This window comes from Aegilops tauschii, chromosome 3 (genome assembly GCF_002575655.3).
Source record: "Aegilops tauschii subsp. strangulata cultivar AL8/78 chromosome 3, Aet v6.0, whole genome shotgun sequence".
Taxonomy (NCBI): Eukaryota; Viridiplantae; Streptophyta; class Magnoliopsida; order Poales; family Poaceae; genus Aegilops; species Aegilops tauschii.
Window position 1 is genome coordinate 46,922,561 of NC_053037.3, and position 72,089 is coordinate 46,994,649.

The following is a 72,089-nucleotide window of genomic DNA, read 5'->3' on the forward strand; positions in this document are numbered from 1 at the left end:
TACAATAGTGATCCGAGAATGGATCACATGACAACGGTCAAACTTATCCTTAGTATCTAGTGGACTAAGGAATTTTCTCGATTATGGAGGTGGTAAAACAGTTCGTCGTAAAGGGTTACATCGATGCAAACTTTGACACTAATCCGGATGACTCTGAGTAGTAAACCGGATTCGTATAGTAGAGCAGTTATTTGGAATAGCTCCAAGTAGCGCGTGGTAGCTACATCTACAAGATGACATAGAGATTTGTAAAGCACACACGGATCTGAATGTTGCAGACCCGTTGACTAAAACCTCTCTCGTAAGCATAACATGATCAAACCCTAGAACTCATTGAGTGTTAATCACATGGTGATGTGGACTAGATTATTGACTCTAGTGAACTTTGAGTGTTAATCACATGGTGATGTGAACTAGATTATTGACTCTAGTGCAAGTGGGAGACTGTTTGAAATATGCCCTAGAGGCAATAATAAAATGGTTATTATTGTATTTCCTTGTTCATGATAATTGTCTGTTGTTCATGCTATAATTGTATTAACTGGAAACCGTAATACATGTGTGAATACATAGACCACAACATGTCCCTAGTAAGCCTCTAGTTGACTAGCTCGTTGATCAATAGATGGTTATGGTTTCTTGACCATGGACATTGGATGTCATTGATAACGGGATCACATCATTAGGAGAATGATGTGATGGACAAGACCCAATCCTAAGCATAGCACAAGATTGTGTAGTTCGTTTGCTAGAGCTTTTCTAATGTCAAGTATCATTTCCTTAGACCATGAGATTGTGCAACTCCCGGATACCGTAGGAATGCTTTGGGTGTACCAAGCGTCACAACATAACTGGGTGGCTATAAAGGTGCACTACAGGTATCTCCGAAAGTGTCTGTTGGGTTGGCACGAATCGAGACTGGGATTTGTCACTCCGTATGACGGAGAGGTATCTCTGGGCCCACTCGGTAATGCATCATCATAATGAGCTCAATGTGACCAAGTGTTTGGTCACGGGATCATGCATTACGGTACGAGTAAAGTGACTTGCCGGTAACGAGATTGAACAAGGTATTGGGATACCGACGATCGAATCTCGGGCAAGTAACGTACCGATTGACAAAGGGAATTGTATACGGGATTGATTGAATCCTCGACATCGTGGTTCATCCGATGAGATCATCGTGGAACATGTGGGAGCCAACATGGGTATCCAGATCCCGCTGTTGGTTATTGACCGGAGAGTCGTCTCGGTCATGTCTGCATGTCTCCCGAACCCGTAGGGTCTACACACTTAAGGTTCGGTGACGCTAGAGTTGTAGAGATATTAGTATGCGGTTAACCGAAAGTTGTTCGGTGTCCCGGATGAGATCCCGGACGTCACGAGGAGTTCCGGAATGGTCCGGAGGTAAAGATTTATATATGGGAAGTCCTATTTTGGCCACCGGAAAATGTTCGGGATTTTTCGGTATTGTACCGGGAAGGTTCTAGAAGGTTCCGAAGTGGGGCCCACCTGCATGGGGGGCCCACATGAACGTGGGTAGTGTGGGCAAGGCCCCACACCCCTGGTCAAGGCGCACCAAGATCCCACCTTAGCAGGAATAAGATCATATCCCGAAGGGATAAGATCAAGATCCCTAAAAAAGGGGGGATAACAATCGGTGGGGAAGGGAAATGATGAGATTTCTTTCCCCCATCTTTGCCAACGCCCCAATGGACTTGGAGGGCAAGAAACCAGCCCCCTCCACCCCTATATATAGTGGGGAGGCGCATGGGAGCAGCACCCCAAGCCATGGCGCCTCCCTCCCTCCCGTGACACCTCTTCCTCCCCGCTTGCGCTTGGCGAAGCCCTGCCGGGATCCCGCTACTTCCACCACCACGCCGTCGTGCTGCTGGATCTCCATCAACTTCTCCTCCCCCCTTGCTAGATCAAGAAGGAGGAGACTTCGCTGCTCCGTACGTGTGTTGAACACGAAGGTGCCGTCCGTTCGGCGCTAGGATCATCGGTGATTTGGATCACGACGAGTACGACTCCATCAACCTCGTTCTCTTGAACGCTTCCGCTCGCGATCTACAAGGGTATGTAGATGCACTCCTCCCCTCTTGTTGCTAGCATCTCCTAGATTGATCTTGGTGACACGTAGGAAAATTTTGAATTTCTGCTACGTTCCCCAACATAACTGACATGCTCGATTACTGCTCCGAAGACATTGACGGTATGGACAATGATGCCGGAGAAGAGCAGGCCCAAAACCCGTCGTTTACCGGACGCTGGACGGCCACCTCGTCGTATGACATGTACATGGTGGATACACCCAAAGAGGGTAATGGCGATAACGAGAAAGATCCAGTCGAGGATAAACCTCCTGAGATACGGCCAAAGCGCCGACGTCAGCGGCGCCGCTCTAAATCACGCCATGGAAAAGACAGCAATACCAGCACGAGAGACAACAATACTCCGGACGACGTCGAAGACCAAGAAGACCCCGTCGAGGCAACCAATGAATAGGACGATCGGGAAGATGGGCAATTTAGCCCTGATGAACAGGCCGTAAACGAAGACTCGGGGGACAATAATTATCTTCCACTCTCCGAGGATGAGGTGAGCCTCGGCGACGAAGACTTTATCATGCCTGGGGAACCCCTCGAGCAGGAGCGCTTTAAGCGCCGGCTAATAGCCACTGCAAGGAGCCTGAAAAAGAAGCAGCAACAGCTTCAAGCTGATCAAGATCTACTCAACAACAGGTGGACTAATATCCTGGCAGCCGAGGAATAAGGCCTCGAGCGCCCAGCCAAAAGTTACCCGAAGCGTAAACTGCTACCTCAATTCGACGACGAGGCACTTGAGCTCGTACCATCAGCACATAACGCGGCTGACCGACCACCGCGTGGCCTGGACAAAACGGCAACTCAAGCCGAACACGAGCCCATACTACCTCGTCGTAAAGGTAGAGACACAACAGCTCGGGGATATACATATGACCTGCGGCAGGACCTGGAAAATAGAGCAGGTCAGACCAGATTGATCTACGGATCGCGGGGGCACGCCCCGACACGCAACTACGGCTATCTAGCCTGACGTGACAAAAATAACCACGTCCGGGCCGAAAACCGCAGACGGAGTCCATCCGAGCTATGTCGCGACTTGGCCCGATATAGAGGCGCCACATACCCCTCTGCTTCACTGATGAAGTAATGGAGCACGAATTCCCAGAAGGGTTTAAACCCATGAATATCGAATCATATGATGGAACAACAGATCTCGCGGTATGGATTGAGGACTTTCTTCTCCATATTCATATGGCCCGCGGTGATGATCTTCATGCCATCAAATACCTCACGCTAAAGCTCAAGGGACCAGCTCGGCACTGGTTAAACAACCTGCCAGAAAACTCCATTGGCAGCTGGGAGGACTTGGAAGGCGCCTTCCGCGATAACTTCCAAGGCACATACGTTCAACCTCCGGATGCCGATGACTTAAGTCACATAGTTCAACAACCCGGAGAGTCAGCCAGGAAATTCTGGACTAGGTTCCTAACTAAAAAGAACCAGATCGTCGACTGTCCGGATGCCGAAGCCCTAGCGGCCTTTAAGCATAGCATCCATGACGAATGGCTCGCCCGACACCTCGGCCAAGAAAAGCCGAAGTTCATGGCAGCCCTCACAACACTTATGACCTGCTTTTGCGCGGTTGAAGATAGCTGGCTAGCCCATAGCAATAATAATGCAAGCGAACCTGGCACATCTGAAGCCAGAAATAGCAACGGCAAGCCCCGACGCAACAGGCACAAGCATCGAAGCAACGGTGACAATACCGATGACACGACGGTCAATGCCAGATTCAGTGGCTCCAAGTCCGGCCAGCGGAAGAAGCCATTTAAAAGAAACAATCCGGGCTCATCCAGCTTGGACCGCATACTCGATCGTCCATGTCAGATCCATGTCACCCCCGATAAACCAGCCAATCATACCAACAGAAGCTGTTGGGTCTTTAAACAGGCCGGCAAGTTAAATATCGAGAACAAGGAGAAGGGGTCGCAAAGTGGGACGAGGAGCCCCATCCGTCGAACACAGGGGGACAGAAGAAGTCCCCCCCCCAGGTTAAAATGGTGAGCATGATATACGTTACCCATATCCCCAAGAGGGAGCGCAAACGCGCGCTCAGGGACGTCTACGCGATAGAGCCAGTCGCCCCAAAATTCAACACATGGTCATTCTGCCCGATCACCTTTGATCGCAGGGACCATCCGACTAGTATCCGTCATGGCGGTTCAGCCGCACTGGTCCTCGACCCAATCATTGATGGATTCCACCTCACGCGAGTCCTCATGGACGGTGGCAGCAGTCTCAACCTGCTCTATCAGGATACAGTCCGCAAGATGGGCATCGATCCATCAAGGATCAAGCCCACAAAAACTACCTTTAAAGGAGTAATACTAGGTGTAGAGGCCCGCCGCACGGGCTCAATCACATTGAAAGTCGTCTTCGGATCCCCGGACAACTTCTGAAGCGAAGACTTGATCTTCGATATCGTCCCCTTCCGCAGTGGCTATCACGCACTGCTCGGACGAACTGCATTTGCTTGATTCAATGCGGTGCCACACTATGCTTATCTCAAACTCAAGATGCCCGGACCACGCGGTGTCATAACAGTCAATGGAAACACGAAACGCTCCCTCCGTACCGAGGAGCACACCGCAGCCCTGGCAGCGGAAGTACAGAGCGACTTTATCAAGCAGAATTTTAATTCAGCGGCCAAGCTCCCGGACACTGTCAAACGAGTCCGGACTACTTCGCAGCATGACAGTCCAGCTCATCAAGAGTTCGACTAGCAATTCAGCCTCTGTCTCAGTCCCGACCATATGGCGGCATACGTATCGCACGTACATAACTACGCACTCAAAATACCATGGGCAAAGATGGAGGCATAACTCGATTGTGGTCCATAATACGGCTCGACCTTCCCCGGGCACACATACTTTCCCTTTTCTTTTTATCATTTTTAGGTTTCTTTTCCACAGGCCCCTCACGACGGCCTGATCACCGATCCTTTCGAAGGATGGATATACCAAGGCGGCAAGCAGCATAGACGTGTGGAGGAACCTCTAAGTGGTCTTCTTGACGATCACTCTACCTGTTTTCAGGACCCGCACGCAGCTCCCCCTTGGTCTCGGCATGTTAAATAGCCCTGGTGCTTATCGCACTATTTGTACAAATACACTTTGACGTATTAATCAAATTATAACGGAAACAGTTCGCGGACCGACTTATGTGGCACTGGCTTACTACTTCATTTTATTTCGCTATTCTTATCGATTACACCCATACACTTTTGGTATGCCTTAATTCGCTAGGGGCTTCATTGCGCTCCATACTACGGCAACAAGTCCGAACACTTTTTACAGTATAGTTCGGCACCCCGAATATAGCATTATATGCATCGGCTCCGAATCATGTCTTTAGTCAATAGTTGGGTTGCCCGGCTCCTGTGCTTACTACCTTATGTTCCGTCCTATCGGCTAGGGTAGTAAAGGGAGAACTACTGCGATTGTGTTTCTGGTTCATTCGGATAAACACCTCAGTAGAGAAAGCCAAAAACTGACTGTCATGATGCAGCGAGAGCTCGTCAGCTATTCGGAGGTTAAAATCTCTTGCGATTTTTTCCCGCATTATGCGACGAATCGGCCTCCACCCGATCAGGTGTTTACACCACCCTAGTCCGGATTCACAAATACTAACTAGGGCTCAACCTATATTCCTATTGTCAAGCTCCTATGGCTAAGTGAGGGTGATAAAGCCACATAGTCCGATTGCCTGGTTCGTTGCGCTAAACACCTCCTTCAAGGACCAAACTCTTGGATCAAGAGTGTTTAGGTTCCAACCCTAACACCCCCGTACTACCTACGTGGGGGCTGAAGCTGACGATTGGCCAACTCTCAGATTTAGTAAAACGGCCGCACAGGAGGCAAAATTTTAAGTAAATAACAAGCATTATATTACATATCAGCTTTGTTCCATAGTACATGACGGGATAACATGAATGTATTCATTCAAAGATAATGTCTTTTGCACACTGGCCCTCTACAATGCGGGATCCCTCCAGGATATCATCAAAATACCGCTCGGGCGTGCAGCGCTCCTTGCCCGCGGGCGGTCCCTCGGTCGCGAGATTTTCGGCATTCATCTTCGCCCACTACACCTTGACACGGGCGAAGGCCATCCGCGCACCTTTGATGCAGACCGACCGCTTGATGGCATCAAGCTGAGGGCAGGCATCGACCAACCGCTTCACGAGCCCGAAGTAGCTGCTGGGTATGGCTTCGGCAGGCCATAGACGGATTATCAAATCCTTCATGGCCAATTCGGCCACCCTATGCAGTTCGGTCAGCTGTTTCAGCTGATCGCTAAAGGGCACCGGATGCTCTGGCGCAAGGTATTGCGGCCAGAACAGCTTCTCCGTTGAGTTCCCCTCTTCAGCTCGGAAGAACTCCGCAGCATCAGCAACACTGCACTGCAGATCCGCAAACGCTCCTGGAGAACTCCAAATCCGGGTCAGTAAGAGGTACCTTTTCTTCACAAATTTGCTCTGCATAATAAAGGCCTTACTCGCCGCGATTTTCCTGGCCTCCTGGATTTCCTGGAGGGCACCTTGGGCTTCAACCCGGGCCTCTTGTGCGCTTTGGCGGGCCTTAGCAAGTGCGGACTCTTGGTCCGCAATCTTGCGCTCCAAGGACTCGGACTTCTTTACGGCGTCCTGGAGCTCCTGCTGGACCTCCCTGACCCTTGCCTCGTGTTTTTCGCAAGCGGCTTGTTCCTTCGCCGCTCTCTTCTGTGCCTCGGCCAGCGCGTTCTTGAGGGACTCCACCTCGGTCGCAGATCCTATGGAATATCATGATAACATGATCAACACAAACAATTCATATCTTTCTACATCTGAATAGGCCATTGCATACCTTGCTTGTCCTCTAGTTGTTTTTTCACACGGCCGAGCTCTTCCTCGGCCCGCTCCAGACTCTGCTTCAGTTTGGAGACTTCAGTGGAATGGGAGGTCGCAGCCAACATCGGCGCCTGCTTATTCACATAGACATGTATGGTTAGTCTCCTGCGAAAGTTATTTGATCCTTTGTCCGGCTTTTCTTTTTCGAACACCGGACAGAGTCTCAAGGGCTACTGTCTATACTATGACATTCTTTTTGCATAATTACGTCACATACCTCAAAGCCTGTTAGAAGGCTGGTGCAGGCTTCGGTCAATCCGCTCTTAGCGGACTGAACCCTCTCAACCACCGTACCCATAAGGATACGGTGTTCCTCAAGAATGTAAGCACTTTGCAGCGCTTCCAATAGAGTATCCGGTGCCTCTGGATGGACAGAGGTCACCGGCAGAATAGGTGCACCTCCTTCTTTCGAAGGAGGATGCTTGCCTGATTCCAGAGCTGTATGGACCTCCGGAATAGTATTCAGCTGGCGGCCGAATTGGATACGGCCCCCATCGCCAGTCTCCAGGGGGATTCGCTCCCCCATGTGTCCGGCGGCCGAGGTATCACCCTCTGGCGCCACCCTGACGGCATCCTGTACCCCTCCTTGGCCTGGGAAGGTCCTTCGGGACAACACCTCAGCATCGTCTGTGGCCTTGGGAGAGGAGGCCGCCGGAAGTGACCCGCTGTCCATCACATTTGGATACAGCGAATTCCCCAAAGATGAGGATCGCTGGGGGCGGGCGTGGGCCGAACTACAGTGCATGATTCGATATATTAAAACCACGAAGTAAAGAAGTTGGATATATGTGTGTATAAGTGCCTTTGAGTACTTACGAGTCGACCAGGGGCTTCTCCCTGGGGCGCCACTCGGAGCTGCTATCAGTGTCCCGCGCGGAGTTGTCCGCGAGGGAGACCCTCCCCTTCTTGGATGCCTCTGCCTCCAGATCCATGGAGGCCGCCCTTTTCTTCCTTCCCCCCTCGGGGGGAGAGTTGCTTTCCTCCTCCTCCTCGTCGTCCTCGGCGGCGGGGGAGGAGTGGGTTTTGGCGTCCTCGGACGTCACATCCGAAGTGCCTTTACGGCGAAGGCCGCCTCTTCCCGCCTGGCCCTTCTTCTTGGCCTTCTTCTCCGGCGCCTGGTAGGGCGCCGGAACCAGCATCTTCGTCAGAAGTGAGATAGCTGGGTTTTTAGGAAGCGGAGCCGGACACTGGATCCGCTCCGCCTTCTTTGTCCAGCCATGACAAGACAAATGGGGAAGCTTAGACATCTTCCTTGAATGTACATGTGAAGGGTACACCTTGAAATACGAAAAACTTACCGGACTGGCGGAATGGGTCAGGTTGTACCCACGGTCCTCGGTCGTCTTCGGCCACGTCTCATTGGCCTTAAAAAGTACCTTCCAGATGCCTTCGTGTGTAGTGCCGAAGAACTGTTGCAAGGTCTGGTGCTTGGCCGGATCGAACTCCCACAAATGGCAAGTCCGGCTTTGACAAGGAAGGATCCGGCGAAAAAGCATCACTTGGATCACGCTGATGAGCTTAATGTTCTTGTCCACCGTGCTCTTGATGCGCATCTGCAGCGCTGTTAGCTCGTCCGACGAAGCCCAGTTCAGGCCCTTCTCTAGCCAGGAGGTGAGCCGCACCGGGGGCCCGGACTTAAATTCGGAGCCGCGGCCCAGGTGGTGTCACGGGGCTCTGTGACGCAGAACCACTACTGTTGCCACCCTTTGACGGTCTCCACGAAGGTACCTTTAGGCCATGAGACGTTGGATAGCTTGCTCACCATAGCGCCTCCGCACTCTGCGTGTTGACCACCCACCACCTTCGGCTTCACATTAAAGATGTTTAGCCACAATCCGAAGTGGGGTGGGATGCAGAGGAAGGCCTCGCACACGACAATGAATGCCGAAATGTTGAGGAAAGAATTTGGAGCTAGATCGTGGAAATCTAGCCCATAGTAGAACATCAGTCCGCGGACGAAGGGGTGGAGAGGAAACCCTAACCCGCGGGCGAAGTGGGGAATAAACACCACCCTCTCGTGGGGCTCTGGGGTGGGGACGATCTGCCCCTTGGCCGGAAGCCGGTGGGCAATTTCCTGGGCCAAGTACCCCGCCTCCCGGAGCTTCGTGATGTCCTTCTCCGTGACAGAGGAGGCCATCCACTTGCCCTGCGCTCCAGATCCGGACTTGGTCGAAGTGCTTTTTTGAGGCGGAAAGGATGGAAGCTTGGGCGTTGGAGCTCGAGAATGGGTGGGCAGAGAGAAAGAAGGCGTGGGTGAAAGGGTGAATCCTTATCTCTTTATAAAGGCAGTGAATATCAAGCACCTCCCCATTCGCCTTAAAACTTGCCTATTCCCCAAGGGCCATGCAGACGGCGCGGTTGGATTACCCATGCCCACATTGATGAGAATCCCGCAATAAGGGGACACGATCTCTGCTTCGACAAGACGTGCCAATGAAAACCGCATCTCGAAACATGGAGCGGGAGGCTAAAAACCGGTTCGAAATAATGACCGGGCAGGGACGTAATGTCTCGCTACAAAAGTTGTCAGTAGATGGGACTCATGAAAAAATATACTCTCTGCGGTTGTGTGTGGTACTTGTTTTGCAGAGCCGGACATGTTTTCTGTGTTCGAAGGCTGCTTTGGAGTATTCGGAGGAGGAACCCGCCTTGCAATGCCGAAGACAATCTGCGTGCCGGACACATCGTCATTGAAGCCTAGTTCAGGGGCTACTGAGGGAGTCCTGGATTAAGGAGTCCACGGGCGGGCTATGTGACGTGGGTCGGACTAATGGGCCATGAAGATACAAGGCAGAAGACTTCCTCCCATGTCCGGATGGGACTCTCCTTTGCGTGGATGGCAAGCTTAGCGTTCGGATATGAAGATTCCTTCCTCTGTAAACCGACTCTGTACAACCCTAGGCCCCTCCGGTTTCTATATAAACCGGAGGGTGTAGTCCGTAGAGGCAATCACAATCATACAGGCTAGACATCTAGGGTTTAGCCATTACGATCTCGTGGTAGATCAACTCTTGTAATCCTCATATTCATCAAGATCAATCAAGCAGGAAGTAGGGTATTACCTCCATCAAGAGGGCCCGAACCTGGGTAAACATCGTGTCCCCCGTCTCCTGTTACCATCGACCTTAGACGCACAGTTCGGAACCCCCAACGCAAGATCCAGTTCGGAACCCCCAACGCAAGATCCGCCGGTTTTGACACCGACATGAGGCACTACTAGGGAAAACCTTATACACAGAATCTTACCAGTAGCGCGTGACAAAAACAAGCGCCACTACTACTTACCACTAGCGCGTGGCAAACAAACGCGTTGTAGCTAAGTTTATAGCAGTAGCGCGTCTCAGGGAAGAAGCGCTACAACTACAATTCCCCTACTATTCTCGCTAGGCTACCAATAGTAGTAGCGAGCTTAAGCAAAGCGTGTTGCTGCTAAGGTTGTTGTACCAGCGTGTTTTACGTAGAAAGCGCTACTGCTAATGAAAGGAAAATAAAATGAAAAACATATAGAAAAGTAAATGAAAATGAAAGAAATAGAAAGAGGGGAAGGAAAGAAAAATGTGAAGGAAAACAAATGAAAAAGGAAAATCAATGAGAAAGACGTAAGAGCAGCGTGTTTTCAGGACAGGCGCTATAGCTAACTTAGCAGTAGCGTGTTTTGTCAGCCAACGCTATAGCTAATGTAGCAGTAGCGCTTTTCCTGGAACGCGCTATTGCTATTTTTGACTTAACTGCGCGCTTCTTCTTCCCCACGGCCACTTCCCCCAAATCGAACTCATCTACTCTCGTCGCCGTCATCGCCCTGCATCGCCGTCGGCCGCCGCGTGCTCTCCCGTCGCCCTCCGCATGCCCTCGACGCCGCCCCCGACCCCGACCTCGACGCCGCCCCGGCCCTGACATCGACGCCGCCCTACATCGCCGCCCTCTGCCGCGCGCCCAAGGCCCGACCCGGCCTTGACGCCGCCTGCCCCTCCCTCGGCCGCTCCCTAACTCCGTCGACACCCGAGGTTAGCACGTCTACACCTCATCCTCCTCCCCTACCTCTGCCTAGCTAGGGTTCCTAGGGTTCATCAAATTTTAGAGTGCGTCAAATTAGTTAGGGTTCATCAAATTAGATGCTAATTAGGGCAGTAGTTCCTAGGTAGGGTTCATCTAATTAGTTAGTACTTGTAGATGCTTAAGAACTAGGGCAGTAGTGCTTAATAGAATTAGTAAGAAAATTAATAGAACTAGTTGAACTAGTTTATTTTTAGTTACTAGTTGAATTAATAGAACTAGTGTATTTTTAGTAAGAAAATTAATAGAATAGTTTATTTTTAGTAAGAAACTAATTTATTTTTATTTATAGTAAGTGTTTAGTTGAATTAATAGAACTAGTTTATTTTTAGTAAGAAAATTTATCTTTAGTTGTTATTTTTTAGTTAAAGCAATTATTCCCGCATCAACGTCGACGATGCCTATCCCGCATCCTCGTCGTCGACTCGGCGGTGGACACCTGCTTGATCAGAGGGGCCATGTCCGGGACTGGGCCCCGTTGGGCTGGTACTGGGAGGTGCTACCTACCGGGGGGCGCAGCTTGGTGAGGAGCCAGCCCGTCGTTGACCCGAACCTTCTTTGGTGGTGGTCGCGTGGGCCAGTGACGGTGCAGAGGCTTGAGGACCCCGCGGAGGTGGTACGTCACCGTGTCAGCGAGGAGGACGAGCACGTCCGTCACTACATGGTTGCGTTGGAGGGCGGGTTCTCCAATACCTGGCAGGTTCTTCAGGGATCTCACTGGAGCTATGATCATGTGATGGTTCCTTCTCTTTGGTTGTCAACCGCCCGCACCGATACCCGTCGTTCGCTAGGGTTTTAGTTGTATTAGTGATGTTATATGTGTGATACTATTTGAGATGTATTAGTGATAATATTCGACGATGTACGTACGCAAGAGATGATTTAGTTTTGCTTATTGAATGCATGCTAATTTGAATACTTATTTATTTTACGATTTGGTTTTGCTTATTGAATGCTCAAATTGGAGAAGTACTCCTATTTTGAATGCTCAAATTGGACCCCACTATGCAAGGCGTATGCATTTGATTAGTTGATAGCTTATAGGGTTTTTGTTTTTGCAGAAATCAAGGAGCCCCTCCATCATCCCCGCCGTCGTCCCCGTCACTGACCCCCTCCGACCTCGAGGTGGGACCAGCCAAATCTCCATGTCAATATGAGTCCTATAAGATATTTTTAAATGTTTTTGCTCATATTTTCAACCAATGAAATGCAATGACCATCAAGTTTGAATGCTCATATGATGTAGATAAAAACATGTATATCTTGTGTTGCTCGAATAGGATATGTGCTTGCGTGGCCAGTCATGTTTGCAGGTTACACCTCCGAGTGGCCTATGTTTTGCCGGAGTGTTGATTAATTTCCGTTCCGGCAAATTTCAGGCGCTCGATATGTCCTTTTTTAGCAAAGGTCATGCCAGATTTTTCCATGAATTTTGGCATGACTCGTGCTAGAATATGTAGGAAATATCGAGTGGCCTGGATTTTCTAGAAAGATAATTTAACGACATTTCGGGTTGACTTTAAGTCTGTCGAGGCTCCATCATATATGAGAGGACGAAGAATCCTGACTGTTGTCGTGGGGGTCGCTTCTCCTTCGTTCCCGTGTGCTAGACATTTTGGTGTAATGCACTCGGGGACGAAGGGAGGAGAGACCATCACCGACGGTCGAATATATACACCACGTGAGCTGAGAGTTTTCAAGAAAAGACTCGGCGGACCGATAGTCAACCCGTGATGAATAATAATGATCTAATTTAGTTTTTGTAGTACATATATTTAATTGTACAAGTTTAATCTTTGAATTATAAACATAGGAAATGTCGTCATCGGACGACGAAAGTCTCCCGGGGGAGTGCGACTGGTGCAACGACGACCGAGGTCTGTGCGACAGGCCTCACCTGGACGAAGGTCGGCGCTTCAGCATTAAGCTCCAGGAGACCTTCGATGTTGAAACGGTACGCAACGGCGACAAGTGTTTTTTTCGTAATTAAGCACGACTTCAACTATTCCAATGTGTAATTTTCATCTTTTACAATTCAACTAGCTTATCCCATGCCATGCAAGACGCTATGTCTTGGAGATGATGGATTTTGAAGACCATGAAAGTTCCGAAACAAAGAAAATTCACCTAAGGACCCATCATGGTATGGATTTTGAAGTAAATCTATACAATTCTGAGAGCGTAACCCATTTTGGTTGCACAAATTGGGAAGCACTTTGCAAGATGTATAGTTTTTATGAGGGTATGCTTGTCACCATGGATCTTGGTGATCCTGACATCACCCAAGACAATATGGACATTTGGGTCCTTGTTGATACGCTTTCAATTCTACCACTATATGAGTTTCTCAAACATAGTTATTAACTAATTTATATTGTTTATTTCAAAATAGTTGACAGCTTATTTTCATTGACAGCTTATTTTTCATTCTTCAAACAATGTGTGGAAGATGGTAGACAGAACCTACTACACCGATGGCTCAGAATTAACTTATCAGGAGAAAAATCATCTGATCGCATTTTGTACTGATCTTGAGACTTACAATATCTATTATCAAACTCCTTCACATTATGGTCAATACGTGCCACTAGTGCACGTGTTGAACTACGGTAACATCCATGGAGATGCCATGGTAAGATTTTTTACTATTATGACATCTGTGCATCTTTTGCATACTTCTAAAACTGAACTACATTGCTAACTATGAAGTTATTACTATATTTTTCAACTGAAAATCCCGAAGGATTGTGTGCCTCATCTGATGTTTCAGAATGGTCGCCTTGATGTTTTGAACATACAGCCAGGTCATCCTACGAATCACACCTATCCATATCAGATTTCTAAAACCGGTTGAGACATGATAATCAACGAATGGAAAAAAAATGTATGGTCAGTCGTAGGGAGGTTCTTGGAAGCAACATTGTGCGGAAGGCAAGAATTGGAGACAGGATAATCTCCATTCTCCATAATGGAGAGTTAGGGCCTATCTTGTTTTATGCTATTTTACCTAAGAGAAGGTAGTAGGTCCTATGAGAGAGAAGTAGGTCCTAGGTACAATGTTTATTATGTGATACGATGTGTTAGAGTTGATGATGAGGAGGAGTTGTGATTATGAATAGTGACCAACTTGCTATGTGATGTCTCATTGATGAAAATGATGATCATGAGGAGGTGTTATATGACAATGATGTATTATGATGATAAGTTGTTAATGATATGATGATGATGATATTTATTATATCATTGGGTGAAAGAACCGCGGTACATCCACTTGAAACTAGTCCACGGTTCTTTCACCCAGTGATGTAATAACTCATTATGATGTAAAAACAATCTCTAAATTGCTGCTGTATGAAAACTTGTATAAAGGTGTATGAATACAACATGAAATAAAAATGAAGTATAATACAGAATAATAGTAGTAGCACGGGCTGCGAGAAGCGCTACTAGTAATTACCAGTAGCGCCCTTTCCAGGAAGCGCTACTACTAAGTGGATATAGCAGTAGCGTGGGTTAACCCACGCTACTGCTAACCTTTAGCTGTAGCGCCATACCAGTAGCGCTGCCGCCCGCGCTACTGGTAGGCCTAAAACCCGCGCTACTGCTAGGCTTTTCCCTAGTAGTGAGGGCATGCCGCGTCGCTGCCCGCGTGGCCTTGGCAACGAGGGCTTCATTATCCTCAGAGGCGGCCTTGTGTTGCGTGGCGGCGACATCATGGGTAGCCTGGCGGCAGTTTTCCTCTCCGCCGCAGCGGCCCTCCAACCAGCCCTCTTGGCCGTTTCTCGGGTGAGCTCCTCCGGCGAGAGCACCTTCTTGCGTTTCTTCTTCTTCGAGGCCGCTGTATGGGCGGCGGTGGCCGTGGAAGGAGTGGGAGGGCGGGAGGATTTTGGGAGAGAAGGGGGAAATGAGAATGTTGTGTCTCCGACAGGCGGACCAGTGGGAGGGCAAGGGCGCATGTCGCGTGCGTCCGCATTTTGTCCGTTTTGGCACAAAAGCGACCCAAATTTGTGCCGGAAATGTATCATGGATGGACAGAAAACGGATGCCCGTCCGTTTGCGATGGCGCGTTGGGCCACATTTTCTATCTGTTTCGACACAAATGGACAGAGACGGACCAAATGCGGTCGCGCGTTGGAGTGCTACAGAAGGGTTGATTGCTGGATGTTAGTGTTGGTTCCTAGAGGTGGCTTATTTAGTTGTGGTCGTCTCGTCATGTTGCACTCCTAGTTGGGGGTGGCCTTTAGATTCACTAGCAAAAGGTCCATGCGTTTCAACAGGGAGAAAAAAAATAATTTCCAACGACCATGACCATATTTTACTTCATCACAAAGATACAGTATCACTATTAATTTCCTGAAATCATGAACATTTTTTATACTCGTGCACACATTAAAAATCATGAACATTTTTCAAATTCATGAACATTTTTACAAATTTTCAAACATTTTCTAAAATGAAGAACATTTTTTGAATTCATAAAAAATGTATACTATTTGCAACATGTTTTAAAAAATTTATCATTTCCTAAAACAATTTTCTTGAATCGTCGAACATTTCTAGAATTGACGTACAATTTTTCAGACATTGGGGAACAATTTTGGAAATTCACGAACATTTTTTCATTTGAAAACCTTTTTTTGGTTTTAACGAACATTTTTTGAAATGCATGATCATTTTTTTGGTCATCGAACTATTTATGAATGAATAAACTCTTTTGTAAGTCACAAACAGTTTTTGAATTATTAGGATATTTTTTCCATTCATGGACATTTTCTGAATTGGCAAAATTTTGTTCAATTTCATTAACATCTTTTAATACACGGACCTTTTAAAAAATCATGAACAATTTTTATTTCCCGAACATTCGGTATCAAAATTCGAACATGTTTTGAATAAGCAAAAAACTTTTTACAAAATCGCGGACATTTTTTAATACACAAATATTTTATGGTTTATAAAACATTTTATTTGAAAATTCCCTTTTTAAAATTTTCGGAACTTTATTGAAATCCCAAAATATTTAATGTAAAAAAACGAAAACAGAAAAGGAAAAGGAGAAGGAAAATAAAACACACAATTTTAAAAACAGGCTGCCCGAACATTGGTCGGCCCAAACAGGCACGCCAAGTCTTCTCCCGATGTATTGGACGTCCCTACTGTATTGGCCGGCCCAGATGAGGGATTACCCTATGTGATTTTTTTTCTATCAATTATAGGTGACACTGGTTTTTTAATACAGTATAGACCCAAGCGCTCATATACACGCACATGCACTCACCCCTATGAATGCATACACGCATACCCTACCCTATGAGCACCTTCGAAAGACTGAGCCGGCATATCATCTTAAAATTTATGAAGTCGCTGTAGGCACCTCGTCGTCGATGGGAATGTCTCTTCCCACTGAATGCGCATCGCCAAAAATTCTGAAATAAATTCAGGAATAAATGCGAGCATCAAGACTTGAATCCTGGTGGGCTGGAGATACCCCTCTAACCATCCAACCACAGATTGGTTCGCAAGTGACATTGGTGGGTAATATTTTGCAACTTTATGGGCAATCTCCGTGACGTACCACCAGAAGCAATAGCCCCTTAATTATGAATTGCAAAATGGCTCGCACGTTGCAACGAGAGAAAAAAAATTGAAATCACCAATGGCTATGATCTTATTTTGTGCATCACTCTCATTATCTTGAAATCATGATTTTATTTTTGAAAATCATGAACATATCCGAAATCGTGCACTCAAATACTTGAATTTTTTTACAGATTTCAAACATTTTGTAAAATCTTGAACATTTTATAATATTTCAAAAAATATTGTGAATATTTTGAGAAAACATGGTGGAGAAATTTTGAAATTCATGTGCATTTTTATTTAGCGAATTTTTTTTAAACTGCATGATCATTTTTTGAATCAATGAACATTTTTTGAACCAGTAAATTATTTTGTAAGTCATGAACAGTATTTTCTTTTGGAGGATATTTTTCAATTCATGAACATTTTTGTATTTGCAAAAAATATTTTCAACTTCATTAACAATTTTTAATACATGAACTCTTTTGCAAAAGCATGAACCTTTTTGGCCTTCCCAAATATTTCTTTTCAAATTGCGAACATTGTTTGAATATGCTAACATTTTTTACAAACATGAACATTTTCTGAATCCACAAACTTTTTTGAATTATTAAACATTTTGTTCCAAAATTTAAAAAGTATTTTATGAAACTTTTTTGAGGTCCCAAATTATTTGTAGTAGAAAAAACAAAGACAGAAAATAAAAAATAAAAACAAATTCTTTTAAAAAGGCCACAGGGACATCAGCGGCCCAAACAGGCACGCTGTGTTTCTCCCAGCGGGATGAGCGCAGTGTAGAAGGTTCCTACTACATGGGCCGGCCCAGGCGGGGATTCCCCTATGTGAAACGTGTTTTATCATATAGGTGGCATCGGCGAAATCACTAATTGAGGAGTACTCATTGCAAAGATCACACCCACCTTCTCAGGTTGCGACAAGTGGGCGCTACATGCGCGCCACTTGTCGCAACTTGGAAGTTTCCCTTTTTTCGTAAATCTGTTTATTCAAAACGTTTTATCTCTTAAACCGTGCGTCCAAATCTTGAACCGTTTTCGCCCTTGGATTCATCGCGTCGAGATATTCAAAACTAGATCCCATGTTGATAGGTTTTAACGAACCTTTTTTTCACAAAAGAAATCAGATGAAAAAACCGAACCGGGAGCACGAGTTTTTTCCCTTTTTGAAAGAGCCATGCCCGTGCCTCTGGCGAAATTAGAAGCGTGCCTCTCCGAGAAGTAAAACCGTGCCTTTCGCGGAAGGAAAAAAACAGAGAAAACGTATTTTTTTCGTTTTCGAGGAGGCACGGCCGTGCCTCTCGCGAAAGCACAACGATGCCTCTCACAGAAGCAAAACCATGCGTCTCGCGAAAGAAAAAAACAGAAACCCCCTTTTTTCCGTTTCCGAGAGGCACGGCCGTGCCTCTCACGAAAGTACAACTGTACCTCTCGCGGAAGCAAAACCGTGCCTCTCACGAAATCGAAAAAAACAAACAGAAAACACATTTTTTTCGTTTCCGAGAGGCATGGCCGTGCCTCCCACGAAAGCACAACCATGCCTCTCGCGGAAGAAAAAAGAATAGAAAACGCGTATTTTGTTTCTGAGAGGCACGAGCGTGACTCTCGCGAAAGCAAAACCGTGCTTCTCACAGAAGAAAAGCCGTGACTCTCGCAAGACAAAAATAACGCGTTTCGCGCAAAAAAAATTCCGAAATTTTATCCAAAAGCTAAGGAAGACCGGTGGAAAAACGAAGCTCGAAAAAACCCGAGAAAAATCGTTTTAAAAGCCGAAAACGCGTGCGGAAAAATAAAAAAAATCTGGAGGGAGCGTCCAGAGCACGACACGTGATGGGCGGCTGAGAGCGCGCTAAGTAGCGCTAATTGTTGTGAGACTCCCGAAGGAGAGCTCGTCAACTAGTTGCTCTCTCGCATGGGTGAGTAATATCTTACAATTTTGGGACAATTTCGGTGACGTGCCACCAGAAGCAATAGCCCATTTATTATTAACTAGCAAATATGCTCGTGCGTTGCAATGGGAGAATAAAAATATGTGCCCGCGCCTAAAAAAATGCCTCAGAAAATACACCATATAAAGAATACATGTTGCAAACGCCAGAAGCAATTTCGATGACATACCGCCAGAAGCAATAACCCTTTTTCTAGATACGTTTGCTTGAAGTATCCTTGAAAAAAAAGTACACCATATATAGAAAATTATTAATTGGCGTACCGCCAGAAGCAATAGCCCCTTTTCTCAATATGTCTGCTTGACGTATCCTTGAATAAAAATACATCATATAAAGAAAAGTATTAATTAGGGGTGCATCCTAAACATAATTTTAGAAATAATTAACATGTGGGTCAATAGCATATTTCAAATTTACGTATTTTTCTGAGGGATTTCCATATATAAAATGCTTCATTTGGAGTTAGGGGTTGAAAGATATGATTGGTTTTAAAAGCATTTGAATCTCTAAAAAAAGAAAAAAAGGTTAAAAATAGAGTAATTGGGCCAAAACTGCAAAATTGTGCAGCCCATCTAGTAAGTCACGCTTGGGCGAGGGAACTTTATCCTACACCAATAGGTATTGGAGAAAATGCAGAAAAAAAAGGTAACAAGGGGCTCTTTGAAAAACGCAAAATGTTTTTATTATTGAAAATTACAAGGGAGTTTCTGCAAAATGAAATGTTTTTGTCTGTTCATCATTTTAAATTGTATTGCGGCTTAATTACCAGTAACTGTAGGTGTTTTTCTGCAAAACAACATGATGGACGACCAGAAGCGCTCTTGCTTTGTTATTAACTAGCAAAAACGGCCCGTGCATTGCAACGGGAGAAAAAAAATTATAATCTTCAATGTCCATGACCATATTTTGTTGCATCTTCGAGATACACTATCACTCTCATTTTCGTGAAAATGCGAACAATTTTAAAAAATCATGACATTTTTTAAACTCATGAACATATCTAAAATTGTGAACACAAATTCGTGAACATTTTTACAGATTTTTGGACATTAACTAAAATAATGAACATTATACACTATTTGTAAACCATTTTTTTAAATGTGAACATTTTCTAAAGCATTTTCCTTGAATAGGCGAACATTTCTAGAGTCGAGAACATTTTTTTGGAAATTGGTGGAATGATTTTTGAAATTTGCGAGCATGTTTTTAATTTAGTGAACATGTTTTGAAATGCATGATCATTTCTGATTCAGCGAACATTTTATGAACCAATAAACTATTTTTTAAGTCATTAACAGTTTTTCAATTGTTAAGATATTTTTCAATTCATGAATATTTTTTGAATTGGTGCAATTTTATTCGATTTTATTAACCATTTTTAATATACAAATTTTTTTAGAAAATCATAAAAAAATCATTTCCTGAGCATTTGTTTTCAAAATTGCGAACATAATCTGCGAACATTTTTTAAAAACCTGAAATATTTTCTGAATCTACAAACATTTATGAATTATTAAACCTTTTATTTCAACATTCTTAATTTAAAAAAAAATTGGAACATTTTTATGTCCCAAAATATATAAAAGAAACAAAGACGGAAAGGAGCACGAAATTTAAAAAACAAGCCGTCCCAAACCGGTGCGCTGTTTCTTCTCCCTGCGCACAGAGTGCAGTATAGAAAATTCCTACTGCATGGGCCAGCCCAGGCAGGAATTCCTTGTGTGAGAAGTGTTTTATGATTGGCATCGGTTGGTAATATTTTACAACTTTGGGGCAATTTTGATGACGTACCGCCAGAAGCAATAGCCCTTTATTATTACGTATAGATATATATAGATTAAGTATAGATATAGATAGTATATAGATGGATATATAAGGTATCGATAGATTAGGTACAGATATAAATATAGATTTTATTCCTGTCTTTTTATCATAGGGGTTTCCCCAGTACTTTGTTCATCTTAGGTGTGGTGATATTAGGTTTTTGTCTCGTAACATATGTTTATTGGTCGATCATCTATGACGGGTCCCAAGGCCCAGTGACCGCTACTGTTCGGGCAACCGTTCGAGGGGGCAAAGACAAAGACCATGTGAGCATCTCCAATAGATGCGCTAAATAAACCGCGCACCTAAGAAAGACGGTTATATCGTGCGCGCTCGACCGAAAGTAGCACTCCAGCAGCCGCGCTATAATCCCGCGTGCGGTAAATAAGGTTCAACATGCTGGAAAAACTGCATCGCGCGCTGGGTATTTGGTGCCCCGCTCGCGCGCGCTGCAGAATCTGGGCTGCTGCAGATGGGCCCCCTGAATTGGGCGCCATGTTTCTGTGCATCTGAAAACCTCTTCGCCGCTCCCGCGCGCAAAAAGACTATTTCGACGCTGCAAAAGAATTATACCGCGCCGAGGCGAAACGCATCGGTTGGAGATGCTCCGAGCAGCGAGTGTTTTCGGGGAACTTTCGTGCTGGTCCGAACCGTACAATCGACTCCAAAGTCTAGTCTCATGTGGCCTGCTGCTGCTGGAAACGGCCGCTGCCCGCTACCCGGTGCCTCCCAGTCCAGTCTCTAGTCTCATATCATAGTCCCTCTCAATCGTGGAATTCTTGCAAATGCAACCTCCAAAGTCAGTCGAGTCTCCCCAGCCGGCGTAACCCGCATGACCCGCCAGAATCATGCAGTCAAAACCCCAAAAATGCTCCTGGATCCAAAGTTTCCTCTCCCGGCATCAGCCACGGTATTTTCATCATATTTTACGTATATAAGTAACTGCACCAACACACACGCACACCAAGTCCTAAACGAGTGGAGCGCGGTGTGCAGCTAAGCTAGCTACGGTCTTTCTTTTTTGTTTGTTGGGTGTGCAGTGCAGCTACGATCGATCTACGTACCGTGGCCGTGGCCATGGGCGCGCACCCCAACGCCAAGGACGACCCGCGGTTCCCATGTCGCCGCCGAGCCTGCGTGGACCCACCAATTCCACCGAAGACGCCGCCAGAGGTGCCCAAGCCCAACACCAATCGGGTGGTGGACCATGGTTTCGGGGACTACACCCAGTGGGTGCACTTAGCGTGTCCCCACTGATCCAGTTTCCACTCGACATGGTCTGTCCAGGCCGAGTGTAAAAAAAAAAGAGAGAAACAAGTTGTTCTCAGACCGTAGTCGACTGCCCGCAGTCGACCGCGGTCTCGGGGACTACACCCAGTGGGTGCACTTAGTGTGCCCCCACTGGTTCGGATTCCACCCGACATAGTCCGTCCAGGCCGAGTGGAAAATTTAGCTTCTCAGACCACAGTCGACTACACGCAGTCAACTATGGTCTCGGGGACTACACCCAGTGGGTGCACTCAGCGTGCCCCACTAGTTCAAAGATCCAATCGACACAACCTAGTCGACTCAAGACACAAGTTTCCTCAGTGGCAAATCAAAACACCCAGTGGGTGTACGGATGCGAAACGCAGACAGATGAAAAGATTCTTCAAATAAAGTTTTCAGGTAGCATATCCTAACAGAACAAGCTAAAAGAGTCAGTCAACAATCTGCTAACCTGGACGTTGCTCCGGAGAGCGGAGCTAGCGTCATAAGCAGCTTGGCTGGCTTCCCGGATCATCTTCATCTTCTCCATCATAATGCCCGCCTAGCGTATAGCCTCTTTGGCAGCATCCACCTGGTCCCCTGGGACGTGATGTGCAGCAAAAAGTGAAGGTGGATCTGCTGGAGTTTGCGCGGCTGACGCTGAAGGCTGAGCACTCGACAGTGGTATGGCGAAAATGACAGAAGTCCGACTGGCATTGCCGGCTTCCTGGATTACCGGTTCCGTCACCGGCGTCGACTGAGGCGTCGTGCCAGTGGACGTTTTCCTGCTTCTCCTTCCCAAGGGCCTCAGTGGCTCGTCCTCGTCGTCGTCTGGGAGATCAATGATGTTGGGAGGAGCTGTAAAAAGATCAGTCGCCAAAAATTCATCCTCGTTGGTTATACCGCAGTTCAATCGACAAAACAAAGACACGATCATGAAGGTTATACTTGGGTTGGAGGTGACCACATCTTCCATGTCCTCATCCTTGTTTTTGTAAGCAGAAGTCCCAGAGGTAGCGGCACTGCCAGTTTCAAGATTCATCCGGTCAAACCAAGGAAAAAGTAGACAACACAGAACCTCGGGTAAAGATGAAGACAGAGCACTCATGCGGAGGCAACAGGGATGTCAATTTTGATTTTGGGCAGAGCCTTCCAAGTCTTCTGCGTTACGACCTTGGACTGCTTCGGGGCCTTTTCAGTCGGTGCCGAAGAAGACGTCCGAGGACGCTTTGACGACTGCCCAGTTTGAACAGCCGCTTTGTTGCGGGCGCTTGCTGGATCGTGAGTGAGCTTGGATCGCCATTCCCTACAAGGAGGTGAGTCGACCTCTTCTTCATCACTCGGGTCGTCGCTCTCATCGTCCTCTTCACCATCGGAATGCCACTCGCCGCTCTCGCCTCCGCTCGCCTCCCCTTCCGGGTCCTGCTCCTGCTCTCCGTTGGGCATCGAATACATCTCAGTAAGAGCCTGGAAGACAACAAGCAAGACAAAAGTCAGTCGGTTGACTACAAGCGGTTACATGATAAATCAAGATAACACTCGGTAATTCAGAGTTGGACCTTGTCTGTTTCATACGAGTTGTCGAGTGGAGGGACTCTCCTGGCTCCCCTGGGGTTATCGTTGTTGCCAGTGATACCCCTCAACCACTTCTCCACCGTGTCCTCGTCGACTTCTTCTGGATGGACCCGAGTGGAATCTTCAATGCCCGAATACATCCACATCGGATGGTCACGGGCTTGAAGCGGCTGAATGCGTCGTCTGAGGAAGACTTCCAATAGATCCATGCCAGTCACGCCATCACGGATGAGCTGGACCACTCGGTCAACCAGCACCTTCACCTCCGCTTTCTCCCGCGGGGTCACTTTCAAGGCGGAGGGCTTCTCTACGCGAGCCATAGAAAAGGGGGGAAGTCCAGTCGACTGACCTGGAGTCGGCTGGTCTTTGTAGTAAAACCAGGTTGACTGCCACCCTCGGACTGACTCGGGAAGGATTATGGCTGGGAAAGAGCTCTTACCCCTCATCTGAATCCCAAGACCCCCACACATCTGGATCACTTTTGTCCTCTCATCACTCGGATTAGCTTTTTTGACCGACTGAGAGCGGCACGTGAAAATGTGCTTGAAGAGGCCCCAGTGTGGTCGGCAACCCAAGAAGTTCTCGCACGTAGACACGAAAGCGGCAAGATACACGATGGTGTTGGGGGAAAAATGATGAAGTTGTGCTCCAAAGAAGTTCAAGAAAGCTCGGAAAAAAGGATGAGGAGGCAAAGAAAACCCGCGGTCGACATGAGTGGCGAGGAGGACGCACTCACCCTCCTGCGGTCGGGGCTCAGTCTCGTCCTCCGGGAGCCGCACGGATCCGTGGGGGATCAATCCCTCCTCGGCCAGATCGTCGATGTCGTCTTGGCGAATCGTCGACTGGATCCAATCACCCTGGATCCAGCCGCGCGGCAGACCGGACCTCGACGATGATCCGCCCCAGCTGGACTTCTTCCCCTTCGCCTTCGCCGTCGCCTTCTTCGCGCGCTCCAAAGCCACTGTCTTCTCCTTCCCCATCTCAGCGGACGGAGCTCGAACAGAGCAGCGGCGCCGGGGCAGGAGCGAATGCGGTGGAGAAAACGGAGGAGGAGGAGGAAGAATGGGAACGCACTGTTCAAAAACCCCAGCCCGACGCCTTATATGAGGTTGCTTCCGAGTGACTGACCTGTGGACCCGGGCGATCTTATCAAATCCCGCAACAGTCGCGCGCGCGATACGCGGCAAAAAGGTGGTGCGGAAATCGAGGCGGCCCTGCCTTACCCAACCCGATTGCTGCGGCCTCCTCCGCCCCTCACGCTTCCCAAAAATTCGAATCCCACGAGATCCGCGGGCAACAGAGCAACCTGTCAAACGGAAGATTTTCTCCATATCAACGCTCAAAGCTTTTCAGTAAAAGTTCACTCGACAAAACCAAGAATAGATCAAGGCGACTGAAAAAGAAGTTGATGTCACCGTATTGATTCATCGATCCCAACAAGACACTTCCGAAGTGCGAAAGTTGAATCGGAAGCATTTTCAACTCCTTCTCCACGCAAACCCTGAACCATTCGGGGGCTAATGATGAAGCTATGTACCTTGGGTAGGGTCATAGGCCTGACCTAGACACCCTCCCCAAGGACATCACCCTAAAGCCAAAAGCATTCGAAGGGTACCATCACCCACTCGACCAGAAGCATTCCACTCGGAAGAATCACTGTCACTTGACTGTAACAGAAACCACTCGACATGCAGAAGATCTAAAGTTACTCTGCACGGCAACGGTCAGGCGTTTACTCTTAGACTTAATGATCATTTATAGCACTTTATTGCGGACGTTACCTGTAAGGCTTCCTCTTTATGTACATTGAACCCTGTGTAACGGAGGGGAGCTGGGGTCCTGGCGCACTCTATATAAGCCACCCCCTCCTCTGGGACAGGGGTTCGCACCCCTATAACTCACACACGCATAATCCAGTCGACCGCCTCTGGGCTCCGAGACGTAGGGCTATTACTTCCTCCGCGAAGGGCCTGAACTCGTAAAACTCGTGTGTACAACTTCGCCATAGCTAGGATCTTGCCTCCTCATACCTACCCCCCATTCTATTGTCAGTCTTAGATCCACGACAATGACTTCACACATAATAAGTATAGGTAGTAAACTTATTGAAAGTTAGCAAACATAGAATTGGTCACTTGAACAATTCATGAAAGAATATTGAAGGAAGAGAGATTTCACATATAAATATACTATCTTGGACATCTTTTGCAATTGTGAGCACTCATTAAAATATGACATGCTAAAAGGTTGATGTTGGACAAGGAAGACAACGTAATGGGTTATGTTTTCTTATATCCGAAATAAAGTATATTGTCATGGATTAGCCAACATGCTGAGCTTGCCTTTCCCCCTCATGCTAGCCAAATTCTTTGCACCAAGTAGAGATACTACTTGTGCTTCCGAATATCCCTTAAAACAAGTTTTGCCATGAGAGTCCATCATACCTACCTATGGATTGAGTAAGATCCTTCAAGTAAGTTGTCATCGGTACTTGCAATAAAAATTGCTCTCTAAATATGTATGATCTACTAGTGTGGAGAAAATAAGCTTTATACGATCTTGTGATATGGAAGCAATAAAAGCGACGGACTGCATAATAAAGTTCCCTATCACAAGGGGCAATATAAAGTGACATTCTTTTGCATTAAGATTTTGTGCATCCAACCTTAAAATCGCATGACAGCCTCTGCTTCCCTCTGCGAAGGGCCTATCTTTTACTTTTATCTTCTACCTTATGCAAGAGTCATGGTGGTCTTCACCTTTCCTTTTTACATTTTATCCTTTGGCAAGCACATTGTGTTGGAAAGATCCTGATATATATATATATATATATATATATATATATATATATATATATATATATATATATATATATATATATATATATATATATATCCAATTGGATGTAAGTTATCATGAACTATTATTGTTGACATTACCCTTGAGGTAAAAGGTTGGGAGGCGAATCTATAAGCCCCTATCTTTCTCTGTGTCCGATTAAAACTTTGAACCCATAAATATCACATGAGTGTTAGCAATTGTGAAAGATTAAATGATAGTTGAGTATGTGGAGTTTGCTAAATCAAAGCTCTGACATAGACCTTCCTGAAAATAAGATGAATTGCAATTGTTTGATGACTGAAAATATAGTTTGTTAGTTTCAAGAAAGTTTATGATATATACTTTAACATGTGAATAGTTTGTTACTTGATCATGAAAAGTTTTATGAGATGAGATATTGTTATGACATATAATGATGCTAGAAAAGGTGATTAAAATTATCATTGGTCAAACTTGTGCACTTGCTAGCATTCACACTTCATAAATTATTTCTTTTATCATTTACCTACTCGAGGACGAGCAGGAATTAAGCTTGGGGATGCTGATACGTCTCCAACGTATCTATAATTTATGAAGTATTCATGCCATGTTTACAATAGTTTTATATGATTTTGGTATGATTTGATTAGAACTAACCCGGACTGACGCTGTTTTCAGCGGAACTATCGTGGTGTTGTTTTTGTGTAGAAACAAAAGTTCTCGGAATGGGCTGAAAATCAACGGAGATTTTTTCTGGAAAATATGAAAAATACTGGAACCAAAATCTACCGGAGGGGAGTCCCGGGGGCCCCACGAGGGTGGGGGGCGCACCCCCTGCCTCGTGGACTCCCCGAGGGTCCCCCTGACGTGAAATCAACGCCAACTCCTCCTATAAATACAGAAACCTTCAGAAAATAACCTAGATCGGAAGTTCCGCCACCGCAAGCCTTTGTAGCCACGAGAAATCAATCTAGGCCCTCTCCGGCACCCTGCCGGAGGGGGCTATCATCGCCGGTGGCCATGGAGGAGGATCCCGGAGGGGCCATCATCGCCATGAAGGCCAAGGACCAGAGGGAGAACCTCTCCCCATCCAGGGGGAAGCCATGGAGGAGGAAGCACAAGGGGGAGGACCTCTCCTCCTCTCTCTCGGTGGCGCCGGAGTGCCATCGGGAGGGAAATCATCGCCGCGGTGATCGTCTTCATCAACATCACCATCATCATCACCATCCTCATCTCTTTTACGCGGTCCACTCTCCCGCACCCCGCTGTAATCCCTACTTGAACATGGTGCTTTATGCCACATATTATGATCCAATGATGTTTTGAGTAGATATCCTTTGTCTTTGGGTTGATTGATGATCTAGATTGGTATGAGTCGTATGTTTTATTTTGGTGCTGTCCTATGGTGCCCTCCGTGTCGCGCAAGCGTGAGGGATTCCCGCTGTAGGGTGTTGCAATATGTCCATGGTTTGCTTATTGTCCGCGTTGCGTGAGTGAGAGAAACACAAACACGGATAAGCGGGACATGGCGTATGGGAATAAAGAGGACTTGATACTTTAATGCTATGGTTGGGTTTTACCTTAATGGTCTTTAGTAGTTGCGGATGCTTGTTAGAGTTCCAATCATAAGTGCATATGATCCAAGATGAGAAAATATGTTAGCTTATACCTCTCCCTTATATGAAATTGCAATAGTGATTACCGGTCTTGTTAACGATTGCCTAGGACAATTACGCACGCCGACCTATCATTATTTCACACTCGCTATTTATAATATTTAGTAATATATTCTAACTTTATGATAACAACACATACTTTTATATTTTAGCTCTCCGATACCATGCAAAGTTATCCTCTTCATACCCACAACATAGTTTTATTTCTCGTTTCTAGTTGGAAGCAAACGTTCGGTGTACGTAGAGTCGTATCAGTGGCAGATAGGGCTTGAGAGAATATTGATCTTACCTTTAGCTCCTTGTGGGTTCGACACTCCATACTTATCACTTCCATCTTTGGAAATTGCTACGATGATTCCCTACACTTGGGGATTATCAGAGAGCGCCATCCTTTCTTTTTTATGCCGGCAAGTGTGTTGGCATGACCACGACTGAGATGGCGTGGTTGAACTCTCGCCCCTTTTTTGTGTCCTGGCGTGTGTGTCTGTGACTGGCAAGTGTGCCAGCATGAACTATGTGGTGGCTTTTTATATGCTGGCATGGCGCCGGCATGAACTCAGGGCGATGGCATGGCCGCTGGCATGATCTATGACCGAGGGCCTTTTTTAAATTCTGTGCGAACATGAAATAAGTCTTCGCATTGGGCGCACAGGCGACCTAAACATAAAAGTGGACGGACGACGAGCGGTCAGCCGACCCAAATAGACAAAAGCGGACAAAGCGCGCGTGCATTTGAGCGAGCGCGTTGGAATTGCTCTAAGTGCATGCATATTGAAGTATGTGGAATGAATTTCTAGGTCCTCTGGTTCTCCTTCTCGTCAATTCATCTTGAAAAATACAGAAGTCAGGCGAATGATATATTCATCGCTTAATGTTAAGAGATTAAACTCAAATACAAAAGGTTATGAATCCAAATCCCACCCTCTAAAAATCCAAGGTAGTAGAAAACAATCCCGGCTCCGGTGTGGGCACCAATTGTTGTCGTCGGATACTACTAGTAAATAGTGGAATGAGCCACTGGTGCGAAACATTTTCTGGGCTGGGGATGCTAACGAGATTCTGAAGCAGTAGTCAAGTGTTATGACCGGCATATTAGAGGCTTAGCCCAGTTAGTTGTGGTCCAGCCTATTTTATCGTTATTAGGGGCTTAGCCCAATTATCTTAGTAGAAGGATTATATAAACTCATGTAAGGATCCGTTTTAGAATTAAGTAAGAAGCAATCATATTTGCTCGGCTTCCTTAGGGAGCCGGGAGACCTAACCCTAGTCGCCTCCTTCCCTGCGCCATCTCCCTCTTAGCCACCGCCTCCTTGCGCACGACGACGCCTAGCCGCCGGCGTCTGCGTGTTCGTCCACGACCAGCTCCCTCCTTCCCCTACAACCTCCGGCCTAGACCCGATAGAACCCTAATTTCTACTAGTATGGTATCAGTTAGCTTCGGTTTGATCATGTCTTCATCGCCGCCCAAGCTCTTCCGCTGCCGGTCACCTCGTCGCCTCCGGCGACCACCACGACCGTCGCCCCGCTCCTGCCCGCACCGGGATCCTCCGTTGCGCCCGCCCCTGCCGTCCTCACCCCGGAGGAGGTGTCCGAGGCGCTGCGGGACCTAACCCAGGCGGTCCAAGAGATCTGCCTGTTCTTGGCCGGGTCCTACGGGCCTCACCCGGCTGCACCGGCCATCGCCGCCGCACCAGGCAGCCTTCGCCGCGCTCGCCGGGCCGCTGCAGCTGCCATCCACCGCCACCACCGCCCCGCCCTGGCTGTAGTGGCAGCCATCGCTCCTGGCGGCCTCCGCCGCGCTTGGTGCTTCGCTGCAGCTGCAGCTGCCACCGCCGGTCAGCTCTGACCCCGCATCGACTGCGCCGGCGGGAGTCCCGATCCACCAGGTCTGGTTTCCACCCTCGCCGTCCCCGCTACCGACCTGGTTGACCGAGTCATCGTCTCAGCCAGTCTACAGGATGGCCTCGGGACCGCCGCACGTGCCATCACAGCAGGCGCAGTACAGCGGGTCCTCCCACTCCACGGGCCCCTACGTTGGCCTCGCCGCGCCGCCGTTCCACCGGGGGGCTGTGATCACCGACCCGGTGCCGCTGCTCCGCACCGCCGAGCCGTAGCCCACGGCGGTCATACCCAGACGGCGCCGCGCTTCGCCAAGCTCGCCTTCGCCACCTACGACGGCACCGAGGACCCCGTCAACTGGCTTAATCAGTGTGACCAGTTCTTCCGGGGGCAACACACGCTCGCGTCGGACCGCACCTGGCTCGCTTCATATCACCTCCGAGGCGGCGCACATACTTGGTATTACGCTCTCGAGCAGGACGAGGGCGGCATGCTTCCATGGGAGCGTTTTCGGGAGCTCTGCCTCCTTCGCTTCGGGCCGCCGATACACGGGAGCCGGCTGGCGGAGTTGGGTCGTCTCCCCTTCACCTCTACGGTGCAGGACTTCACCGACCGCCTTCAGGCCTTGGCGTGCCACGCGCCCGGCGTGACGGCTCGCTAGCGGGCCGAGCTCTTCGTCGGCAGTCTGCCGGATCATATCCGCGTGGACGTGGAGCTACAGGGACCCCAGGACCTCCAGACGGCCATGTACTATGCCCGCGCGTTCGAGCACCGCGCGGGGGCCATCCAGCAGACGTTACCGTCCCGGGGCGCTGGGCCGCCACCCTGGCCGGACGTTCCCGCGCAGGGCCGGCCTGCTCAGGCTTCCGTGGCACCCCTCGCCGCGACTGCGGCGCGCCCGTTCCGCCGGCTCGCCATGGCCGAGCAACTCGAGCGTCACCGCCAAGGGTTGTGCTTCAATTGCGACGAGCCCTACGTGCCCGGCCACGTCTGCTCGCGACTCTTCTACCTGGAGGGTGCAGATTACATTGAGGAGGCCGCCGCAGCCGGGCTCGGCGACCTGCCCGCCCCAGCTGCCGCGGAGGTGTTTGGTGACGGTTGATCACCTCGAGGAGTTCCGCAAGCGCTTCCCCGCCTTCCAGCTCGAGGACGAGTTGTTTGTGCAGCGGGGAGAAATGTTATGACCGGCATATTAGGGGCTTAGCCCAGTTAGTTGTGGCCCAGTCTATCTTATCGTTATTAGGGGCTTAGCCCAATTATCTTAATAGGATGATTATATAAACTCGTGTAAGGATCCGTTTTGGAATTAAGCAAGAAGCAATCATATTTGCTCGGCTTTCTTAGGGAGCCGGGAGACCTAACCCTAGCCGCCTCCTTTCCTGCGCCATCTCTCACTAAGCCGCCGCCTCCTCGCGCACGACGGCGCCCAGCCGCTAGCGTCCGCGTGTTTGTCCACGACCAGCTCCCTCCTTCCCCTACAACCTCCGGCCTAGACCCGGTAGAACCCTAGTTTGGCATGATCTATGACCGCGGGCCTTTTTAAAATTCTATGCGGACATGAAATGGTCTTCGCGTTGGGCGCACGGTTGACCCAAACGTAAAAGTGGACGGACGACGAGCGGTCGGTTGACCCAAATATACAAAAGCGGACAGCGCGCGTCCATTTGAGCGGGCGCGTTGGAATTGCTCTAAGTGCATGCATATTGAAGTATGTGGAATGAATTTCTAGGTCCTCTGGTTCTCCTTCTCGTCAATTCATCTTGAAAAATACAGAAGTCAGGCGAATGATATATTCATCGCTTAATGTTAAGAGATTAAACTCAAATACAAAAGGTTATGAATCCAAATCCCACCCCTCTAAAAATCCAAGGTAGCAGGAAACGATCCCGGCTCCGGTGTGGGCACCAATTGTTGTCGTCGGATACTACTACTAGTAAATAGTGGAATGAGCCACTGGTGCGAAAAAAATTCTGGGCTGGGGACGCTAATGAGATTCTGAAGCACTAGTCAAGATTCTACGGTTTGGCTCTAGGCGAAGAGTGACCAGTTCACGTCAAAAGCCCTCACAAACTGGCTGGCTTATAACGACTGTTGCTTCGGTCACAATCTGGAAGGAGAATCAGAACAGTTATTATGACCAAGGGGAAGAAACTGGTGCAGGATTTGAACAGTCTTGGCCCCGGGCGAACAAATCTCGGTATCTCATCTGTTCGGAGGAAGAGGAGGCCCAGGCGAATCCAGTTCTCCGTTTTGCTCAGGACAGGTTAATTCTAGAAAGTGACAGTGCTAATGTGGTCATAGTAACCAACATCAAAGTCTGCAACTACCAACGTGCCCCGCTCGAGGGACCCCTATCTGGGGAACGTAGAGGGGGCGGAGCCAGGATTTAAACTTGAGGGGGGCAGGAAATAATATGATTCCATAAAAAATAGACCATCAAAATATATCAAGTCTGAGTTATTGTTTGTGTCTTCCCCTCTGTTCTTGTCTCATATCAAAAAAAATTAATTAGAATGTGCATATTTTTATCTCGGCCATTTTCCTATGTCTTTGAATTGACATCATCAAACCATACTCATCTCGCCTCTCACACTTTTTATGTGTTGGCATCTACCACATATTAATCACAGAGACTAAAGTAGATCTTCGATTGCACTTTCAAGAATGAATTACATGCTAACTAATGTGCAAATAACTTAATGAGATTTAAGAAAAAATTAGACAGCTCAAAATTAGTAAAAGCACGTTAAAAAGATACACACCCCATTAGTGAATTAATCTATTGGCTGTAGAGCTCATATGAAGAAAACTGAACCAGTAGATTGTAATCCATACAGAAATGAACTAGCTACTACTTATAATCTGTGTACCGATATACGTACCTTCAGATTTAGAGCGCAGATCAAGTAGAGCAATGGTGAAATTGAGAACACAGCAACTCCGCAGAAGCAATCGAGATAGAGCAGCCATGACTAACACCGTAGCACACTAGAGCCCCGGTAGCTGGCAGTGTGCGTGTCTCCTACAGCCCGGCGACTAGCGTAGAATCGATGGACGACGGCGGCGGCCAGTCATACGCGAATGAAGCGAAAAATCACCACGTCGATCAGCCGATCCATCCGAAACGACGTGCGGCGCTAGCCGCTAGGTCAAGGGGCAACGAGATGGAAAATATGGCCTGATCATGGGCTCATTTAGTTGGGCTTTGTTGCATACGCGGAAACGTGTAACTGCATGAATTAGACTAGGCCTGAAAAACTAACTAATTACGAGTTTTTTACAGCCATTAGTATTTAATCCTAGTATTACATGACGTGGGATGAAACGTGTGTTGGGCTCGTGGTTCGTGGATGACACGCATGGTTTCCTCCTCCGACGTCTTAGTCATATGGAGTTGTCAGATCTGAAATACAATGACGTGTCCGGGGTGTTTTCCTGGAACTTTGGTGCTGTTCTGAGCCGTACAATTGACTCCAAAGTCTAGTCTAGGGGGCGAAGGCAGAGACCGTGAGGAGCGAGTTTGCCCGCTGCCTCGCAGTTCAGTCTCCAGTCTCATACTTTTTTCGTTCCATATTAGTTGTCGCTCAAACGGATGTATCTAGCGCTGAAATATGTCTACATACATTCATTTCATCGATAACTATATGGAACAGAGAGAGTAAGTATCATAGTCCCTCTCAATCGTGGAATTATTCAAAGTCAGTCGAACGAGTCTCCCCAGCCTGCGTGCCCCGCATGACACGCCAGAATCATCATCTAATCAAAAACCCAAAAATGCACCTCGATCCAACCTTCTCTCTCCCCGCATCAGCGAGGATATCTTCGTCATGTTTCACATCTATAAGTATGTGTGTGCACCAACACAAACCAATCCAATTCCAAAACACAAGTGAAGCGCGGCGTGCAGCTGAGCTAGCTACGGTCTTTCTTTTTTGCTTTGTTGGGCGTGCTGCTACGATCTATTTATTCTACGTGCCGTGGCCATGGGCGCGCACCCCAGCGAATACGCCGGCGAGGACCCATGCCGCCGCCGCCGCCGCAAACTCCGCGGATGCGACCCAATTCCACCGACACCGCATGCGCCTAAGCCCGTCACCGGTCCGGTGGTGGAGGTGGAGGTGGAGGCTCCGTCGAGCTACGCCACTGCCGGCAAGGTCCTGTTCGTCGCGGCCGGGGCGTTCGCGGGCGTCCTGCTGGCCCTCGTCGCGCTGCACCTCTACAACAGCGGCCGGCGCCAGCGCGCGCGCGACCGACGCAGCCTGCCCATCTCCGGCGAGGCGCCTTCGCCGCGGGGGCTCGACCCCCTCGACCCCGCGGTGCTCCGCGCGCTTCCCGTGGTCGCCGCGGCCGCCGGCGCCGGGGACTGCGCGGTCTGCCTCGCCGAGTTCGAGCGCGGCGAGGAGGCGCGCGCGCTGCCGCGGTGCGGCCACCGGTTCCACGTCGAGTGCATCGATGCCTGGTTCCGCGGGAACTCCACGTGCCCCCTGTGCCGCGCCGCCGTCGAGGCGCCGGACGACGCCGAGGCCCGTCCCGAGGTGCGCGTCGATGTGGCTGCCGCCGACGCCGCTGCGGCCAAGGGCGGTGCGCCGGTGACAGGGCAGGATGTCCTGCGGCACGGAGCTTGACAAGACGAGGCGGGTCTCTGCTTCCACCCGATCCGCTTCCTTCTGACGTGCCCTTGGATGCGAGGAAGCTTCCTTCCTCCTTCCGGCACCAGCATGGAGGACCATCATCGGTGCGCGTCGAGGGCATTTATTCCGTCTGACCGAGCATATAGTTTTGTTGGTGATGCTCGGTGTGGCTAATTTTCTACTCCCTCTGTACGGGGAGCGTACAAATTTGGCACATGGAATTTTTTCAAGGTGAATTTGGCAAACTTGTAGTATTTATTGCACTAGAAGAAATGGCGTGCTACGCCGGGCGAAAACCCTAGGCCCGACGTCAATTGGTCGTGTCACGGCGATGTGCTGCATTGCTGTATTGATGACGAATGTATTGTTTGGAGATTGTTCGATGTAATATACAGGGTTGAAAACATATGATCCAAACTTAAGTAGGAGTTTGACTTGACACGGCGCGATTGTGCGCCGTTCAATTGATCACTTCCTAGAAGCGTTATTTTTCGGAGAATCGTTCCCGTAGTCCATGTGTCGTCAAAAGATGGTTGGTATTGCTTCAAGTTCCGTCCTCGGTCAACGCCTACAAGAACTATTGGCCCAATCGCCCTGTTCATCTTCCGCTTTCAGCTCCCCATACTCCACGTACTCCTTCAGATTATAGTATTTGCTGACCATGGTGGCATGTCCTTGCACGTCATTGAGATAGCTCTCCAGCTCATTGCAAAAGCCTTATGCCATAGCAATCGTTTGCATACCATCGCTCACCAGCGGTAGGCAGACTGGCCAGCCCATTATACATCGAGGCGAAGCGAGCAAACCACACTGATCGGTTTTGGGAACGTTCCTGAACCGTTTTCTTTTCTTTTACTGTTCTATCCGGTTTTCCTTTTTTTTGTTCCTTTTTATTTTTATTCTCTTTTTTTGTTTTTTGTTTCACAAATTTCAAAAAAATTGAATTCATGTACATTTTTTATTTTAAAAAACTTTTATTTTAAGTCTCCAAATAGTTTTTAAATTCACAGATTTTTTCAAAATCTTGTTTTTAAATTTTTTATTTTTAAAATTACATGAATCCCTTTTGAATTTTCTACATTTATTGAATTCATGAACATTTTAAATTTGCACAATATTTCCAATTCATGAATATTTTAAAATTTTATGAATAATATAATAATTCATGGAAATTTTCTGTATTTGCAAAAAAACATTTTTTTTAATTCGTGATTTTTTCTACTTAAAAATATACAGACCGAATTAAAAAAAAGCAGGCGTGAGCTTCGGTGGCTAGCTGTGACTGTGCTCTATGGGCCAGACTCGTGTCACGGAGTCGACGCGAGCAACCTGCCCCCATGCTACTGGGCTGGCTCATGTTAGAGGTACCCGTTGAGCTTCATTTTCAGCCGATTTTGTGACTAGAATGTTCCGCGTGCTTTTTTTCCCTTTCAATTCTTTTTTAGTTCTTCTTGTATTTTTTCCTTTATTTATTAATTTTATTTTTAAAATTTGCAAAAGGGAAAAAATCAATTTTTCACCTTTTCAAATTCATGAACTTTTTTATTTCATGAATTTTCAAATTCGTGAACTTTTTCCAAAATTCTTGCACATTTTGTGAAATTCGTTTTTTAATGTATGAATTTTCTTAACCGATAGATAGCCGGATCTAGTTTCTTTACCTGAGAAAGCAGAGAGTTTTGTTACTAGTAACACCTGACAAAACAAACCTGTTACAGTAAAACAATAATTAAGCATATATCCGGTTAAAAAAAAGGCATATCCTTTCACATGACAATTCTACCAGATGTTGTATGCTATTCTTTTTATTCTTTTGCCTCGTAGGCCCTAGTGTATACTTTATAAAAAATCTCTGTGATAAGAAATCCTTACAGGTTTGCTTCAAAAAGAAAATAAAAAACAATTCTACCAGGCCATTTACTAGCCATATAAATCCAGCAACAGAAACACATACTATGATAGTTTGATTTTGCTAACCTACACAATGTCCAGTCTCTAATGGCTTGATTCAGCTAACCTGCACACACGCACACACACAAAAAACTTAGTTCAGATATGCAGCTTTAAATGAAATACAAGCTCACAGTGGATCAAACTTAAGCCACAATGATTTCGCAAAAGTAATAATAACCACATTGGTCAAATTCTGTGGGTTGAGTTTCCAGGCCTTCTGGGTCTCCTTAACAGCAGGTCTTCACTTCTCCCCATTTGGTCTGGTCTTGAAAAAGAAAAGGTTAAGTCAACCATATGATATATTTATTGCTCAATGCTAATAACACAGTTATGAATCCAAGTCCCACCCCTCTCACTTTCTATAATTATGAAATGCTCTACACTTTTACTGTCTTACACAGAATTTACGATGACTTCAAGCAGTAAATGATCTACCTCATGACCCGTTGCGTGATGTAAATAGGGTGATAATAATCAGCTCTCTCTCTCTCTCTCTTTTCGTACTTTGGAGCTTAAAGGCATTCACAAACCTGGGGAACAACGAAACAGAGCACTCTGTACTTGTGCAGGGATAAGTCTGCAAAAAAAAGTCTGCGAGAGTACAAGGCAGACGAACACATCATCACCACCGGAAATAATGAACACGCGCTGGAAATTATATATGAACTTTGGTGGGGGCAGGAACAGTATAGACTGAACAAAAAAAATTTGGTGCGGCCTACTTCAAGAGAAAATGGCGAGAAGTTTCCTGATGAATGGATTGGAAAACAATGTCGTGTCAATACCCACATTGAATCTTTTGCTTCAGAAAGTGGACACTTTGAGACTTGAGAGCAACAGAAAGTGAACACGCTAGTGACACAGAGAGGACAATGAAGTCAAAACTGAAGAAAAAGCAGGCAGAGAGGAAGAAAGTGACACCTCTCCCCTCTGTGACTAAATCAGCCAAAATGCCACCTGGGTTACTAGCCTCGGCCTGCTGAATTCAGCTGCTTCTGCTACCTTCCAAACCACTGCCACGTTCGAAACCGAACCGAAGAAATGGCCGAGATGCCCCCCGTGAGGTTGCTTTTGTTGTCCCTCCTCTTCACCCTCGTGATCGCCACGGCGAGGGACAGTGTTGGCAACCATGATGATGATGATGGAGCCGCCTTGCTTGCTTTCAAGGTGGGTATCAGGAGGGGCGGAAGCTCTGGCCCACTCCGCTCGTGGAACAGCAGCACCAGCTTCTGCAGCTGGGAGGGTGTGACCTGTGGCGGCGGCAGCGGCAGGGTGGTGGCGCTGGACCTGTCCTCCCATGGGCTCGCTGGGATGCTCCCGGCGGCCATTGGGAACCTCACATCGTTACGGACGCTCAACCTGAGCTTCAACTGGTTCCATGGGGGCATCCCGGCGAGCCTTGGCCGCCTTCATCGTCTCCAGACGCTTGACCTGAGCTATAACTCACTCTCCGGCACGCTGCCTGACAACATGAGCCTCTGCACCGGCATGACGGCCCTGGTCCTCGGCAGCAACAACCTCGGCGGGCTCATCCCGTCCAGCCTCGGTGATACACTGACCAACCTGAAGAAGGTCTCGCTGACGAACAACAGCTTGACAGGCGCCGTCCCAGCGTCGCTAGCCAACCTGTCGTTCCTGCAACACCTCGATCTCTCCATCAACCAGCTCGAGGGCTCGATCCCACCAGGACTCAGAGGCCTCAGGAGCATCTCTCACATCGATCTCTCCGCAAACGGATTCTCCGGTGCGCTCCCAAGCTCTCTCTACAACCTGTCATTGCTGAGGAGCCTTCAGGTTGAGGGGAACACGCTGCAAGGAAGCATCCCTGCCGACATCGGCGACAGGCTCCCGGCCATGGAAAAGCTTGTCTTGTCCCGGAACAGATTCAGCGGCGCCATCCCTCACTCAGTCACCAACCTCTCCTCTCTCACAGCACTTCGCCTTGGGTGGAACCAGTTTAGCGGCCACGTACCTCGCACGCTGGGGAGGTCGCAGGACCTGCGGTACCTGGAGCTGGCTGGCAACAAGCTTGAAGCAGACAACAGCAGGGGATGGGAGTTCATGGATTCGCTTGCAAACTGCACCCAGCTACAGTATCTGGCCCTCGACAACAACTCCTTCAGAGGGCAGCTGCCAGGTTCAGTCGTAAACCTCTCAACAAGTCTCGAGAAGTTTTTCATAGGCTACAACAACATCTCAGGGGAAATCCCTTCAGACATCTCCAATCTGGCAGGCCTGAAGGTGCTGCAGGTAGCAAATACCTCCGTGTCAGGAGCTATTCCAGAGAGCATCGGGAAGCTAGCAAACCTGGTCATGTTCTTCATGTTCAACAATGCCTTGTCAGGCCTCGTGCCACCATCTGTCGGGAACCTCACCAGGTTGAACTGGATCCTCGCGTACAATAATAACCTGGAAGGACCAATCCCAGCGAGCCTAGGGAAACTCAAGGACCTCAACATTCTGGATATGTCCAAAAATCGCCTGAATGGCTCCATTCCCAGAGAGATCTTCAAACTGTCTTCACTTTCTATACAACTAGACCTGTCATACAATTCCCTTTCTGGACCCTTGCCATCAGAGGTTGGTAGCTTGACTAACCTTAATTGGTTGGTACTATCAGGAAATCAGTTACGCGGTAGGATACCTGAAAGTATCTCGAGTTGCACGGTCCTGGAATACCTGTTATTGCATAATAACTCGTTTGAAGGAAGCATACCAACAAATTTGAAGAATATAAAGGGGCTCACCACAGTAAGCTTGTCAATGAACAAGTTGTCCGGTACGATTCCCGATGCCTTCGATGGAATTGCCACTTTGAAAGAGCTGTATCTGGCACAGAACAACTTGACTGGGCCAATCCCAGCTGTTCTACAAAATTTGACATTGCTGTCGGTGCTAGATTTGTCGTTCAATAATCTGGAAGGTGAAGTGCCAACTGGGGGCGTCTTTAGAAACCTAACCTATGAATGGGTCCAAGGAAACAGTAAGTTGTGTGGTGGAGTACATCAGCTTCACCTGGCTCCATGTTCCTCCTTATACCCTGTGAGAAATCACAAAAAGTCTCTTGTAGTACCTCTCACAGTAACAGGGTCACTCATGCTACTAGTTTCAGTTATTGTTATTGTTTGGTTACTCCACAGGAAGCTCAAAGAAAGTAACAAGTTTCATATGCTACCTTTAACTATTGACAAACATCAGAGAGTGTCTTATCAAGCAATTTTCAACGGAACTAATGAGTTCTCAGAGGCCAACTTACTTGGTAAAGGAAGATATGGTGCTGTTTACAGATGCACCTTGGATGATGAGGGTACAGCTACAAGTGTGGCCGTAAAGGTGTTTGACCCCCAACAATCAGGATCTTCCAAGAGTTTTGAGGTTGAATGTGAGGCCTTGAGAAGAGTGCGTCACCGATGTATCCTAAAAATCATCACCTGTTGCGCAAGCATCAGCCCCCAAGGTCAAGAGTTCAAGGCTCTGGTTTTTGAGCTCATGCCCAACAACAGTCTAGACAGCTGGCTTCATCCTAAATCCCAAGAGCGGGCTCCATGCAGTACGCTCAGCCTAGCTCAGCGGCTGGACATTGCTGTTGATATCCTGGATGCACTGGACTATCTTCACAACGACTGTCAACCACCGATCATCCACTGTGATATCAAGCCAAGCAACATACTCCTCGCACAGGACATGACTGCACGTGTTGGAGATTTTGGCATAGCAAGAGTTCTTCCTGAGAATGCAAGCCAAACCATGCTGAATTCAACTAGCTCCACAGGAGTACGAGGTTCCATTGGCTACATTGCTCCAGGTTAGGAACAAACATTGTTGCATTATTTTCTTTGCTCCTAGCCTGTTTCATGTTCCTAAATACGGTTAATGATCAATCATGGCTGCAAATATGCAGAGTACGGTGAAGGATCTGCTGCCTCACCTATTGGTGATGTTTATAGCCTCGGTATATTGTTGCTTGAGATGTTCACCGGAAGAAGCCCCACAGACGACAAGTTCAATGGTTCACTGAATCTGCATAAATTTGCTCAGGCCGCTCTTCCAAATAAAGTCATGGAAATAGCCGACCCAGCAATCTGGATACACACAGAGGCAAATGATACAGGTGCAGCCGACACCGGCACTGCAAGAACAAGAACTGAGGAATGCTTGGTTTCTGTCATGAGTGTTGGCATATCCTGCTCAATGCAACAGCCCAGAGAGCGAATGCTGATAAGGGATGCAGCTTCAGAGATGCATGCAATCAGAGATGCGTACCTTATATTTGCCAATTCACCGATACATCAGAGAGAATAAAGCACCCATGCAATGATATCCAACTAATGAACATGTAGTTACTTGAGCAATTGATGCAGTTTGTAGCGGCGAAGATGATATTTCTTTGTTAACACGATGATCCGGCTCAGCTTCAGGCACTACCTCGCCACCCTCCAGACTGTTATATGGAATCCTCGCCTTTAATTCCTCAGCTCAAGATGTCATGTTAGTGATTCATCAAACCGCATGTAAGCCCCTCCATGTACCAATACGATACCTAATAAGTTGAATTAATCTTTTTCGGTTAATACTACAATACAAGATGATCTCCAACAATTCCCGAGTGCAAGTGAGTAACACTCCTTCAGAATTGTTCTCAGATGTCCAAGTCAAGTCTGAAAATCTGACCAGACTAGAGAAAAAGGGTAACCAATAAATAATTCCCAGGAAATCATATTATATATGAAAAAATGAGTGAATATCCAACCTATTGTAGTCTAATCTGAGACCACGCGACTCAGAATGTACCGTGCACGGGCTAAATACTCTGGTCCCCATGACCCCACCTCGTGACCGGAACTAACAAATATGAAATCCCTTTCAAAGGTTGATCTGAAGAGATGACAAGTTACCAAAACTGCAAGCTGTAACAGTAGTGTAGTCTGGAAGAACTCAAGAACAGCTACACCAGGACTGGAGTGCCCTACAACAAGAACCAAGCTGGAAAAAATTGCTCCCCAGCAAAGAGGTGAAATTTGCTTTTCCCTAAGAAAAATGCAACATCCATAGCTTGCATCACAAATGTTACCGCCATTATGTGACATGCAAAAGATTAAAAAAAAAGGTACTGCCATCATGTGACATGTGAAAGATCAAGCATTTGATGGCTATAGAATGGAGTAAAAGCCCGACTATGTGTTCATAATGAATCTGCTAAATGCCTTCGATGGACCTCAAAATTTCCACCTAATTATCGAATTAAAATGAATTTCAGTCGTTGCCCACAGGATAAAACAAAGACATCTTACTCAATTCAGAGACTGGTTAGGCAGCTGGTAGTGTGGGTGTTTGTTGGCCCTTTATTTGTTTGCCCTTGTTTCTTTTCTTCCAAATATAGTTCTCATGTAGTACAATTTATTTTCTGCTTGTAGCCTTGTAATCTTAATTTAAATAAATATAACAGGGGGGTGGGGCTTTGCCCTACTGCACAACTCAAAACAAATGAACTGAATCGCATGAACATAAGGCATAAGATAAATTTATCCCCATGGAAATAGAAAACATTTTGAAAAAATCACCAATTGCGCAGACCATTACAGTTTTATCAACATCACAAGTAAACAACAATTTGTTTTTGTATTTTGAGCTTTGGACACTGAGTTCTAATACATGAATAACAAGTGGTATATTATACTATTTCACAACCTTTCTGGAACTTGTTGAGAAGCAATCATGCACACGGAGTGACATATATTAACACTAAAAATGACTAAATATATAGAACGTACTAATCAGCCAGCTTAACTGGCAGGATTTTCCCCGATTTTTTTAACATAGAGCAGACACGAACACTAAAACAGTAGAGTGGCATTTATCTATGATCAACAGATCCGCCGAAGAGCATAATAAATCTCTATACCATTTAACATAATCAATCATTAAATTCCAGCTTGATTCTAAGGATTTGAGTTCAATCGAAGGTCGCATGACAATTCACAGCAGGGGGGCGGGGGGGGGGGGGGGGGGGGGGGGGGGGGGTCCAGGGAGCAGAGACGGGTGCTGAACCTCTCGGTCGGGGTCGCTGTCGTCGGCCGGCCTCGTCGTTCGTGCGCCATGAACTGAACTTGGAGGCGCGCTTGGACTTGGCGGCTGCGCACCTTGTTGTGGAAGAGGCGGTCCACCGGCGAGATCGAGCCCCTCCGACGGCGGAATCGGGTGCGGCCTGCAGCGTTGAGGACTTGCCACGGGTTGGCGGTAAGCCCTGTCCAGGTACTGATGGGAATCGGGCCGGCCGCACGGCGCAGCCCGCCGGCGACATGCGCGCTCCCTCGCTCCGGCGCGCGTGTGTATAGTGACTGAGGTAGACGGCGAGTTCTTCCACGACGGGCTGGCACTTGTTGGGCCAGTATGGGCCGGGCAGAGGATCTATCAGGCTTTAGTTGTGGGGAATATGTATCCAGTGCACACACTTGTGATGTCTCGAAAAAAGAAAACTGGGCTGTAGCCCAGTGGCAAGGACACAGTGGTGTTTCCTCGCAGACCAGGGTTTGACTCCCATCAAGAGCGAATTTTCGCGATCTCACCCTGTGGGTTTCTTCTATAAAAATATTTCCTGCGTGCTAGTCCTTATGGACTTTTTTTTATGTCTCAAAGAAAAACTTATGGTGCACCGAATGCCGTAATATATTTAAAAAAATCAGAAAAAGATCTAGAACATTGACACGACATCAATGTATGTTGTCAAAAAAATCATATCAAAATTTGAAACATTTCTTGAGAAAAAAATGAAAATTTTGAAATCAATGTGACATTGGGCAAAACCTAAAGCCCAACTTATGTTATGTACTATTTAGTGTTGAATTTGGCTTTTTTTTATTTTGAGCTATATTTCGAATTTTGTGACAGCCTGCATTTATGTTCTGTGATTTTGCTAAAATAAATTCCAAATGTTTGAACAAGTTAAAATATGCACCAGTAGCACCACAAGCACTGGTGCACTAGATTTTCTCCCTTTAGTTGTGCATGTAGTATCCAGGTACAACAACAAAAAAAAGCCTAAATGAAGGTACGGCGAAAAAAACATGAGCACACTTAATTGTGCTTTTTCAAGAGTGCGCTTAATTTTAACTCAAAAGAAGCGCACTTAATTTTCTTGTTTTAAAAAAAGTTAAATAATTTTTTCCCTTTTGCTCCAAAGAAAATTTACATATCTTGCTTGTTCCCCTAAAAAAACTTAAATTTCTTGCTTTTTGCTTTTTCTCAAAAAAGAAACTTAAGTTTCTATTATTGTTCATCGTAATATAGTACTGTATATTGTTCTCTATTTTCTTGAAAAGTCAGATTTATTATAAAAAATTATCAAAAGTACAAAACATTTAATATATAATAAAAATTACATCAAAGCCCCTGGACCATGGAACGACCATTGCTGCCATCAGAACGAGCCAATGACGTGTCGTTGTCGCCGCTTCCGTATTGAAGTCAGACTCGCCTAGTTGATGACAGTCGGGAGTTTGTGCAGGTTCCCCTATGGATTGTCACCCCAAAACCATAGTTGTCATTATTGAACCCTTGAATCGATCCGAAAAACCTCACACAAAAATCTTGCCCTTGCGTGCGCATGGCAAGGAATCCTAACCTCGTCGCCCCCGGAACCAAAAGGAATCCATGTCAGGGTTACATCGACTTCGTCAAGGCAGACAAACTTAAGGAGGATCGGTGCCTGAAAGACTGAATTGGAGAAGAAGCGGGGTTATCCGCCCAAGTGCTGCTCCTACGAGGACTAAAAGCCTAACATATCTACTAGTCGAAGTCGAGGCATCAAGATTCCCCTCCCCGCCACAGATCGTCGGAGCGGTCGTCAAAGGGAAGACGAATCCATGGACTCGTCGTGATCGAGGGGATGAAGCCTTGACCCTAGTAGCCTTGCGAAGGGGAAAGAAAGAGTCGTAGCAGCCAATGGCCGTTTTGTTTTCTAGTTTGGACTACCAGTGTGCAGTGAGTGCGTTTGCCTCTGGCGGCCCCTGCATAGCTAGGCTACGTTTAGCTTGGCTCATTTGAACTTAGCAAAACACACGCAAACGTTTGTTGTGTGGTTGCGACCAAAAGCTAGTGCTGAGTAAATAGGTAATTTTTCGACTAATTTAATCCATAGATAAATCACTAGCATGGCACTGACTGAATTGATGACGTACTGACTCTGATCTAAACATGCACGTACAAAGCAAACAGTAGACAAATCTACACATACTGCTAGTACTGCTAATACGAAAATAAACAGGAGCGGGATAAACGCGTTATACCCTCCAGTAGGCCATGCAGACGCTGCGGCGGTGGTGGCGGCAGCAGCGTCCTCAGTGGCCTTCTTGCCGGCTTCAGCTTTCTCGGCGGCGGCACGTTCGGCGTCGATGGACATGGTGATGACGAGGACGACGCGGACGTAGAGGAAGTAGACGAACGGCGAGCAGTCGCGTAGTCGCTTCCCAAAAACCTATTCGCCTTTCTCCCGTACAGGAACCGGAGAGACGGGGTTTCGGAGACCTGCTCTTTCGTCGACCATGTACGCGGCGGACGGGATGGAGTCACCGGCGGCAGCAGAAGCAAAGGAACGACGGTGGGCGTGCGCGTGGAGCAGATGTGATCTGTTCGTTGCGGCTAGGGTTAGGAGGCACGACACACTTATATAGGCGCAGGCGCGTGCAGAGATGTGGACTCGACCCACGTCCGAGTCCGTGACAGCCCAAGATCCGACGTCTCAGATCGTGACCCAGCTGTCAGAGAACTCTCCGTTAGTGACTGGCAAAAAATAAGCGCATAGGTGTGAGCTCGGCTCAATCCCGCAACCCGCGGCGCGGCGCGGCGAGGCGGGCGACGGAGGAGAAGTGTGCGAGGGCCTCATCTCTTCTCAAGCTCCAATAGCATGTAGAAGAGAAGCCCTTATAAGGAGGTCCAACTCCTCTTCCACTTCCGAGGTGGGACTAAACTTCCCACTCCACCTAGTGCCAATAAACCCACATGGGCCCTTAGAGATTTTTCAGAAATTGCTATATGGGCCTAGAGCCCATCTCAAATTTCAGCAATCCCCACCAGATCTCGAGGGCCCATTGTGTCCTCTGTTCCAATTGCTGTTTCGATATACCAGTGTTTCAGTGAAGACTTGTGAAGGTTGAGCTTCACCTAGTGCAAGTAGCTACACTCCTTCACAACTGAACAATGGACTATGCCTTGAATTGTCGGTTTCGCGTAAAGAAGTTTCACCACATGTCTTACTGGTAGTCTGGTACTAGGCTGCCGAAGGCTGACCCCTCGGGTGGAGCATATAAGTCACACTCCTGGCCTATTCATGAGTTTACTAGAGATCACCCCAATCCCATAGACTGTGACCAGCAGTCGGGCTCATATAGGTGTATTCCTCCAAAGATCGCTCTGTGGGATAACATCTTGCATATATAAGCTTCAGAACACATTAAGACAGTAGTCATCCTACCATACAGTATCGAGAGTATTGCATCTCCAGCGGACTGGTTAGTATAGTTACTCTCCTCAGTTCACCACTGGCTTGTTTTCCCAGGTCCTACTTCACGGGATCTCCGATCACATAGGTTGGGTTACCACCATGGCAACTCATGTGGGTCTCATACCCATCTCCCTTGATGCACTATCTATCACAACACGTGATAGCCCTTTTGTAAAGGGATCTGCCAGATTCTTAGCCGTATGGACATACTCCAACGCTATCATTCCGGAGTTTCTTAATTTTCTGACAGCTTTTAATCTCATTCTTATGTGTTTGTTGGACTTCATGTTGTCCTTTAAACTCTTCACCTTGGTGATGACAGTCTGATTGTCACCGTTCATAAGGATAGCCGGAACCGGTTTATCAACCAATGGCAAGTCCATCAAAAGATCTCAAAGCCATCCTGCTTCGACACCAGATGTGTCTAATGCTGTTAATTCTGCTTCCATTATCGATCTCGTTAAGATCGTTTGCTTGCAAGACTTTCAGGAAACAGCGCCACCTCCAAGAGTAAACATATACCCAGTCGTGGCCTTCATCTCATCAGTATCAGAGATCAATTCGCATCACTATACCCTTCAAGTACCGACGAGTATCCCGTATAGTGACGTCCGTAGTTCATAGTACCCTTCAAATAGCGCATAACTCTCTCAATAGCATGCCAATGCACATCACCCGGCTTGGAAACAAACCGGCTCAGTTTGCTCACAGCAAACGCGATGTCAGGCCTCGTTGCGCTTGCTAGGTACATGAGTGAACCAATGATTTGAGAGTATCTCAGTTGATCCTTAGCCGTGCCTTCGAACTTTCGAACCAACACACTAGGATCATATGGTGTTTGAGATGGTTTGCAGTCCGAGTATCCAAAACGACTCAACACCTTCTCAACATAATGGGATTGCAGAAGTGTAATCCCACCCTCATTTTCTCTCAGTAGCTTGATGTTCAAGATAACATCAGCCACACCAAGGTCTTTCATCTCAAAGTTCTGAGATAGAAACGACTTGACCTCCTCAATAACTTTGAGGTTTGTTCCGAATATCAGTATGTCATCAACATACAAGAACAGTATAACTCCTTCGCCCCCACCATGGCGATAGTATACACATTTGTCAGCTTCATTAACAACGAAGCCAACAGATGTCAGAGTTGTATTAAACTTATCATGCCATTGCTTAGGTGCTTGCTTCAGCAACCTACACACCTTTCTTTCCTCACCATCTATCACAAAGCCATCTGGCTGTTGCTGAAGGAAATATGCCCTAGAGGCAATAATAAAGTTATTATTTATTTCCTTATATCATGATAAATGTTTATTATTCATGCTAGAATTGTATTAACCGGAAACATAATACATGTGTGAATACATAGACAAACAGAGTGTCACTAGTATGCCTCTACTTGACTAGCTCGTTAATCAAAGATGGTTATGTTTCCTAGCCATAGACATAAGTTGTCATTTGATTAACGAGATCACCTCATTAGGAGAATGACGTGATTGACTTGACCCATTCCGTTAGCTTAGCACACGATCGTTTAGTATGTTGCTATTGCTTTCTTCATGACTTATACATGTTCCTCTGACTATGAGATTATGCAACTCCCGTTTACCGGAGGAACACTTTGTGTGCTACCAAACGTCACAACGTAAATGGGTGATTATAAAGGTGCTCTACAGGTGTCTCCAAAGGTACTTGTTGGGTTGGCGTATTTCGAGATTAGGATTTGTCACTCCGATTGTCGGAGAGGTATCTCTGGGCCCACTCGGTAATGCACATCACTATAAGCCTTGCAAGCATTGTGACTAATGAGTTAGTTGCGGGATGATGTGTTACGGAACGAGTAAAGAGACTTGCCGGTAACGAGATTGAACTAGGTATCGAGATACCGACGATCGAATCTCGGGCAAGTAACATACCGATGACAAAGGGAACAACGTATGTTGTTATGCGGTCTGACCGATAAAGATCTTCGTAGAATATGTGGGAGCCAATATGGGCATTCAGGTCCCGCTATTGGTTATTGACCGGAGAGGTGTCTCGGTCATGTCTACATAGTTCTCGAACCCAAAGGGTCCGCACGCTTAAAGTTACGATGACAGTTTTATTATGAGTTTATGTATGTTGATGTACCGAAGGAGTTCGGAGTCCCGTATGAGATCAGGGACATGACGAGGAGTCTCGAAATGGTCGAGACGTAAAGATCGATATATTGGACGACTATATTCGGACTTCGGAAAGGTTCCGAGTGATTCGGGTATTTTTCGGAGTACCAGAGAGTTACGGGAATACGTATTGGGCCTTATTGGGCCATACGGGAAAGAAGGAAAAGGGCCTCAAAGGTGGCCGCACCCCTCCCCTTGGTCTGGTCCTAATTGGACTAGGGAAGGGGGGCGCCCCCTTCCTTCCTTCTCTTTTTCCCTTCCTCTTTTCCTATTCCATATGGGAGGTGGAATCCTACTAGGACTAGGGAGTCCTAGTAGGACTCCACACTTGGTGCGCCCCCTCCTAGGGCCGGCCTCCTCCTCCCTTGCTCCTTTATATACGGGGGCAGGGGGCACCCCATGGACACACTTGATATACGATATTTTAGCCGTGTGCGGTGCCCCCTCCACCAGATTACACCTCGATAATACCGTTGCGGAGCTTAGGCGAAGCCCTGCGTCGGTGGAACATCATCATCGTCACCACGCCGTCGTGCTGACGAAACTCTCCCTCAACACTCGGCTGGATCGGAGTTTAAGGGATGTCATCGAGCTGAACGTGTGTAGAACTTCGGAGGTGCCGTGCGTTCGGTACTTGATCGGTCGGATCGTGAAGACGTACGACTACATCAACCGCGTTGTGATAACGCTTCCGCTGTCGGTCTACGAGGGTACGTGGACAACACTCTCCCCTCTCGTTGCTATGCATCACCATGATCTTGCGTGTGCGTAGGAATTTTTTTGAAATTACTACGTTCCCCAACAGTGGTATCAGAGCCTGGTTTTATGCGTTGATGCTATGCACGAATAGAACACAAGTGAGTTGTGGGCGATATAAGTCATACTGCTTACCAGCATGTCATACTTTGGTTCAGCGGTATTGTGAGATGAAGCGGCCCGGACCGACATTACGCGTACGCTTACGCGAGACTGGTTTCACCGTTCGAAGCACTCGTTGCTTAAAGGTGACTGGCGGGTGTCTATCTCTCTCACTTTAGTTGAACCGAGTGTGGCTACGCCCGATCCTTCCGAAGGTTAAAACAGCACCAACTTGACAAACTATCGTTGTGGTTTTGATGCGTAGGTAAGAACGGTTCTTGCTAAGCCCGTAGCAGCCACGTAAAACTTGCAACAACAAAGTAGAGGACGTCTAACTTGTTTTTGCAGGGCATGTTGTGATGTGATATGGTCAAGACATGATGTGATATAATGTGTTATATGAGATGATCATGTTTTGTAACCGAGTTATCGGCAACTGGCAGGAGCCATATGGTTGTCGCTTTATTGTATGAGATGCAATCGCCATGTAATAGTTTTACTTTATCACTAAGCGGTAACGATAGTCGTAAAAGCAATAAGTTGGCGAGACGACAACGATGCTACGATGGAGATCAAGGTGTCGCGCCGGTGACGATGGTGATCATGACGGTGCTTCGGAGATGGAGATCACAAGCACGGTGCTTCGGAGATGGAGATCACAAGCACAAGATGATGATGGCCATATCATATCACTTATATTGATTGCATGTGATGTTAATCCTTTATGCATCTTATCTTGCTTTGATTGACGGTAGCATTATAAGATGATCTCTCACTAAAATTTCAAGATAAAAGTGTTCTCCCTGAGTATGCACCGTTGCAAAAGTTCTTCGTGCTGAGACACCACGTGTTAATCGGGTGTGATAGGCTCTACGTTCAAATACAACGGGTGCAAAACAGTTGCACACGCGGAATACTCAGGTTAAACTTGACGAGCCTAGCATATACAGATATGGCCTCGGAACACAGAGACCGAAAGGTCGAGCGTGAATCATATAGTAGATATGATCAACATAGTGGTGTTCAACATTGAAACTACTCCATCTCACGTGTTAATCGGACATGGTTTAGTTGCTTTGGATCACGTAATCACTTAGATGATTAGAGAGATGTCTATCTAAGTGGGAGTTCTTAAGTAATATGATTAATTGAACTTAAATTTATTATGAACTTAGTCCTGATAGTATTTTGCAAATTATGTTGTAGATCAATAGCTCGCGTTGTTGCTTCCCTGTTTAGTTTTGATATGTTCCTAGAGAAATATTATGTTGAAAAATGTTGATCTGAGGATTATCCTCATTGCTGCACAGAAAAATTATGTCCTTGATGCACCGCTAGGTGACAGACCTATTGCAGGAGCAGATGCAGACGTTATGAACGTTTGGCTAGCTCAATATGATGACTACTTGATAGTTTAGTGCACCATGCTTAACGCCTTAGAATCGGGACTTCAAAGACGTTTTGAACGTCATGGACCATATGAGATGTTCCAGGAGTTGAAGTTAATATTTCAAGCAAATACCCGAGTTGAGAGATATGAAGTCTCCAACAAGTTTTATAGCTAAAAGATGGAGGAGAATCGCTCAACTAGTGAGCATGTGCTTAGATTGCCTGGGACTACAATCTCTTGAATCAAGTGGGAGTTTATCTTCCAGATAAAATAGTGATTGACAGAATTCTCTAGTCACCATCACCAAGTTAGTAGAACTTCGTGATGAACTATAGTATGTAAGGGATGACGAAAGTAATTCCCGAGCTCTTCGCGATGTTGAAATCGACGAAGGTAGAAATCAAGAAAGAGCATCAAGTGTTGATGGTTAACAAGACCACTAGTTTCAAGAAAAGGGCAAAGGGATAGAAGGGGAACTTCAAAAGAACGGCAAGCAAGTTGCTACTCAAGTGAAGAAGCCCAAGTCTATACCTAAGCCTGAGACTAAGTGCTTCTACTGCAAAGGGACTGGTCATTGGAAGCGGAACTACCCCAAGTATTTGGTGGATAAGAAGGATGGCAAAGTGAACAAAGGTATATTGGATATACATGTTATTGATGTGTACTTACTAGTGTTTATAGCAACCCCTCGGTATTTGATACTGGTTTAGTTGCTAAGAGTAGTAACTCGAAACGGGAGTTGCAGAATAAACAGAGACTAGTAAAAGGCGAGGTGACGATGTGTGTTGGAAGTAGTTCCAAGATTGATATGATCATCATCGCACACTCCCTGTACTTTCGGGATTAGTGTTGAAACTAAATAAGTGTTATTTGGTGTTTGCGTTGAGCATGAATATGATTTGATCATGTTTATTGCAATACGGTTATTCATCTAAGTTAGAGAACAATTGTTGTTCTGTTTACATGAATAAAAACCTTCTATGGTCATACACACCAACGAAAATGGTTTGTTGGATCTCGATCGTAGTGATACACATATTCATAATATTGAAGCCAAAAGATGCAAAGTTAATAATGATAGTGCAACTTATTTGTGGCACTGCCGTTTAGGTCATATTGGTGTAAAGCGCATGAAGAAACTCCATACTGATGGGATTTTGGAATCACTTGATTATGAATCACTTGATGCTTGCGAACCGTGCCTCATGGGCAAGATGACTAAAACGCCGTTCTCCGGAACTATGGAGAGAGCAACAGATTTGTTGGAAATCATACATACAGATGTATGTGGTCCGATGAATATTGAGGCTCGTAGCAGGTATCATTATTTTCTGACCTTCACAGATGATTTGAGCAGATATGGGTATATCTACTTGATGAAACACAAAGTCTGAAACATTTGAAAAGTTCAAAGAATTTCAGAGTGAAGTGGAGAATCATCGTAACAAGAAAATAAAAGTTTCTACGATATGATCGCAGAGGTAAAATATTTGAGTTACGAGTTTGGCCTTCAGTTAAAACAATATGAAATAGTTTCACTACTCACGCCACCTGGAACACCACAGTGTAATGGTGTGTCCGAACGTCATAACCGTACTTTATTGGATATAGTGCAATCTATGATGTCTCTTACCAATTTACCACTATCGTTTTGGGTTATGCATTAGAGACAGCTACATTCACGTTAAATAGGGCACCATCAAAATCCGTTGAGACGACGCCTTATGAACTGTGGTTTGGCAAGAAACCAAAGTTGTCGTTTCTTAAAATTTTGGGGTTGCGATGCTTATGTGAAAAAATTTCATCCTGATAAGCTCAAACCCAAATCGGAGAAATGTGTCTTCATAGGATACCCAAAGGAGACAGTTGGGTACACCTTCTATCACAGATCCGAAGGCAAGACATTCGTTGCTAAGTATGGATCCTTTCTAGAGAAGGAGTTTCTCTCGAAAGAAGTGAGTGGGAGGAAAGTAGAACTTGATGAGGTAACTGTACCTGCTCCCTTATTGGAAAGTAGTTCATCACAAGAAACGGTTCCTGTGACGTCTATACCAATGAGTGAGGAAGTTAAAGATGATGATCATGAAACTTCAGATCAAGTTGTTACTAAACCTTGTAGGTCAACCAGAGTAAGATCCGCACCAGAGTGGTACGGTAATCCTGTTCTGGAGGTTATGTTACTAGACCATGACAAACCTACGAACTATGAAGAAGCGATGGTGAGCCCAGATTCCGTAAAATGGCTTGAGGCCATGAAATCTGACATGAGATCCACGTATGAGAACAAAGTGTGGACTTTGGTTGACTTTCCCGATGATCGGCAAGCCATAGAAAATAAATGGATCTTCAAGAGGAAAACGGACGCTGATAGTAGTGTTACTATCTACAAAGCTAGACTTGTCGGAAAAAGGTTTTTGACAAAGTTCAAGGTGTTGACTACGATGAGATTTTCTAACTCGCAGCGATGCTTAATTCTATCCGAACCATGTTAGCAATTGTCGCATTTTATGAAATCTGGCAAATGGATAAACAAAACTGCATTCCTTAATGGATTTATTAAAGAAGAGTTGTATATGATACAACCAGAAGGTTTTGTCAATCCTAAAGGTGCTAACAAAATATGCAAGCTCCAGCGATCCATCAATGGACTGGTGCAAGCATCTCGGAGTTGGAATATATGCTTTGATAAGTTGATCAAAGCATATAGTTGTATACAGACTTGCGGTGAAGCCTGTATTTACAAGAAAGTGAGTGGGAGCACTACAGCATTTCTGATAAGTATATGTGAATGACATATTGTTGATCGGAAATAATGTAGAATTATTCTGCAAAGCATAAAGGAGTGTTTGAAAGGAGTTTTTCAAAGATAGACCTCGGTGAAGCCGCTTACATATTGAGCATCAAGATCTATAGAGATAGATCAAGACGCTTGATAAGTTTTTTCAATGAGTACATACCTTAACAAGATTTTGAAGTAGTTCAAAATGGAACAGTCAAAGAAAGAGTTCTTGCCTGTGTTACAAGGTATGAAATTGAGTAAGACTCAAAGCCCGACCACGGCAGAAGATAGAAAGAGAATGAAAGTCATTCCCTATGCCTCGGCCATAGGTTCTATAAAGTATGCCATGCTGTGTACCAGATCTATTGTATACCCTACACTGATTTTGGCAAGGGAGTACAATAGTGATCTAGGAGTAGATCACTGGACAGCGGTCAAAATTATCCTTAGTGGAATAAGGATATGTTTCTCGATTATGGAAGTGACAAAAGGTTCGTCGTAAAGGGTTACGTCGATGCAAGTTTTGACACTAAATCTAGATGACTCTAAGTCTCGGTCTAGATACATATTGAAAGTGGGAGCAATTAGCTAGAGTAGCTCCATGCAGAGTATTGTAGACATAGAAATTTGCAAAATACTTACGGATCTGAATGTGACAGACACGTTGACTAAAATTATCTCCAATCAAAACATGATCACACCTTAGTACTCTTTGGGTGTTAATCACATAGCAATGTGAACTAGATTACTGACTCTAGTAAACCCTTTGGGTGATGGTCACATGACGATGTGAACTATGGGTGTTAATCACATGGTGATGTGAACTATTCATGTTAAATCACATGGCGATGTGAACTAGATTATTGACTCTAGTGCAAGTGGGAGACTGAAGGAAATATGCCCTAGAGGCAATAATAAAGTTATTATTTATTTCCTTATATCATGATAAATGTTTATTATTCATGCTAGAATTGTATTAACCGGAAACATAATACATGTGTGAATACATAGACAAACATAGTGTCACTAGTATGCCTCTACTTGACTAGCTCGTTAATCAAAGATGGTTATGTTTCCTAGCCATAGACATAAGTTGTCATTTGATTAACGAGATCACCTCATTAGGAGAATGACGTGATTGACTTGACCCATTCCGTTAGCTTAGCACACGATCGTTTAGTATGTTGCTATTGCTTTCTTCATGACTTATACATGTTCCTCTGACTATGAGATTATGCAACTCCCGTTTACCGGAGGAACACTTTGTGTGCTACCAAACGTCATAACGTAAATGGGTGATTATAAAGGTGCTCTACAGGTGTCTCCAAAGGTACTTGTTGGGTTGGCGTATTTCGAGATTAGGATTTGTCACTCCGATTGTCGGAGAGGTATCTCTGGGCCCACTCGGTAATGCACATCACTATAAGCCTTGCAAGCATTGTGACTAATGAGTTAGTTGCGGGATGATGTGTTACGGAACGAGTAAAGAGACTTGCCGGTAACGAGATTGAACTAGGTATCGAGATACCGACGATCGAATCTCGGGCAAGTAACATACCGATGACAAAGGGAACAACGTATGTTGTTATGCGGTCTGACCGATAAAGATCTTCGCAGAATATGTGGGAGCCAATATGGGCATTCAGGTCCCGCTATTGGTTATTGACCGGAGAGGTGTCTCGGTCATGTCTACATAGTTCTCGAACCCAAAGGGTCCGCACGCTTAAAGTTACGATGACAGTTTTATTATAAGTTTATGTATGTTGATGTACCGAAGGAGTTCGGAGTCCCGGATGAGATCGGGGACATGACGAGGAGTCTCGAAATGGTCGAGACGTAAAGATCGATATATTGGACGACTATATTCGGACTTCGGAAAGGTTCCGAGTGATTCGGGTATTTTTTGGAGTACCGGAGAGTTACGGGAATACGTATTGGGCCTTATTGGGCCATACGGGAAAGAAGGAAAAGGGCCTCAAAGGTGGCCGCACCCCTCCCCTTGGTCTGGTCCGAATTGGACTAGGGAAGGGGGGCGCCCCCTTCCTTCCTTCTCTTTTTCCCTTCCTCTTTTCCTATTCTATATGGGAGGTGGAATCCTACTAGGACTAGGGAGTCCTAGTAGGACTCCACACTTGGTGCGCCCCCTCCCAGGGCCGGCCTCCTCATCCCTTGCTCCTTTATATACGGGGGCAGGGGCACCCCATGGACACACTTGATATACGATATTTTAGCCGTGTGCGGTGCCCCCCTCCACCAGATTACACCTCAATAATACCGTCGCGGAGCTTAGGCGACGCCCTGCGTCGGTGGAACATCATCATCGTCACCACGCCGTCGTGCTGACGAAACTCTCCCTCAACACTCGGCTGGATCGGAGTTTGAGGGATGTCATCGAGCTGAACGTGTGTAGAACTTCGGAGGTGCTGTGCGTTCGGTACTTGGTCAGTCGGATCGTGAAGACGTACGACTACATCAACCGCGTTGTGATAACGCTTCCGCTGTCGGTCTACGAGGGTACGTGGACAACACTCTCCCCTCTCGTTGCTATGCATCACCATGATCTTGCGTGTGCGTAGGAATTTTTTTGAAATTACTACATTCCCCAACAGTTGCATGTAGATTTCCTCGTTTAGCTCTCCATTCAGAAAAGTCGTCTTAACATTCATCTGGTGGACGAGAAGACCATGCGAGGCCGCCAACGAGAGTAATACTCGAATGGTGGTCAGTCTAGCCACAGATGAATAAGTATCGAAAAAAATTTCCTCTTCTTTCTGGTCATAACCCTTGGCCACAAGCCTAGCCTTATACTTTTCAATCATATCATCGGGCCTAAACTTCTTTTTGAACACCCACTTACATCACAATGGTTTTCAACCATAGGGACGGTCAGTGATCTCCCATGTCTTGTAAGCCATGATGGAATCCATCTCGCTACGGACCGCATCCTTCCAGTAGTCAGCTTCTGGAGAGGCATACGCTTCTGAAATAGAAGTGGGAGTATCATCCACGAGGTACACGAAGAAATCACCAGCAAAGGTCTTTGCAGTCCTTTGTCTCTTGCCCCTACCAAGGGTTTCCTCGTCATCCTCCTCGGGATTTTCATCATGTGTTTGTTCATAATAATCCATAGGAATGGCAGGCTCAGGAGTCTCCACAGATTCCTGTCTAGAAGTGCTTTGCATATCTCTCATAGGAAAAATATCCTCGAAGAATGTAGCATCCTTAGACTCCATAATTATACCGACCTTCTAGTCAGGTACCTCAGATTTCACTACTAGAAATCTGTAGCCAACGTTGTTCTTAGCGTAGCCCAAATTAACGCAGTCCACAGTCTTTGGTCCAAGCTTACTCTTTTTGGGGATCGGCACATTGACTTTCGCCAAACAGCCCCAAGTACGCAAGTACGAGAGTGTTGTCCTTCTCTTCGCCCATTTCTCATAGGGAGTGATCTCATTATCCTTTGTCGGAACTTTATTCAGGACATGACATGCCGTCAATATAGCCTCCCCCCACGATGCCTTGGATAAACCCGATGTATCTAACATGGCGTTAACCAAATCAGTTAGAGTACGGTTTTTCCGCTCGGCAACCCCGTTTGACTGGGGTGAATAGGGAGGCGTCCTCTCATGAATAATGTCGTGTTCCGCACAGAAGGAATCAAACTCACTTGAGAAGTACTCTCCACCACGATCTGATCGGACTCGTTTAATTTTCTTTTCAAGTTGATTCTCAACTTCTGCCTTATAGATTTTAAAGTAGTGTAGAGCCTCATCTTTAGTATTTAACAGATACACATAGCAATATCTAGTGGAATCATCTATCAATGTCATGAAGTATTTCTTTCCACCTTTAGTCAACACATCATTCATCTCACAAAGAACAGAATGTATGAGTTCTAATGGTGCCAAGTGTCTCTCCTCCGCGGCCTTGTGAGGCTTGCGGGGTTGCTTAGCTTGCACACATGAAAGGCACTTAGAACCTTTGTCTAAAGTGAAACTCGGGATTAAATCCAACTTAGCTAGCCGCGTCATAACACCGAAACTAATGTGACAAAGACGTGAATGCCAAACTTCAGATTCATTAACATTCGAATGAATATGGTTCACGACTTTATTACAAAAATCTGCGAGGGAAAGGCGGAACATCCCTCCGCCCTCATAACCTTTTCCAACAAAGAGTCCATATTTCGTAACAACTAATTTATTAGACTCGTAAACCAACTTAAACCCTTCTCTACATAGAAGGGAGCCACTAACGAGGTTCTTCTTGATGGCGGGGACATGCTGCACGTTCTTCAGCTGCACGATCCTTCCCGAAGTAAACTTCAGATCGACCGTGGCAACACCATGAACAGAAGCACTCGCTTCATTCCCCATCAATACGAACCCGTGGCCTATGACCTGGTAAGACGTGAACAATGAAATATCAGCACACACATGAACACCTGCACCTGTGTCCACCCACCAATCGTTGGGCTGAAACACTGAAAAAACAGTAAATAAATTACCATACCCAGATGCACCATTCTCATTGTTGCCCACAATCATGTTGACAGACTTGGAGTCCTGTCCTGGCTTCTTGTACTTGTTTGGGCACTCGTTGGCCCAATGTTCAACCGAACCACAAGTAAAGCAGCCCTCATCCTTCTTGTTCTTCTTGAAGGTCTTCTTACCCTTCTTCTTAAAGTCGGTATTGTGTTGGACACCGTTCTTTCCCTTGGGCTTGTGGGAGTTGAAGTTCTTCTGGTTCACCATGTTGGCGACAGAAATCCCTTCGGCCCCTTTTTCGTGCGAGTCCTTTGCCCTTGAATTCTGCTCAACACTCATATGGCCAATGACATCCTTCACAAAGAATTCACGCCTCTGATGTTTCAGAGTGGTGGCAAAGTTCCTCCAAGAATTAGGGAGCTTAGAGATTATGCAGCCCGCGACAAACTTGTCCGGTAATTCGCACTTAAGAAGCTCAAGCTCCTTAACAATGCATATTATCTCATGAGTCTGCTCCAATACAGGACGGTTTTCAACCATCTTGTAATCGTGGAACTGCTTTATAATATACATCTCGCTCCCGGCATCGGCGGCCCCGAACTTAGATTCGAGCGCCTCCCACAAGTCCTTGGCGACATGCACATGTAAATATGCGTCAACCAGTTTATCTCCGATCACGCTAAGAACTGCTCTGAGAAACACAACGGTGGCCTCCTTGAACGCCTTCTCCTGCCCAGGAGCAATCGTTCCCGTAGAGACACCGGTGACCCAGAACACATTCATAGCCGTGAACCATAAAGTGGTCTTAGTCTGCCAACGCTTAAAATACATACCGGTAAACTTATCCGGTTTCAGTGCAGCGGCAAAGCCACTTGCCGAAAAATTCCTACACATATTAGGTTTTTGGATTGCTGAGTAAATAGGCAATTTTTCGACTAATTTAATCCATAGATAAATCACTAGCATGGCATTAACTGAATTGATGACGTACTGACTCTGATCTAAACATGCACGTACTAAGCAAACAGTAGAGAAATCTACACATACTGCTAGTACTGCTAATATGAAAATAAACAGGAGCGGGATAAACGCGTTATACCCTCCAGTAGGCCATGCAGACGCCGCGGCGGTGGTGGCGGCAGCAGCGTCCTCGGCGGCCTTCTTGTCGGCTTCAGCTTTCTCGGCGGCGGCACGTTCGGCGTCGGTGGACATGGTGATGACGAGGACGACGCGGACATAGAGGAAGTAGACGAACGGCGAGCAGTCGCGTAGTCGCTTCCCAAAAACCTATTCGCCTCTTAGAGAACTCTCCGTTAGTGACTAGCAAAAAATAAGCGCGTAGGTGTGAGCTCGGCTCGGCTCAATCCCGCAACCCGCGGCGCGCCGAGGCGTGGCTGGCGGCGGTGGAGGAGTGCACGAGGGCCTCATCTCTTCTCAAGCTCCAATAGCATGTAGAAAAGAAACCCTTATAAAGAGGTCCAACTACTCCTCTTCCACTTCCGGGGTGGGACTAAACTTCCCACTCCACCTAGTGCCAATAAACCCACATGGGCCCTTAGAGATTTTTCAGAAATTGCTATATGGGCCTAGAGCCCATCTCAAATTTCAGCCGCTAGAAAATAAAATCTTGTACCAAATACCAATCCTTGGTTGGCTAGGCTACAATAGCTTCTGCTATAGATCCAAACACTCAAGGGGCGCCTTGATAACATTTTTCGAACAATACATGCGGCCTGCGAGCAGACTTGGTCACACAAACACAACACACAAGGGGGCGTGACAAAACCAAAGTCCCGGCGAGGGCGGCAGAGCCCCCGGTGCGTATCCTATTATCCTCTGGCTGCCCTATAAATATCATCCATGTCATTAGATGCATGAGGCAGCAGCTCATACAGCATTCTTGCAGTTTCAGCTACCTAGTACGGTATGCACTGCTTCGCATCCCCCTCGAGCAGTCTTTCTTTTCACGCAACGTATATCGATTCTCCGTCTCCATCTAACTGTTGGTCACTGAACACATTTGTGCTGCAGATTGATCTTGGGATAGCAGGTTTGAAAGAAGCAACAAAGAAGAAGAGGAAGCAGAAGATGAGCACCATCAAGACGTCGTGGCCGGAGGTGGTGGGCTGGCCGGCGGCGCAGGCCGTGACCCAGGTCAACACCGACAGGCCTGACGTCGCGATCGAGGTGCTCCCGTCTGGCACCAGCGTGTCCCCGGGGTTCAGTAGCACGCGCGTTCACGTCTTCTTTGATGGGACTGGCAGCGTTGCGGCCACTCCACAGGTCGGTTAGGCCCGGCCGCCGCCTTGCTGGGGCAATCCTCTTTTAAAAAAACAAAAAAAAACTGAAGGGGCATTTGATTTTATCAATGTACTCTGTTAAGAATGGAGCCCTTGGCTACTTCGAGGGTTTTTTTTGGCATGGTTGGCTACTTCGAGGTTGGGTATGTACTCTTTATAGTTTTTTGTAAAGGAATGTACTCTTTACCGTTGTACTGTCTTTATGTGTGATGTTTTGAGATAATAAAATATCTTTTATACAAGAAATTAAATGAGGACCATTGTGGACGGAGCTGGCATACTGTAATTGTATAATGGGCTTGGACTTGAGTAAACGCAACAAATGTTGGTGATTCAACAAAAAAAATATAACATGGTACTGTTTATCACATGGTTTGACAATATAGGTTTAGAATGGGTGATTCCAGTGCCCTTTTTTCCGGATTAGCCCATCTTGATGCTTAATTACTTCGGCACCAAAATAATGCGACTCCAGTGGAGGAAAAGTTGAAATGATATTGTACCCCAGTCGCTTGATAGGTTTGGTCACAGCTGTCCACAGCATATGCAATTACTACGACTATGACTCAATTTACGGTTGTTGAGATGTGATGTGATGTGCTTATTTTACAGTATGTTGTAGAAATAGCTACGAAACTAGAGATAAGTTGACTAAAAACCGTGAAATGAACTAAAACTGGTTGGATAAATTTGATCATTATAATCTTACATGATGTCAAAGGCAGACTAAGAATGAGAGATTTGCATCCTTGTCCAAGCCATTGTCGGTCAGTCGATCAACCAATTAAAGCTATTGGTTTGTTATGATAGGTCCATGTCTCACTTGATTTTCTTTTAGTTTTTTGATAAAACAATTGATTACAACGTAACATAAAATCTAAATTTGAACCTAAATATAATTTCACATATATATGATTTAATTTGGATCTTTATTATTATTGCTACACTTTCTGAAAAAACTAAATCCTTACAAAAGCAAATGTTGCATTCCTCAAAAGACACATCTTAAGGTATACATATTGCAATCTAATAGATATGGCTTGGTAAATAACTTAGTGGAAGCCAGGAGATACGAAGATAGGCCTCCTCTCCCTCCCGAGGCGCTCCCGCGAGCGCCGTCGGGAGGCAACCCTCGCGCTCCCTCCTCCGGCCCTCCACCCCGTCTCCCCCTCCCTCGTCGCCGCCGGGGGCGCCGCCGGCCAAAGGCCGCGTGGCCGAGGCGGCGGCGGGGCAGTTTCTTCCTGCGCGCGAATGGATGGCGTCGCGGGCCGCCTCCCACCTACCCGCGGCGTCGGGTCCCGATCGGCTCTTGCTCCGGCGCTCCACCCCGTGCCCTTGTGGCCCGCCGGCGACTCCTCCTCCCCTCCCCACCTGCGGCCCGTGGGATCTGGTGGGCACGGTCGTGCTGGCGGCGGATCTGGGCATCACGACCCAGATCCGGTGGATGTGCGGGTCATCGATGGCGGGGGTGGCCGGCGACCCCGTGGAGGTGGTGGTGTGGCGGCCGGTGTCCGTGCTGCTCCGGTGCAAGGGTGGCGGGGCGTCGGGTGGTGCTGACCAGGGCGTGGAGGCGCAGGTGATGTGGTGGTGGCAGGTTGACTGCGGCGGCGGCCAGACTGTTTTGGCGTCGGCTCATTTGTAGGCTGCCTGTATCGGTCGTCGACTCCTCTCCTCGGCGTCCGTCCGCTTCTCTCGCCGGAGAGCTGGCCTTCTCCCGGCTGCGGTCCATTGACCGTCTCGCACCCGGTGTCGTAGGACCGAGCTGGTCTCGCGCCCGGCAGCAGGACCGGCCCGTCTCGCGCCCGGCAGCAGGACTGCGCTCATCTCGCGCCCGGCAGCAGGACCGGCCCGTCTCGCGGCCGGCGGTAGGACTGCGCTCGTCTCACGCCCGGTGTAGCAGGACGGCTCGATGGAGGCTTGGTGGCTGGCCTATTTGGTCTCGGCGCTGGGACCGGCCAGGGGTGCGAAAGGCGGATCCTTTCCGCTCATTTCTGCGGTTGGGGTAGCGGTGGGGCTCGGGGGTCTTGGTGTCATGGTCTTGGTCTCCGGGGCGGTGGCCCTGGTGGTGGTGGCGCGGTGCTCATGGGCAGAGCTCGTGCCTCGGTGCTGCCCGGCTACCATGGCCATGTGGGCGGCGTGGTAGCCGGGGTCCTTGTCATTTCCTCCTGGATGCATACTCAAGATCTTATAGCAAATCTCTTTTAACAGATATGTCCAAACCTTGCCAATGCAAAAAATCCAGGCACTTCTTCTAAAAAATCCGGGTCAATAGGCCAGCTTCATAACCAATTTGCTGACATTGGCTCTTGTAGACAAATATTATAAGAAATAATCCATTTGAGTCGGCCTTCAATGCTCTGACTTGACAAAAATATTGGTCTTGAAATATTCAACTGATATTCAACCGACTTAAAGATGTAGATCTTGCCAATTTATGATTGCCAAAATTGCCGGGTTATAAATAAATGATGCCGGGTCATGATTGTTGCAGACACCGGGTTAATCTGGTCTACTCCAAACTGAGAATTTGAAGATTTTTTTCTCCCTTATATGCATATCACCGGTAGCCCCCAAGTGCCGGGTTGTCATGCTTACAGCAACCTGGGACTTGTAATTGCCTTATGCTCATAAAAACTTCAACTAGTGTAGCCCCCAAGGGCCGGGTCATCATGCAATAATGAGCAGGGACTTTGTAGATATAACCATGTAAACTTGAGCAGCAACGTGTAGCCCCCAAGGGCCGGCTTAGTTAGATATTACTGAGATCGGACTTTGTATATGATTCATTGATAATAACATCATATGATGTAATCTCCATCATGGGGCTTGAACCCACATCCACAAGGTTAAGAGCTTTGTACTCTACCAACTGAGTAGTGGATCTTTCAATATAATGGATTAAGGCTTGTGTACCTTGAATTTTCGACAGGAGCAATTGGTAGCCCCCAAGGGCCGGCTCATTTAGAATGTGATGAGTCGGGTCTTCAATAAGTTGAGCAAAAAATGACTTTGCATTAGCCCCCAAGTGCCATGGTGCATGCTGGCAGTGACATGGGACTTGCATATTCGATGTAATCTCAATTTGAATAATGTAGCCCCCAAGTGCCGGGTCGTAAGCCTGCAGCCACTCGGGACTATTCCTTTCATTGTAGAACAAATCATATCCATTGATAAAATAATAGCCATTGCGCTGAAGCGACTTTGAAAACCTCAATCATAATATTAGTTACTGATAACCATAATAAAAATCCAGCCATGTTGGTCATTAAAGATTTGAATAACCCGGTTTGAAAACCTCAATCATTCAATATCATAATGAAAATTCAGCCAAGTTTGGCTATTTAAAGATTCAAATACCTTATCTGTTGACAAGTAAATCCGGAATTTTAAATATCCGGTGGCTCTTGGCCGATGGCGATTTAATACACCTCCATTGTAAGCCGGAATTTTATAACCCGGCGGCTTATAGCCTTTGAGAGAATCCAGAATGGATAATCATTTTGAAGCATCAATTTAAATGCTAAGCTTGGACTTAAGCATTTATATAAGTTATAGTTCTGCAAATCCTGCACAGAGTTTAAAAACATATGCCCTGGCGACTTAACGTCAAAAGCCAGGGCCGGTTTAAACATAATCATGTATAATATCATACCGGTGATATTGAATCGTACTGCCGGCTTATGATACCTGTGCAGTAAGGGTGATAACCCAATCTTTAGAAGCAAAAAACTTCCAAATATTTATGATTGTCATATACTGGCGACTTATCGTCCAAAGTCAAGCCGGGTTAAATAGAAATTACTCATATATGCTTCAGATATGATCAAAAAAGTCTCAAGACAAAATCAAAGATTGTGATTGCAAAAAACTTATAGGAAACAAACAAAGTTTTTGAGGCTTCTGATTCGAATACGATCAGTAAACCGTTCCAAGGGGGTTAAGCTAAGATTCGAATACGATCATATAGCCCCCAGTGGCTTTGGCGTTGCCGATCAAGAGGGTACCGACAGCTATGTTCTCTTTGGTTCGAATACGACCTATGTTTGAACAGGAAGCCCCCTAATGACCTTGAGAGTTGTTTAATGACGCTGATTCGAATACGATCCACGTCAGACCCAAAGGGGTTGAGCAATGATTCGGATACGATCAAGAAGCCCCCTAGTAGGTTTGGCAGCGTGCCAATCAAAAAGGTATCGACAGCTATGTTTTCTTTGGTTCGAATACGACCTATGTTTGAACAGGAAGCCCCCTAGTGATCATATAAGTTTTGGCATGGCGCCGATCAAAGGGTACCAACAGCTATGCTCGATAAGCAGGAAGCCCCCAAGTGACCATAATAAGATAAGCCGTACGGCAGGATACCCATGTTTGAACCGCGCATCATGGCAGCAAGCTCTTTTTGACACCCTTTAATCTTTCTGAGAACTCGAACTTGCGAGAGATTAATTCTTTTTGAACCGGAACTTTAAACCGGATTTGAAAGCTTCAAAACTTTGTGAGAGATAAATTTACCTTGAACCGGATTTGAGAGCTTCAAAGCTTTGTGGTAAATAAATTTCCCTTGAACCGGTTTTTAAACCGGATATTAAGAGCTTCAGTGCTTTGTGGGAGAAAGATGTCTCCTGAGCCGGATTTTTAAACTGGAAGCATCATTGTGAGCCGGAATTTTTCTGACGGCCTTTTAAATTTTCATCGATAGAGCAGTAATCTCCGGGGCCGGGTTACTTTCCCCTCCAATGACCCGGAGTTCTTAAATGCATTGAAACCGGCCAATTTTGTCGAGTCATGCCATTGTAGCCCCCGAGTCTCAAGGCGACTTGGGGAGTTGGCTTGAGATTCTCCATAATTAACCGTGATATAGACCAGTTTGAATCCTGCATGGGACAACTTGCAAACCAAAGTAATTGCTCTTTTGAAGAAAATAATATGTAATATAAAATATACTGGATGGATTTCACCTGATATGTTAGAACAGTGATTATCCACAGTGGAGTTGATGATCACCATGGTGAAGCTGAAATCAAGCAAGGCCGAGTTGGCCATGAAAGCGGATATATGAACCGGCCACGGCGTTGTAAGCCGGTGCGGACGGACGAGTCAATCGCAGGCGCGGTAAGCCGTGTGGACGGGCGAGTCAGCCGCGTCGTGTTGGTGTAGCCTTGTATGGGCAAGTGCAACCTTGATACGCTGACATGGATTGGTCTGCAAGGTCAACAGCTTAGGTGCTTCTATTGAGTGGCACGGTAAGGACAAATTTCGGCAATATAACATCATTTGGGAGTAAATAATTATCCTGTATAAAAAAGATATAGACCAAAGTAATTGTTTTTTGATAAAAAATAATATGTGTTAATAAAATAAACTTAGATGAATATCACCTGGTTTGTTCGGACGACGGATGATCTTTACGTGGTCCAGAGTTTAACTGGGATATACTGAGGTTTCAACAGCAGCGTAAATGTGCTAGTCTGGTCTGATACGTGATGAGTCAGTAGTGTTGATCTCTCCATCACGTGATCTCTTTAACTCCTTGAGAGAATTTAATATTCCGTTTGTTTCAGATTGCAATGCATAGTCTCCAATGCGTGCGCTGGCACTGCAACTTGGACGAAAAAACTCCAACTCCTCCTCTGGCCGGGATGACCATAGTACTACTACCAGTATACCCACCACGACTCTCCATTCCAACATCTACCAAGCCGGCCTGGCGCGTAACCGCGGCGGTGGATGTGAACCGCAACAGCGGCTGTAGGAGCGGTGCGGTGAGCCGCGGCGGAGAGGCGTCGGTCAGGCGAGACCACAGCGATGTGGACAGCAGCGACTTGAGGCCGCCAGGCGGGACCATGGCCTGGATCTCTTTTTTTTCCGTAGTCACATCAGGTCTTGAGCAACTGTTTTTCTTCAGTCCTTTTTTCACGGAGTATGGGCTGGTTGATTTGCCCTTGTATGCGTGTACTTCTTCCAGCTTTAGATTCCCCTTAGTTGCCCCCATGAGTGTACTTCCTGGCCAGCTTTGGATTGCAAACGGTCGGCCCGTGCAAGCAGCCAACCGGAGCGGCAGTAGCACACAGGTGGTGAGGCGCGGCGACTCGCGGCAGAGGCAAGGCCGGCTCAACGCGCGGGCGGGTCAAGGCGGCCACAGCGGAGACGGTCGACGGAGATGGAGACGGCCGACGAGAAGGCGCCCGTGAAGCGCGGCTGCAGCCGCAGAGCCTGCGTCCCTCCGTTTCCGAGCCGTGGTCAGAACGGCGGTCGTGACACCTCGGCTGAGGCCCCGGCCAGCGGCGGCTTGTGGAAGTGACAGGCACAGGCAGGCCTGCAGGACGAAGCCGAGTCGGAGCAGATCAGAGCGGAGGGCACACGGAGTCCAAGTCAGGGCATGAGTCGGCGATGGAAACGAGTCGGCGTCGGCGACTCAGGGAAGGCAGCTCGCAACCTGTGGTTCCCTTTGCCAAGGGCGTAGCTTGGCGACTTGGCGGCTCGAACCTGCCGCAGCACGGTTCCAGTCCTTTTTGGGGTCAAGATTGGTTTGACCATCCATGTTCGTATATACTCTTGTTGATGTATGACACCCCGTGATATACTCTTGTCTTTGTTCGCTTCTTTATTTGATCATGGCTGGTCAAACTGTTCGGTTTCAGAACCGTCCTTGAGTGTTACTTACCCTCGACTGCTTATGTAGATGAACGGTGGCCGTCGACGGCGGCTTACAGGCGCGGTCGCTCGCAAGGCAGAACGGTCTTGAGGTAGTAGATCCGCAGGATCCCCGATGGTTTGACCATAGTCTTTGCGTGGAAAAAACTATAACTGGTCCGTGATTGCTTCCTCGGCGACTTCTGGTGTCTCTGTTAATCTCGGCGATTTGAGGCAACGGAACGAATTAGAACCCTAATTTTCACTAATCACAAATCTAAGCCGACCAACTTGATGCTGATGCAGATCTTTCCAGACCGGCTCTTTTTCAACCAGATAATTGCAAACTCCTCGATCCGTGAGAGAGATCCCTCCAAGAACTCAACACCACCGTGTGCAGGCCCCACGGTGGGCACCAACTGTCGTGGAATTGTCACGGCAGATGTCCTAGCGTGAGGACTTAGTCGTGAGACCAACGCATCTATGTAGTAGCTTGAGAGGGGTTGATCGGAATCGAGAGACGCAACATAAGACAAGGATTTAGACAGCTTCGGGCCCCGGGAAACATCATCCGGTAATAGCCCTACATGTTGTTTGTGGCTAGGTCTCATTATGCTCATGAGAGAGTCGCCGGTAAGCCGGCTCTCTGTGTCTAGCCCTAGAGATTGTTTCTTACCTCTCCTTCTTAGGGTGCCCTGCCCCTCCTTATATAAGTTGGAGAGGCGGCTTTACATGTAGAGTCCTAGTAGGATTAGAACTAACTTATTCTCTATTAATTACAAGTCGGATACAAGTACGGGTCTTGCTTCCTCGTAAAGGAAATATTCCTCATGCCTTCCGTCTTAAGCCGGCCCATAATAACACGTCCCGGCCTACTGGGCCTTGGGCCCTTGTCATCCGTCTGACCCGCCGTCCGGGCCATCATTAAGTCGTCAGGCTCATGAGTTGCCAATCTTCCGGCGGGTTACGACGAAGCGTCAAGTCCGGCCGGGTCATACTCCCGGCCGGGTCATACCGCAGGGTATATCCCCGACAATTGTCGTCGTCGTCGCGCGCCTCGCCTGTGCCGCCGTCGTCCCTGGTGCAAGCCTGGCCAGGGTTGCCGACGCGCGGTGGGGCGCTGGACGGCCCGGCCTCGTCCTCCTCGTCGCTGTCGAGGACGATGATGCCGCCCTCCTCGTGCCCGCGGCGCCAGGACTGGAGCTCCGCGTACGCCCAGCGCTGGCGGCGCACCTGCTCCCGGACGTAGTCCTCCTACGCCCACTTGAGGGCGGACTCGTCGTCGGGGGCCACCATCTCGACGTGCTCCGGCTTCACCGGGAGCAGCCCCGGCTCGGGCTTCGGCCGAACCAGGCGGAGGGAGCGCGGGGAGGGTCGGGCACCCTCGTTGATGACGAGGGCGCCGCTGCGGGTGCGGCGCCCGAGCGGCGTCTCCTCCGGCTCGGACCTGACGGGGCGGAGCGTCGGCGAGCCGGAGCCCGACGACGAGGACGACCCCAGCTCCATCCGCCGCGGCGACCAGGAGCTACCACGACGGCGAGAGAAGGACGGCCGCAACGGGTACTCGAGGTGCGACACGTTGCCGGTCTCGATGTGGTCGAGGACGGCCTCAAGGGTGCGGCCTGGCACGCCCCACCACTCGCGCCGCCCGTCGGCGTTGAGGCGGCCGCAGGGGATGACGCCGTTGGCGGAGGCGATCTGCTCCTCGCGGCGGCGTTGGAAATACATGGACCAGAGGGTGTGGCTGTCGGCGGCGTAGCGCGGCTCGTTCCGCTGCTCCTCCGTCAGGGACGGGCGGATGCGGGCGATCTCGGCCCGCCGCGCCGCCCCTTCGGGCACCGGTGGCACCGGGACGCCGCCGGCGCTCAGCCTCCACGCCCCCGGCACTCGCATGTCCGGGGGCGCCGGGTACTCGGCCTCGTAGAGCAGGCGCGCCTCCGGCTGTTGGAGGTGGCGGCGGCCGAAGCCGTTCGCCGTCGCGCCGTCGCCTGGGAACCTCTCGGCCATCTGTTTGTCGGCGGGAAGGAGGGGAGAGTGTTGCTTTCTGCGCCGCAGAGGGGGAAAATGAGAGCTGTGGCGTCTACCGGCGGGGAGGTCGCCTTTTATAGCCGCAGCTGGGGCGGCGGCGGGCTGCATGCCGGGCGACGTGTGGCGGGAGAGGGCGGGACACGCGTCGCGGCGCCTTCGCTGCGCCGCCCGTGAGGCATCAATGGAGGCTGACCGGCGCGGCAGCGCGGCAACCTTCACATTGATTCTCGCGAGAACCGAGGCGATGAGGACGACGAAGCGGCGTCTCGCTAACTTGGCGGGCACATCCTCTTTCGCGCCAAAAACGCTCGCCCCGGTGCCCCCGGGCGCACCGGGTTCGACCTGGGTCCGCCGGCGCCAGTTTCGGCCCAAACCGGCGAAAAAGGGCTCCTGGGGGCGCAACTGGGCCGATTTTTTGGCGCCGGCACGGAAAAATTGCCTTGGGGGGCCTGTTGGGGGCACGGCTGGAGATGCTCTAAGTTCACATATATAGTTTACTTTTGATTTTATTGGTATTGCTACACTTTCTTAACAAATATAAATGTTACCAAATAAAATGTTGTTTTGATCAAAAGACACATTGTAAGGGATACATGTTGCAATCTAATAGATATGGCTTTGTAAATAACTTAGTTTATGAGTTTGGTTACTAGAAAAAGATGCTTAAGTCTAAGAGAATAAATTTAATATGGCTGAAACATAACATAAAACGAATGATTTACACGTATACATGTGTCATACGCAGAGGAACCATCGCTCAACACTGGAACGCTCGGGATGGCCTCTAGCTTAGCCATTTTTATTCTCTTATATATGAGTAGATGATTTTTGTTGACGTACAACATAGGAATACACATTTGGGGGACATAAAGGTGCGCTTAAACAAATACGGCACCACACATATAAACACAATGTCTACAAAGAGACTGGCAGGCTAACGAAGTGTTCTTTTCCCTAGGCCCAACCGATGGCTAGGTTACACCTTCCCTCCAAGCAACACCAGTGAGACTGTGGATTCGCCTGCCCTCCGACTGCCGCTCTGCTGCCCGGCGGTGGGGAGAAGAATTCCGGTGCATTGGATCTATCTAGTAGTTTAGGTTAGGGTTTTAGTCCTCGCAGGAGCGACATTCAGACGGATGGCAGTGCTTCTTTTTTGAGTTGGTCTTTTGAACTCCGATCCTCCTTGAGTTTGTCTGTCTAAAGTCTAAACGGAACCCACAGAGCTCTGGAGTATATTACTGATCGTCTCCTTAGGGTGGCGAGGTTAGGGTTTCTCGTCGTACGTGTGCGACGGCGAGATCTGTTGTCAGGCACTTCGGATCGATTGAAGGGTTCAATGACGACGACTACGACTCCAAGCGCTGGTCCTTAAGGACATATGCACAAAGACTTCCCGACTGTTATCGACAAGGTCAGGCTGGCTCCGGCAGGGGAGCGCCGACAGTGGTGCGTCGGCTGCTCGTTTTGACGGCGACAATGGTCGTTCAATGGTCCAGAGACCTCGATGTAATCTTTATTATGCTTGGGGTGTTTTGTTCTTTTAGTGAACTTTTTTAATAAATGTAGGTGCATTTTCGCAAAAATAAAATAAAGGTATGCTTAGATTTCTTATTGCCGATCGTAATCCAGTATGCCTTTCGTTTTCTAATTTGAACTACATGTGTGCACTGAGTATGTTTGGCTTTGCTCATTTGGGCTTGGCGAAGCACAAGCCGGCGTCTCTAGCTCCAAAGCACACCACGCTCGTTGCCGTCCAGAGCGAGTCATTTTGGCTGCCTGACTTGGGCAAGCATATTTTTTTTAGAAAAGGAGGATGACCTCCGGCCTCTGTATCTGGGAGATGCATACGGCCACTTTATTGATTATTCTCGAGGACCTTACAAAGTATTACAACAATATGCCTGAATCCACCATCTTGGCAACATATGCCGCTACTCCTATCCATACGATGAAAGGGTGCTATCTGGGCCACTCAGACCACTCACCTAAGCCTAACATCAAAAGCCGGAAGCCCCAGCCGAGCCACATACCGGGTCTGGGGCACAATCCGGTCAGACGCACTCGTGTGTCGTCGCCGCCATCTTCCACAGGTTCGTCTTCTAATCATATTGAGGCATCTACCTTGTCTGGCCACTCAGCCATCGACGTCACCATGACGTCAGACAGCTACCTCCTCCTGCGCGAGTCCATCCCGCGCATCGGACGCCGAGCCTTCACAGCACCATGCCGCCGATAACCGCCGCCATTAATGTGTGAGATGAAGCACCGCTCCGCCGAGTCCGCCAGGGCTGCTGAAGACCAAGCACCGTGGAAGAAGGACTCCGAGGCAGAGCACATAGGCGGCAGAGCGCCAACGCACCGCCACCAAACGAACTCCGACCACGCCACCAACCGTCGCCAAGCAACCAAAGCATCACATCCACCCCAAGCTCACCACGAACGACACCCCCAAGAGGGTGACGACGCCCGGAGCGCCGCTGTCGCTCGATCCGGCAAGGATTTGGGTTTTCGTCCGGCATACGAGCTGGGTGGAAGGAGGAGGGGAAGGAGGCAACCTTGCTCAGCTAAGTTAGGAACATTTCCACCAAACTTGGGCAAGCATATATGTGCAGCTATCGGCTAGATTGCCACCAAAATCTAGAGAACATTTCCTGTACCAAAGACCAACCCTTGCTCAGCTAAGTTAGGAACTCAGGTTAGCTTCTGCTATAGATCCAAACACACAAGGGGCACCTTGATAACATTTTTCGAACAATACGTGTGGCCTGCGAGCAGACTTGGTCACAGCACACAAGGGGGTGACAAAACCAAGGTCCCGGCAAGGGCAGCATATCCCCGGTGCATATCCTTATAGCTGCATGCCCTATAAATATCATCCAGATCATGAGATGCATAGAGCAGCAGCGCATACAGCATTCTTGCAGTTTCACCTGCCTATAGTACGGTACGCACTGCTTCGCATCCCCCTCTTGCAGTCTAGCTTGTTCTCATGCAACGTATTTCGATTCGGTCTCCATCTAACCGTTGGTCACTGAACACATTGTGCTGCAGATTGATCTTGGGATAGGTTTGAAGGAAGCAACAAAGAAGAAGAAGCAGAAGATGAGCACCACCAAGACGTCGTGGCCGGAGGTGGTGGGCTGGCCGGCGGCGCAGGCCGTGACTCAGGTCAACACCGACAGGCCTGACGTCGCGATCGAGGTGCTCCCGTCTGGCACCAGCGTGTCCCCGGGGTTCAGTAGCACGCGTGTTCGCGTCTTCTTCGATGGGACTGGCAGCGTCGCGGCCACCCCACAGGTCGGTTAGGCCGGCGGCGCCATCTTGCCAGGTCGACATTGCCCGTCGCTGAAATAGTGGAGCTTGATGTTATTTTGATTATCTAGAAGTGGAAGATGTATTTGATTTTATCAATGTACTCGTTATGAATGCAGCCCTTAGCTACTTTGAGGTTGGCGGGTATGTACTCTTTATGGTTGTATCGTCTTTATATGATGTTTTGAGTTAATACAGTACCTTTTATAAAAGAAAAGAAATGAGGGCCTTTGTTGACGGAACTGGCATATTGCAATTGTAATGAGTTCGGGCTTGAATAAATGCAACAAATGTTGGTAATTCAACACAAAATTATAGCCTAGTACTATTTATCACATGGATTGACAATATAGGTTTATATGGGTGAATCCGGTGCCCATATTCCGGGATTAGCCCGGCTTCATGCTTAATTACTTCGGTACCAAAATAATGTGAGATTAGTGGAGGAAAAATTAAAAGGATATCATACGGGTTGCTTGAC

At 47.4% G+C, this 72,089-nt stretch overlaps 2 protein-coding genes, 1 long non-coding RNA gene and 1 pseudogene across 4 annotated transcripts; 3 read left to right on the forward strand and 1 right to left on the reverse strand.

Moving 5' to 3' along the window:
- The first annotated feature begins 29,693 nt into the window (after positions 1–29,693).
- On the forward strand, positions 29,694–30,235 carry LOC109750938 (uncharacterized). Its single transcript, XM_020309861.1, has 2 exons — positions 29,694–29,819; positions 29,870–30,235. The coding sequence occupies exons 1-2, from the start codon at positions 29,694–29,696 to the stop codon at positions 30,233–30,235; spliced, it is 492 nt and encodes a 163-aa protein (XP_020165450.1).
- A 3,121-nt stretch (positions 30,236–33,356) lies between these two features.
- Positions 33,357–34,627, forward strand: LOC109750949 (RING-H2 finger protein ATL64-like; annotated as a pseudogene).
- A 2,253-nt stretch (positions 34,628–36,880) lies between these two features.
- On the reverse strand, positions 36,881–42,819 carry LOC120976431 (uncharacterized). Of its 2 annotated transcripts, XR_012204190.1 has the most exons (5): positions 42,207–42,819; positions 40,087–40,698; positions 39,415–40,005; positions 38,906–39,198; positions 36,881–38,837 (listed from the first exon to the last, which is right to left on the reverse strand). It is a non-coding gene; the product is annotated as an uncharacterized lncRNA (long non-coding RNA). The 2 variants fall into 2 exon arrangements; XR_012204189.1 differs by having other exon boundaries at positions 36,881–39,198; positions 42,207–42,816.
- Positions 37,200–40,729, forward strand: LOC109750930 (uncharacterized). Its single transcript, XM_020309853.4, has 2 exons — positions 37,200–39,963; positions 40,060–40,729. The coding sequence occupies exons 1-2, from the start codon at positions 37,200–37,202 to the stop codon at positions 40,458–40,460; spliced, it is 3,165 nt and encodes a 1,054-aa protein (XP_020165442.1). The 3' UTR covers positions 40,461–40,729.
- Positions 42,820–72,089: the final 29,270 nt, after the last annotated feature.

Bases quoted from the DNA above. Each gene is read 5' to 3' on its own strand.
- LOC109750938 (XM_020309861.1), top strand. From the start codon at position 29,694: ATGGCCTCGGGACCGCCGCACGTGCCATCACAGCAGGCGCAGTACAGC. The intron at 29,820-29,869 runs GTGCCGCTGCTC...GGTCATACCCAG, and splicing joins GGGCTGTGATCACCGACCCG to ACGGCGCCGCGCTTCGCCAA.
- LOC109750930 (XM_020309853.4), top strand. From the start codon at position 37,200: ATGGCCGAGATGCCCCCCGTGAGGTTGCTTTTGTTGTCCCTCCTCTTC. The intron at 39,964-40,059 runs GTTAGGAACAAA...GCAAATATGCAG, and splicing joins CATTGGCTACATTGCTCCAG to AGTACGGTGAAGGATCTGCT.